The 72,089-nt window shown below is 38.3% G+C and overlaps 2 protein-coding genes across 2 annotated transcripts; both read left to right on the forward strand.

Annotated features, from left to right (window-relative positions):
• Positions 1–16,692: 16,692 nt before the first annotated feature.
• Positions 16,693–27,719, forward strand: LOC135611815 (anthocyanin regulatory Lc protein-like). The gene is made up of 9 exons (XM_065107454.1): positions 16,693–16,820; positions 21,630–21,884; positions 25,343–25,439; positions 25,580–25,594; positions 25,716–25,772; positions 25,874–26,678; positions 26,757–26,842; positions 27,060–27,500; positions 27,586–27,719. The coding sequence occupies exons 1-9, from the start codon at positions 16,693–16,695 to the stop codon at positions 27,655–27,657; spliced, it is 1,956 nt and encodes a 651-aa protein (XP_064963526.1). The 3' UTR covers positions 27,658–27,719.
• Positions 27,720–38,706: 10,987 nt separating this feature from the next.
• On the forward strand, positions 38,707–40,689 carry LOC135611581 (transcription factor GLABRA 3-like). Its single transcript, XM_065107218.1, has 5 exons — positions 38,707–38,742; positions 38,844–39,648; positions 39,727–39,812; positions 40,030–40,470; positions 40,556–40,689. The coding sequence occupies exons 1-5, from the start codon at positions 38,707–38,709 to the stop codon at positions 40,625–40,627; spliced, it is 1,440 nt and encodes a 479-aa protein (XP_064963290.1). The 3' UTR covers positions 40,628–40,689.
• Positions 40,690–72,089: the final 31,400 nt, after the last annotated feature.

Genomic DNA, 72,089 nt, shown 5'->3' on the forward strand with positions numbered 1-72,089 from the left:
ATTTTATTCATCTCCTCATGCCTCGCTGCCACTAGTGTTTCAACAGCCATAAACTGATGAGCCCTCTAGAACATCTTTGAGACGATTTTTAGGGGCCTTTCAACTAATGACAAAAAGAATCTCATGGGTCATAGCCCTATCATGAATGCTTATATAATCAGTAAGGGATGAGCATCTATTACCCTTTGAATTTCCGTGGCAAAGCGAGTGACGAATAGAGAGAGAGAGAGAGAGAGAAAGAGAGACTCCTCCTACCTTAGCCCGAGGAGTGTCACTGTAGTTGGCTTGGGTTCACCCTCCTGTCGTGCTATTCTCGTGATCCTCCTTAGTCTTATATACTTCTTTCTGGATCTCGTTTAGGCATCGATTTATCCTCCATAATTGAGCTTGCAATGAGACCTTCACTAAGTCAAACGATTGTGTACTTGCCTTGAGAGAGGTAGGAATGTTATTTCGGGTGTTGCGCTCTGATGTTGGTCCTAGGTTTCCTAGTCATTCCTTGGTTAGAGGGTCAGCGTCACGAGCCATAGGTGACAAGCCAACTAAAGAAATGTAGTGCCTTAGGAGAGCAAGGGTTGGCTAAGATACGGGTGATGACGGAGGGGGAGTGGCCGCTTCTTGAATGAGCTGTGGTATATGGGGTGCGATGGTCCGTATAATCCCTGTCAACGCTTGCACTTAGTGGGTGAGGCTAAGGGATGTCTATAGGGGACCACCATCTATCCTGTGCTAATTCCAAGAGGTAAGAGCCCGAGGTCGTCGAATGGATGCCAATAGCGCACGAAGGTTTGGGCAGAGGCATTCCCGTATATTTGCGAAGGAGCAAATGATTGGCCTCCAAGGCGGAAGGTAAAATGGGCAGCGAGCGCCTCCTCGGAAGGGCGCTCATTGAGGTTATTTATTGGTGGACATTCTTATTACATTGGGGCCCTCCTTCAGTTCTAAAAATATTATGATTCTTTACGCCATGGCTCAGGAATGGGCACAACTTAGTTCGGTCTCGATTGTGTAAGGAAGGCTTCACGGAGAAGGGATAAAGAATCATGGTCACCGTCTCCTAAGGTGTTCTTTGATAGATTCGCGAGGGGCTTCTAGTCCTAAGTCCTTGCACAATAGGTCTGTTGGGAAATCATGGGGGCGACATCACATGCGCAGCGGAAGAACAAGAAAACAAAATTCCTGATTCCCAAAGAGATGTTCGTCGTTGTGCGAAGATTGATACGCAAAAATCCGCGAAACATGAAACTGCGTATAGATTGTGTTACCTAAGGAGATTGTATATCCCTGTTTCCTTGCAGATCTTTAGGAGAGGGTGAAGGAGGTCAAGCGTCCTCCTCTCTAGCGGTGATCCACACAGCAGGGTTGCGACGACGCTCCTCAAGACTCCAGGCCTGCTCTGAGGTGGAGAGGAAGAGGAGAATAGGAAAGGCAAGCAAAGACTCTAGCCTATGAGGCTCTAAATCACTCCTATTTATAGAGGTCCTCTGTCAAACCCTAATGGGTCCTCCCCTAGTGGGTATTGGATCTGCATCCAATAAGACAAGGGCTCCGTCGGATATCTCATATCCAAACCTCTACTCATCGCAATACCTACCATATGTGTGTGACCCTCTAGGCCCAATATCGAGCTGGCCGTGAGTCATACCCGTTAGAACTCCTTTTAACTCAGTGAATTATTATCTCTATAATAATTCACTTGACTCATCGACTACGGACGTACTAGGCCACTACACCGTAGTCCCCAGACGATATAGGGGAATCCAATCCATTGGACCTATCTGTCCTCAGTTACCGTGTACCTATAATCCCTCATCCATCTAATATCCCAGAGACCGTATATCGAGCATGGTGTTGTCAAACCCATACGGTTTCTACTCGAGTCTCGCTCTAATCGGATTCTCCCGGAGAACTCTTTCTCTCTCAACCCGAATGACCCTGGCCAGGGATTTGTCTGAGCAAGAACACATGGGATATTCCTCTCATGACGCCGATAGTGGATGATCCTCTATCGACACTCAATAGCCCTCGTAAGGTCGACTACCACTCCCAATGACCAGCTGTACTAGATCTGGGACAGCCAAACCTATAAGTCTGGTATCAAAGAGTGGAGCACTCATACAGGACATCCTTGGTGTCTCAAGTCTAAGGACCAGATACACCACTAGGACTACGGAATCGCTGTCTGACAATAAGGCATCATCAACCATCCAGCATTCCGTAAGCGGATCAATCAGTGAACTCATTCTCCAATGAGCACCTGTACTGTATCCCTAGTGTCCCTACACGAGCAGCTATGAGACCAGCTGCATCCATCATATGGACGGGTATACAGCACACCAGTCTATCCGGTTATCACGATGTCCCTCTCGAGTAACCTATGACCGGGATCATTTAGGATATGTGTTTAAAGGTGAATCGATCTCATTATCATGATCTCATCACGATCCGATTCCCATTGCACAAATCCAAGGACATCACAATATATGTATGCATTTATGCAATAGTTATAAAGTGATATACGCCAAAATATAATAAGCAAAAAGATTCTGTATCAAGTCACACGTGCCATCACTCACGTGATTAGCTTGCTGGGCACCTATGACTAGCAAGGTCAACACCGGAGAGGGGAGTCCCGGCTTGACCCCTCTGAAGCTTAAGTTAGTTTTTATGAATAGTGAATCCTATCTCCAAGCACCTACCTAAGGATGGTTTTTATACCTTTCATAGGGAGTCAACTCACCTTGTGCTTGCTAACATCTGTCGACATTTCTAGTGAGCGATTTGTCTGTTCTAAGGCCATCCTTTTAACCCCATGCCTTGCAAGGTTGTATCCTTGCTGGCAAGAGTCACTTGATTCTGAACGATGTGGATTTGTTGTGTGCCGCTTTAGAGCCAAGCGACGTTGCTTTTGAGCTAGGCTACATCGCTTCAAGACATAGTCGTTTCTAAATTGATCTGTCATTTCACACTACTTTGAAATATATGCGCTACTTTAATTAGAGTGGCATCACGTGTAATCTAAGGTGGCTGCTAGTGGGGCAGTACCAAAATATCCTATATCAACCAAATATTTCTTCTACTAGTGAGGTTCAAATCGTGCCTCAAGCTATACTTGATCGATGTGTCGTGATGCATCATAGATATCCTATCATAGGGATGCTTGTTTAGTAGGTTAACTTACAAATTGAAGATACCACTTGAGAGTCTTACAAAGCATTAGAGGAGAAGTTTCCAGAATTTGTTGTTGCTTAGTCTTGAGGATAAGACTATTTTGAAGAGACAAGAAATGTTAGGATTCCTTAATTTTAGTAGTCCTTAATTTTAAGGATTTGATATTAATCTTTATTTTTCCTATATAGTTTTTCTGATTTATGTTAGGAGTTTATTATGATTCATGTAACAAATTAGGAATTGCTATTTTTAATTTTTAAGGACTCCTAGTCCTAGTTGACTAGGGATTAAATAACTCTATAAATATATAATATCTTTATCTATTCTTCTTAAGTAATCAAATACAACTCAAAGTTTTTGGCTAACTTAGAGGCTGATCCCCTCGAAAAGATCAAATCTTTATCTTTTTTTGTTAGATAAAACCATAGGATTTTATTGGTTATTTTATTTCTAAAATAATAAAAATATCTTATTATTTTTCTGTATGTGTTAATTTTTATTAGACTTTGAATATTGACTTATAATAATAAGAATTTCTAAAATAAACACATGAAATCTTATTATTTCTGTGTATGAGTTAATTTTTATTAGACTTTGAATCTTCATTTATAATATTTTTAAATACAACTTATAATCTACTTACTCTATTTATCTCATTGGACGTATTTTAGAAATTTTAACAAATAAAAAGTATTATTTGGAAAATATTAAAAGATGATATATGCAAGAAAACACAAAAAAATAGTATTTTCAGATAATTTCTTTTTTATCATTAGATTTTTCCTATTTTAAGATATATAATACTGAGTGGAATGTTTGACAGGCAGATGGAATCTGCATTGTGACCGTCGCATTTCCTCACTTGACGAAGTGTCATATCGTACTGATGGAACTATGACAACATTACGAGCGTCATCAGAGTGCATTGACGGTAAGGTGGTAGTAGCTACATAGTGCATGAAGTGCAGAAATTTGGAGTCGTAAGGTACTAAAAGGCCACGTAAACATATATAATTGGAAATCGCATTATACAAGTCAAACAAAGAGAAAGTGGGAAAGAAAAGCAAATGCAATTATAACATCATCCATCCACATCGGATTTGTCACCTGATTAGGATTTGAACCTACAAGTGCAATATGATTCCATATGCGCACCAACATCAATACTTGTTCTAAAATAGCAAGATCCGAAAATAAGGATTAAGATACAATTAAAAAATAATAATTAGAGTCATAGACTCTCTTTTTTCTTCTTCTTCTTCTTCTGAATCGCAAGTGAGAATCCATAGTGCAAATTTGGAGTCAAATTGGATCGTATTCAGGATTATTGTGTGACAAAAAAAAAAAAAAAAATCTGATGCAAAATGAGCATGAATAATTGAGACAAACTTGAATAATGGTGCTACTTCGGGTGGAATCAATGAACAGTTTATTTAGCTATATGTCAATGTCACATTCTCAATGTTATTTTCCTCATGTTATTATCACAATACATATCAAATTATTGCATTACAGATGGTTGGTTTGCTTTTTGGATGGGTACATTCATTGCAATCAGTACGAAGTTGGCCTAATTTTAACCTAAAATTAGGTAGGGACATCCATAACCTATTAATGGGATACAGGGACAGCTCATTAAAATCCTTTATTATACACAATATGTTTCTCAACTTATATATATATATATATATATATATATATATATATATATATGGAAGTCTGGGTTTCATAACTCACGATATAAATCCATCATTTAGATAGGACACCATAAAGCTAATGAATCACTAATACCAAAGGCTTATTTATGTACTTTGATTGTTATCTTCCAACTAAACATATTGTGCAAACGACTTTATTCACATTAGATTTTTTTTTAAAAGACCAATTTTTAAAATATCTATTTTGATGAATACTTTTACCCATTTTATGTCATCCCTTTAAAACAATCAATAAATAATTGATTTCAAAAATACATTATAGCTACATACGAATCAATGGATCGACTAACGTCTCATCATAATATTTAAACTTTTTCCTACTATACTATCATAAGATACCAAGATTCTACCACTTGTTTTAGAGTTATTATATCTTAATAATTGTGCAAGTAATAGTATTGTATATTCTTCATTAATTTTCTTTAGGTAATTCAATATTTCTTAGAGCATGTTTAAATACTCTATTGAGTTTATTATTTCTTGCTCCGTTATTGATATGTAAAGCTTCATCTTTAGTTATGTTAGAATCAGATTTTAAGATTATGTTTGATCTCTTTAGGGGATCAACCTCCTTGGAATTCTATAGGGGTTTCTTCCTCCAAGTTGTTGTTTTTCTCTTCAGCATGAGAAGAATACATCCATAGAATGCTGAAGTATGCAGCGAGTTCAACATGTTGCTAGGCCTTGAGGGGTGCAGCGGGGGCTGTATTAACGTGGAGTCACAATCTAGTAAGTGCATTTGTGGGAGGTAGAACAATGCATGGTTTATTCAGCAAGGCGGAGTAGTTAAAGGGGATGGTGGTCTCCGAAACTTTCAAAGAGAATGAAGCGAAAAAAGAAGTTGCTTTAATGAAATAGATATCCATGAGAGATAAGTCATAGCTCTCCAAAGAGAGAACCATGTGCAATAGACCGCACATGTTGAGGAGGAGTACCTCAAAAACAACTTCACAAAGCTCAACAGACCGAGCAAGCGACAAGGAGTCATTGCATGATCTCGCTTGAGAGAATATATTGGTGGATGCATTGCGAGATCAAGTGGGGGAGCGATCCAAGGCAACGCAAATGAAGACACACTTGGAGTTGATATGGAGATCGAACTCAACGGAGGGCTGACCCATGGAATGGTGGGCCCGAGGGCCACCATTAACTCAATGCAAAACAAGGAGCGGAACAACTTGAGAATAACTTGGTGAAGTACCCAAGCTACATGAAGTGAGCCGACATAGAATATGAAATATGGAGTGAAGGCACAAAGCATTCCTTGAACGGAGGTCAAGGACATGAACCCTTGCAGAGGCAAGAGTGAGATTATATCGTTCTATAGGTCCCTTATTCTGATGGAGTGGGCTCATCTTATATGATGCCAAAGACGAAGGGAGCTTCGAGGCATATGCACCTTACCTCAAAAATACATTTGACGGAGAAACTAAGGTAACTTAAATTACGGAGGTGAAGTTGTTCAAAAGGCCTTGGCATGGGGCAAGAGGACACGAAGGCAGGTACTCTTGAAGAATATGCCACAGTGCTGCTATTCAAGTTGCTATAAAGGAAGCAGTGCACAGGAAAATTGTGCTAGTAAGGGTAAAGGCCCAGGATCCAAACAATGGTGCACTAATTTCAGCAAAGTTGATAGACTTCAAGAGCTACTAGGTGATGGACTATCCTAGAGCGGTGCTTCATCTAGGTGTGACTCGAGAGCGGGTGGATGAAGATCGATTGCCAAAGGAGTGAATACAATCGAAGGTGGAAGAGGCCCTACGATGTGGTGGCAAAAGCCACACATAGAGGGATCACAATCTGAGTTCATCCCATAAGAATCAGAATGCAATGGAGATGCCACCAGGAGGCGAAATGGTGCAGCGGATCATGGTGGAATAGTTCGTGGCAATGCAATACACACGAATCAGTCCCATAAGGGACTATATCATATAGAGGTATGATCGGGAGCTATTAGGAGCTCCACTTTGGTAAACAATATGACAGCAAGAAGGGCTATGGATTCAAGGAGTGAAAGTCATGGTAACGAAGAGGTGGGTCTTCCTTACATGCATCGAATTTTGCATCGGATAAAAGCCTTGGTCATCAGCATATGGGGGTTGTGTACTACCGAGGAAAAAAGTTTGAATGCAAGTACTAATGAGTCACATGGGATGAACTTAATCATGTAGAGATATGATTAAAGCAGTTGGAGAGTTGGACTACTCCAGAGCCTATATTCACTTAAGAGAGCCCGACAAGTCAAAGAACAAGGCCGAGTAAGCGAACGTTGCTACCAAGGAAGCTAAGGAGAATATAATCGGTGCAAACCCTATAACATGATGGCAGAGGCCATGCATGAGAGTTGCAGTATGTCTTTCCATCGACCAAGGGGAACTGCTTGGAGAACACAAAGTGTTGAAGTAAGGGGTCGAAAGGGGTGAAGAAGCGACGACGAGTCCAAAGAGACTTAGCTACCCAAAATAAAGCATCGATTAGAATGGAGGTAGACTCAAAGGAGTGTCATAAAGGCAGATCTACCGATCATGAAGAAAAGGGATGCAGATGCGAGGTGACGAATAGTAGGGTCATGGTGTTAGAGCTAGCCCTAGAAAATTTACCACAAGGTAATTTTGGCAACCCAACAAGACAATAAAATGGAAAGAATAAAAGCGAGACAAGAACACCAGAACACCAGATATACGTGGTTCGGTCAATTAACTTTGACCTACATCCACGGACGAAAGAGGAGCAAATTACTACTGCAAAAGAGGGACAATTACAAATGCCTTAGGAAGATGTTCCTAGGCCATAAAACACCCGAAAATACTAAACAAGAAAAACTAAACTATAAGTCCAAACTATTTAACTGAGTATGGACTTAAACCAAAGCAAACACTTAGGATTTTCTTGTGGTGCCACTTATGGTACCTCTTGTGGTGCATCTGACTTCAAAGCTTAGACCCTTATTTATAGTTCCAATACGAGATAACAAGTATGATTTTCCCGATGTGGGACTATGGGACTTGCCAAACTAACAAATCTCCACCTTGGCATGTTCCAACAAAATTTGCTCCACCTTCTTCATAAAAGCCCCAACGGGCAATCATCAACAATGAACACCAACCAAGTCCAAGCACTGCTTGAACTTGTAAACCGAAAGATGCTTCGTAAGCATATCAATTGGATTGTCCTTCGTATGAATTTTCTGAACAAGGACTTTCCCCTCAGTAATGGTATCCCATTTGCATCCAACAATTTTCTTACCTGAAGGCGGCTTCACAAGATCCCAAGTTCTATTCCGATGGAGAGACTCAATTTCTTCATTCATCGCAATCAACCACTTAGCGGAATTATCACAAGAAACTGCATCTGAGTAGGAAGTAGGCTCACCAACTTCACTCGTCTCTTCTGCAACAGACAAAGCATATGCAACCAAATTTGCATATCTTTGTGGTGGTCGAATTTCTCTCCATGGTCTATCCTTGGCTATGGAATATTGCTCTTCCTCTGGATCATCTGCGTCAGTAGACTCGGGACCATCTACTGGCATTCTTTGAGTAGAAGAGTTCGACTTAAAAGAATCCGAACTACCAATCTCAAGCTCCACCTGCTTCTGCGCACTATCATTTGTACAACTAGTAGAATCTTCTTTGGAAGATAACATAAACAATTTATCAAAAGTAACATCTCTACTGATTATAAATTTTGGGGATTTGGGATCAGAACACCATAATCTGTATCCTTTCACCCCAGAAGCATACCCAAGGAAAATGTATTTTTTAGCTCGAGGCTCTAATTTTCCTTCATTTACATGCATGTATGCTGGACACCCAAAAAATTTTAAATCAGAATAATCAGTAGGAGTACCTAACCAAACTTCCTCCGGAGTTTTAAAGTTAAGTGCTGCAGAAGGAGCGCGGTTGACAACGTAACAGGCCATATTAATCGCCTCTGCCCAAAAGTCCTTTGTCAACCCTACATTTGAGATCATACACCTTGCTCTCTCCAAGAGTGTTCTGTTCATACGTTCGGCCACACCATTTTGCTGAGGCGTCATCCTAACAGTCCGATGCCGAATAATTCCTTCATTTTTGCAGAATTCTTCAAAATCACCTTCACAAAATTCCATGCCATTATCTGTTCGAAGCTGCTTAATCTGTTTACCTGTTTGTTTCTCAATCAAAGCCTTCCATTGTTTACATGTTAGAAAAACATCATTTTTATGCTTGAGAAAATAAACCCAAAGTTTCCTAGAATAATCGTCAATGAAAGTCAATATATACCTGGCACCACCCTTAGATTGAACATGAGCTAGACCCCAAAGGTCTGAATGAATATAGTCAAGAGTACCTTTCGTTTTGTGAACTGCCGGAGAAGTGAAGCTGACTCTTTTCTGCTTTCCAAAAATGCAGTGTTCACAAAAATCAAGTGGCCCAATACTCTGTCCGCAAAGTAGACCTCTTTTGCTCAATATGCTCAAACCTTTTTCGCTCATATGACCCAAACGCATATGCCATAATTTGGTGATGTCAGAATCAGACAATGATGATGACGAGACTGCAACTGAACCTGTGACAGTAGTTCCCTGCAGAATATACAAGCTACCAGACCTACAAGCTTTCATAACAATAAGGGCACTTCTAGAAACTTTCATAACTCCACCTTCAACTGTGTATTTACACCCAAGGGCCTCTAGGGTGCCTAAAGAGATGAGATTCTTTTTTAAATCAGGAACATGTCTAACATTAGTGAGCGTCCTCACAATACCATCATGCATTTTAATTCGGATTGTACCTCTACCAACAACATCACATGCGGCATTATTGCCCATCAAAACAATTCCACCATTACAAGATTCATATGTGGAAAACAAATCCCTATTGGGACACATGTGATAAGAACAACCTGAATCTAAAATCCATTTATTTTTAGACCTCGTCCTATCATCAATAGTAGAAAAAATATTTTCAACAATCTCATCAGTTGCTACACTAACTTCAGCGGATTCAGTAGTTTTTTCAACAAATTTTTCCTTTTGCTTTAATTTATTTTTCAATTTAAAGCAATCAGTTTTAATGTGCCCCATTTTATGACAATATCTGCATTCCAAATTTCTATGTCTGGATTTAGATCTAGATTTAGATCTACTACTATCAAATTCTCTTTTATCTATTCTCCCCCTAACAACCAGACCCTCAGCCTGATTCTCTCTACTTTCCCCAGTGATATTCCTGTCTATCTGCTCCTTAGATTTCCGTGCAGATTTAATTTCTTGATAAGAAACTGTTTCTTTTCCATAAATCAAAGTATCACGAAAATGCTTAAAAGATTGGGGAAGAGAACACAAGAGTAACAAAGCCTTATCCTCATCATCAATTTTTGCATCTATATTCTCCAAATCCATAACCAAAGAATCAAACTTATCAAGATGCGAGAGTATAGATGTACCTTCAATCATCCGAAGCATATATAGACTCTGCTTCAAGTAGAGACGATTCTCCACTGTCCTCTTCATGTACAAGGCTTTAAGCTTGTCCCACATGCTCTTAGCCGTAGTCTCCGTAGCTACCTCCTGTAAAACCTCGTCAGAGAGATTTAGAATGATGCTTGATCGGGCCTTCTTATCCATACCCGCAAGCTCTTCTTTTGACATATCATCTGGAATGCTCTCGGCTCCCTGTAGTACCAAATCAACTCCGTCTTGAATCAGAATGGCCTCCATCTTGAGTTGCCACAAGCCGAAGTTGACATTTCTATCAAATTTCTCGACAACAATCTTTGTTATTGTCATCGTTGCCAAAAGATCCCAGAACCAGGCTCTGATACCAATTTGTTAGAGCTAGCCCCAGGAAATTTACCACAAGGTATTTTTGGCAACCCAACAAGACAATAAAACGGAAAGAATAAAAGCGAGACAAGAACACCAGATATACGTGGTTCGGTCAATTGACTTTGACCTATATCCACGGACGAAAGAGGAGCAAATTACTACTGCAAAAGAGGGACAATTACAAATACCTTAGGAAGATGTTCCTAGGCCATAAAACACCCGAAAATACTAAACAAGAAAAACCAAACTATAAGTCCAAACTATTTAACTGAGTATGGACTTAAACCAAAGCAAACACTTAAGTTTTTCTTGTGGTGCCACTTATGGTACCTCTGGTGGTGCATCTGACTTCAAAGCTCAGACCCTTATTTATAGTTCCAATACGAGACAACAAGTCTGATTTTCCCGATGTGGGACTATGGGACTTGCCAAACTAACACATGGGCATGACAGCGCCATGGTACTGCAAAGGTGAGACTTCCGTGAAGTCATCGATCCCTTACTCTCATGGAGGGAGAGCACTTAGTTGTGAAAGGGGCCGAGGAGGTGAAGCATGCAAAGGCAAACTCCAAGTATCAGGACAAGGTTGAAGGGTAGAAGCCAAGGAACTTCGTAAGATCGGTGTCAATGAGCTTCTCATCAAGATAGCCGAAAGTGAAGGATTTCGGGTCATGCAAGAGTGCATGATCAAGGAAGGAAGCAGGCAATATGCGGTGTTGTATCTTTGTTACTCGGTGGAGTAGGCTATAGAGTTGATGGAGAAGACGATACAATCCCAGAGACGACCAAAATGATTAGAGACTTACTCTAAGTTGGGGTGAAAACTTCCTACATTCCATAAGTTTGATGGCATTGAGAAGGTGAATCACAGTAGCTAACTCAGCGCAAGGAGTGCAAACACTTCAAGTGCTTCTGAAGTATGATCAAAGAGTAGGCAAAGGCTAGTAACTAGCTCGATGCATGGAGTACAACCCTTGAGGAAGCGAGCAAAGTCAAGTAACCTTTGTCTTCTCAACTCTTAAGAGAATTGGCGAAACTGAGTACCCTATTTGTCTTATTTATCTAATAGAGGAGCTTTACACAGGTTTAAAGACCCTTCAAAGATAATAGAAGATAATAGTTGTCAAATCTTCACCAATAGTGATCAGTGCTATTGAGAGTAGATTATTTGCTTCATTTCCCAATAGAATACCAATCGAAACCAGAAGTGATGTGAATCTACTTGGAAGTGACAACTAAGTGAAAGAAAAGTCAATGGGCAAATTATATGGAGGAAGGACCCAAAACTTTAAAAAGCATCCACCTAGTTCAAGCAGCATGAGGCATTTAAGAGACTAGTGCAAATTAAGGATGATCTTTCTTTCATCTGAAAGATCCGCAGGAACCAACAGGGATCAACACAACTCAACCAACTAGTATGACATGCTCGGTCTATAGTGGACCATTTTGATCCTTTATTATGCAATTGTTCAGAATTTATAAAGCTTGTTTGTAATTTACATTGGCTATGAAGTGTTTTATGAAATAATTGCTTGTGGATACCGAGTAAGGTACTTTCTCTAACTCATTTTCTCTTTTGTAGGTCCTAAGGGACCATAGGAGGTTTCGGGGAGGCTGACCTTTACGGATAGACACGCAAGGGTGTCCATGACTTAGGCAAAACCAAATAAGTTTGTGATAGTTTGGTAGTAGCGAAAGTAACGTTCGATGTGTGAAATCCACCCCGTCGGGTCTCTTTCTTCCCATCGCAGGAAATCCACCCTCATGTGTGGCTAAAGCATGTCCGAGGGTTGCCCCTACTTCTATGGAGGTCTCTCTGAACTCTCTTCTCGTTGAGATTTGATTGGACTCGGCAGTTGTCCAATTCTAAATTCTGCAAACAAAGCGCGCAATTTGTCCTCCAAGCACGATTCAAGCCACGATTCAATCCGAGATTCTCAAGCTTTAAACTTGGCATCAATTGGATTTTAAAAAGCCATAGCATATGCCTATAAATCAGAGATATCCATGTCTTTTTTCCATTGATGGGTTAATAGCATGGGGTGGTAGAAGGTTCAAAAAAATTGAGCATCACATAAAGGTATTGCAGCAGATTTTTACATCTAAAGTGTAGCAGCTTGATGTAAAAGGTCAATGGTTTATATTGAGAATTTTTTTACGAAACTAAAAGGAAATTCACTGTTTGGAAGTGTCTAAGCTGTCATAAAAATTTCGTAGAGATTTGGATAGAAAAAATGTAGTAGCAAGATCAAACAATCTATGCTATGCGGTTGGAATTCTACGGTGCAGATTTTCAAGTATAGCAGTTTGGACGTAAAAGATTAGTGATTTATATTCAGAATTTTTTAATGAAACTAAAGGGAAATCCACTATTATGAAGTGTCAAAGTTATCATAAAAGTTTCATAGAGATTTGGATAGAAAAAATATAGTAGCAAGATCAAACAGACTGTGTTATGTGGATGGAATTCTATAGTGCATCTTTCGTCGTAGAGATGAAAACTTTACAATGAAAAGTTTATGCAGCAATATAAGAATAATTTTTTTTAATTTTTGAATAAGGATAACTAAATTACAGCAGCAGTAAGGTAGAAAATCAGAACTTATTGTAATTCACAGGAAGATCAAAGGATGATCCGGGGTTATGGAGATGACGGCAGAATTCGATGATGATCTTTTAAACAATTGTGGGAATTGCTTTGGGCCGTTGTGGAGGGCTAATGGATGGCTGGATTTTTGAATAAGGATAACTAAATTACTGCAGTAGTAAGGTAGAAAACTAGAACCTATTACAATTTATTCGGAGATCAAAGGATGATCCGCGATGGTGGAGATGATGGCAGAATTCGGCGATGATCTTTTAAGTAATTTTGGGAATTGCTTTGGGCGGCTGTAGAGGGTTGATGGATAGTTGTGAAAGGGCAGTGACACACCAAGAACGTTACTCTAATACCAAGTATTAGAACCCTTACGAATTCTAAGCTTAGGATTGATCTCTTTAGGGAATCGACCTCCTTGGTACTCTATAGGGGTTTCTTCCTCCAAGTTGTTGCTCAAAGACTGCAAAAAAGATTCATTTATTGCTTAAGAAAAGAGGATGAATACATGACTATTTATAGGGCTTCTAAACCCCAACTCCTAATAGGACTCCAATTCAAGACTCCTACTTCTAACTAACTCTTAATATGACCCATATTCAAGACTTTTATTCCTTTACAACTTCTAATGCTTCTCTAAAAAACAATCTCCTAACCCTAACCGACCTCTTTATCTCTTTAATAGGGGTCGACTAGGTAGGTTTTATATGAATACAATTAGGACTCTTCTAGCTAGAGTACTAAAATATTATAATTTATTACTCAAACCTTTAACTAAATAATTATTTTCTAATTTATCCCAAATAATCATGATAAAGTGATCATCAATAACATCATTAATCATATTGTCATGACATAAAAGATAGAATACTTATACAATTTATCCCAAATAGTCACGATGACATAAAGATGAAGTTGCTTATCCCTTCTGCATTTTTCGGAAGCTTTGATCTTTTATTCTCTTTTATTATAAAGCAAATTTATTTATTCCATCGAACTCCTTCACGATAAAGCTTACAGAGATAACCAATAGTGTTCGTGTTGAAGGAAGATGTTGAAGTTCAATCATGACTCAACTTGTGAGGAAAGAGCAGTTAGTTACACTAACCGTACGTTCTAATGACTACATAATTTATAGGAAAGAAAAGAATTAATGGATATCAATTGGTGTCTCTGGTGCCTTCATTATTCTTGAGACTCTCTCTTTGGTCTTCTTTTAGCCTCATGATACTTCGATGGTTACTGCACTCTACTATCTTAATTATGTTCCGAATAAATAAAAACGTATTGCATCAAAGATATTCTCTATAAAAAAAAAAAGCTCAGCGCCAGAAAACAAAGAGGTTTCTGCTTTAGTTTTATCAGCTCATGGTGAAATCAGAACCGATGAAGAAACATGTTCTCTATACACCCATGCTATCATGATAGTAGCAAAATCAGTGAGCCTAATTTTGTAATTTGAAATGTGCAAATACCAAAAGAAATATTATGCATGATCCGCTACCTGTAATATATCATGAAGTGGAAACACATTGCAAGATGATTAATGTATGATCTTGATTCATAACAAAAGAACACCATGTTGCCACGTTGAAGTCAAAAAGCATACCAAGTAGAAGGCATGATGATAAATAATCATATACGATTTTGTCATTCGATTGCTATTGAAATGGGAGTAGGAAAATGGTAAAACAAAAAATGAAAAAAAAAAAAAAAACGGAGACTTTTCCCATCTTGTATCTCACAAGCATGCATAAATGGTCTCATGAACGACAGAAACCCGTCTCCTTCGTGGCCTGTGAGATAGACGTCAAAAGATGGGGAGACAATAATAGTGCGTGTCAAATTGCGGATCAAAGATTTGGACCACCCGCCGTTCGGAGAGGTAATAAATAGAAGACGACAGCTGCAACATAAAGGACTGTTCAACGAAGGAGACATCGACTTGACTACGGCTCCTGCAACGTCAAGAGACGTATCGCGCAGCGTACAATTAGACATGCATCGAAGTTAGATGTACTGCACAATCACAGTGATCACAGTATTTGTGAGACATACATCGTAAACATCCCAAGGCATGTGAAGCACATTTGGACACGAAAAATGAAAGCAATGGAGGTCGAAGATCACTCAGAAAGTAGCCTGCACTCGGTTTTCTGACTCAGATGATGGAATGATAACCTAATTAGATGAAAAAAAAAATAAAGCCGAAATCACCATCTGGAGAATGAATACAGATGACAATGTTGAAGTTTAATCATGTTTTAGGTCGCAATGAAACAATACTTGGCTTAGGATTCAGATGTTGTACTTGCAAGGAGAAAATCTATTTTTGTTCATCGGACGATAAACCTTCCTCCACTATCAAGAAAGAAAACTTGTGGCAATTGCTGGTTGTTGCAGATTGATCTAAGAGCTTAGATGAACAACAATGAGGTTTCTGATGAGCTTAGATGTTAGAAAGATAGCACATTTTCAGGCAATTCAAAAGCGCAGAAGATCTGAAGGGAGGGTCCATATTGGATTCGGAGTCATTATTATTGTTGTGTTGCTGCACCCTCAGCTTTACTCATTTTCTCTGTGTCTTTTTTTTTTTTTTGTTGAAAAACCAAAGCCAATGCCAGTCAACAATTATTATTGTTGTGTTTTTTTTTTTCAGTCTCTTCTTGTGTCGATACAATCCGAAATTTTACTCTCCTCCCCGTAGTCACTGCTGTCGGTCCAGCAAAGGTGATCTGACACTGCACCGGGCTGTAGTGTTCTATAATCGCAGATATCTAAGAGCAATGATTTTGAAACTTTGCGAAAATGAATTTCCAACGACTTGAAATCTTGTCATTTTCTGTGGACCATTGCGAACCCTAAACCAACAATAGATTTATAACAACTTGAAAACATGTTATTTTCTACGGATTATTGCGAACCATAGACCAATAACAGATTTCTAACCACTAGAAGTCTTGTCATTTTCTGCACATTATTGCGAATTAATTTATGGTGTACTATCTTTTCCTTTTGTGGTCTAAGGGTCTAAATTGTGCCAGATAAAGAAGGTAACAAAATTCTTGAGATAACATATTAAGCTCCAAGAATCCCCCACTTATTCATTTCAAGACCTCCCAACATTTACTACTTTTTGATGGATTTGTCTCTTCATTACTGCAACCACCGGAGATAGTGTCGTCACTATCCCCATAATGAAAATACCATGGAATATGATCCTCTGATGATAATAAAGTTTCTTTCGTAGGAGAGGCTCCATATCGAAAATGACGATTATAATTAATTATGATCTTCTGCAATTTATTGGGTTAGAAGACATGGTACAGAAAGATAATTACTTCTTCTGAGATATAATCGGTGGCTTCGGTGGAGATCTGGTCTTGTGTCAAGAAATGGCCGCAGATCCGGCGATTCACGAAGAATTGCTAGCGAGGCACATCAGGAAGCAGCTTGCTGCCATCGTTACGAAGATGCAGTGGAGTTATGCATTCTTTTGGTCTGCTTCCACGACGCAACCCGGGTAAGGAAGCTGCTCCAACTTCTTTGTCCCTCTTAAATTTATTCTTACTTGCTACTATCTTGTTCCGTTTACTTAATCGTTCAAATTCTTATATTTTTTTCATGTGTTTATATACTTAAATTTTTTATTCTTGTGTTAACGTTCTTAAAATTTGGAATTCATGGAGACCACAGCTTCTTTACTTATTTTAGTCCATTGATCTTTATTTTGCGGCACGATTCACTCACATTAGACTATTAATCTTTACTGCACTTTGTAGTATGCCACTCCCATGAAGAATTTTGTTGAGCTCTAATTTTGAATATTTGTTTTTGCTAATGATATTGTTCACAGAAATGCTTCCTTGTAGATCAAATTGTATCATGACAACATAAACACAACGACACATAATTTTAGTCGGTTGGTAACTAAAAACCATTCTACCAGCATTTGATTCTTTTCCCATGAGAGAAAGAATCATCAAGCGACTGTAGTTTTTCTTTTTTTCAACAAACAAAATTATATTAGCTAAACTGTAAAATTACATGAAGAGCTTTGAAACTGACAAACTAAAAGGACCACTCTCCTCGGAAAAAAATAAAAAAAAGCATGGGTTAATCTAGTATGTAAGCTAGCCATCTCATTCCCTTGTCATAAGAAAGGAATCAAAGCATTCAAGATGTCAAATATCTTCAATAATATTTTTTATCACCCAAGAGGTGGGAACAACCATGCATATGATTCGCACCAATGTCTCTGAGTCTGACTCTACGTGAATCATCTTGACTTCACCCTGAGCAATGATCTACAAACCATCTTTTGGAAACAGTCACCTCATAATAAAGGACACTTTCCTTTTTAATATACTTGCACCTAGTCAATAGAGATTCACTAGTATCCCACCTGAGGCCTATTCTAAAACACTTGGTTATAAACTTACCCTTACACAATACCATCCGAGTGTTTGGCCATGTCATGAGTCGGGAACAATGCAATTTTCTTATAGAAATGTCATGCATAGAGTAGTGGTGATGATAGCTTCAAAGATGTAGACTTATGCTTAAAAATAATCTTATTCCTAACCTTCCACGACCACCATAGAGTAGTGGTGATGATAGCTTCAAAGAGTAACCTAGGATCTCCCCTCGTTTGCACACCCTCATTAATCCAATCACCCTCATGCCATACCGGAAAAGAACTAAAATGTATACTAAGTTTTTGCTCTATAAGATTCCAAAGGTCACATGCAAACGACTAAGGTTCCAATAGATAAAAAGGACATAACTCAGTATTGCACATATCCAATCGGGCTAATCTATTAGTTGTGCGAAGGCCATGAAGAAGTTTTCAGCAAAATACCTGAAACCTAGGTAGCATTGGCAACTTTCACAACCTACCCGTTGGTCATCATTCATCACAGAATTATCCTTTTAGCAATGCAAAAACCAATAAGTAGACTTACATGAAATAAAACCTTTATTATCAAGCTTCCAAAGCTAAAAATCATCATATGACATAAGGGCAAAATCCATTTAACAAATGACCTTCAATAAAACACTCCCAGTGAGAAATTTTAACTTGTTCAAATTTTAAGAACCATTTTGAAATAAATCTGAAATCATGCACAGAGTATTCTAGCTCAAGAACATTACAAAAAGTCAGCTTAAAAGAAATCAGTAAATCTAAAATCCAAAGATAAAAAAAAAAACTCTGATCGTAGAACAATTACCCACAAACAATGAAAAAAAATTATATAATTTTTTAAAATAATTAAAAATAATCTCCAACACCAACTATCTTTAGAAGAGAATTACAAGTTCCAAGGGTTAACACAACCAAACTTAGCCCTAATCACATCAACTCACAAGCTCTTAGCCCTACTCCCTTACAAAGCAATTTTCATAATGTGAAGATCCTTAATGTCTAATCTCTCATTCTTAGGGAGATGTAAATCATAAGTTCTCGCTGCTTCCCCAATAAAACTTTCTAATATCTCTCATAATTTTATTAAGAATAACATTTAATATCCAAGAGACACTCAAGGAATGAATAGGAATGAAATTCAACACAAAATTAATCAAAATAGTATGACCCGCAAGCGACAAATAAGTTCTCTACTAACTCTCAATTTTATCAACAATAGGCTGCACCAAAGGTGAGACTTACTAATTCTTCTTAGAGCAATAAGGATCCCTAAGTACTTAGAAGAAAAACACCCTTCCTTAAACATAAAAGCATTATAAATGTTCCTCCTAACGCTTTTAGGGATATTCTTCAAGAAGAAAATTTTAGACTTAGATAGATTAATTATTTAATCTTCGTAGGATTATTAATCTTTGGAATGAAAAGAAGAAAGGTTTTGGTCCAATCATAAGGAAGCATAATGTGATCAAAGAAGTCCTGAAAAACTTAGATCAAGGAATCTGAGATAAGATCCCAATAAAATCTATAAAACTTCATAGTGAAACCGTAGGTCTAGACCTTTTACCCGAACTAACATTCTATCAAATTTCATTATGACTAAACGGTTGAATCAAAGAATCCAAGATGCCCTAGTGAAGAAAGTTCGACCAAGTTGCGTAAGGCACAACACACCCGTCATCTTTCCAAGGCTGGGAGTAAAACTCAATAAACTCATTCTTAATAAGAATAGGGTCCATAAGTATCCGCCCCCTAGTCTTGACATGGTGAATGAAAATTTTCCTCCTATAACAAGTGACCACAGCATGATAATACTTTACGTTTTGATCTCTATCACCAATCCACTTGATTTTAGCTTGAGACCACAACTTCAAATTAATTTGCATTATATATCTATTGTAAAGACAAGAGAGTTGAAGCCCATCCGACTTATAAAGACCACCCTTAGACTTTCTAAACTTAAGATAGGAGATATCTTGCTTAGTTGACTCTAAGGCCTCATCAATCTTTCTCAGACTATGCTTATTCTTATTAAGACAAATATCCCCTAAGCCTATGCAACTTGCAAGAAATGCCATTTAGATAGAATGGCATGCTGAAAATTTCATACATGTTGAAAATATTACATACATCATCATATTTAATCTAAAATTGATGAAATTTAAATAGAGGAGAAGAAGGGCTTCTTTGCCCATTAACATGAAACAAACGGGGATAATTATTATTGCAAACACAAGGCAAAGTAGAAACTACTATGCACCAAACATATCAAGCCAAACATTATTAGCATAAACCCTATCAAGTCATATAAGAATACGGGTACTGTCTTGACAGCTATTACACCAAACTTTAGATCGATAAATCCCAAATCCGTTAACCCCAAATTAGCAATAAAGTTATTTAAGTTTCGATGAATTCATGGTGAAACCCTACCACAAAATTTGTTAAAAGCTGAAACAATACAATTAAAATCACCCATAAGAGCCCAAAGAAACAATACAATTAAGTCATTCCATAATAAACTCCTACTGTACAAAGAAATACCCGCATAAATCCTAATAAAAATTCATGAGTCATTTCTCCCATCTTACATAATGGCAGTACGAGAAGAGAGCACCTGGATATGAATAAGTTCCAAAGCAAAGCAATCCCTCCCGACGCACCCTCCACAGATATCGCCCAGGAGCACCATCCACCGCCTAGCCTACATGCCATCCTACGTGCAGTATTTGCATCGGAGTGCATGTCTTGCAAAAAAACCAAATTACATCTATGAGATTGGATAACAAAACGTATCTTATCCTTCACTGACCTATGATGTAAGCCCCTACAATTCCAACTTAAAACACTCGCAGTAAAAGAAAATGAAAGTCAACAAAGTCCCTCAAGATGTCCAGTGGAGGAGAAACTTTTCCACCACAAGGTTGAAGTCCCAGGGCTGCCTCCACTGCCTCATAATCTTCTCATCATAGCTAACATTGGAGGAGATCTTGATGCAATCAAAAGCAAACGTCGAAAGAAATGAGTAAGAAACGGTATCCTTAGAATGGCCAGCAAGCAGGTCCGTCCAAGATACCCTTTTACCTTCACCTTCACCACCGTGCCAGCAGCAATCGGGTGAGGAGGTTCTCCCGTGCCCCCGGCGGACAGAGGACCGAAAGGCAGTGCCGATTCCCTCGCGCCAGCAGCAATCGGTTGAGCAGTTTCACCGCCGTTAGGCGCCACCGCTCTAGCAGCATTCAACTGCGCCGATTACCCCGCGCTCCCAACGGACGGATGACTGTGAGACATGCGCTCCCCAGCATCTTCTCTAGCGAGCGAAAGGGCGGAAGATCGGGGAACCTTAGAAATAGCGGGCGAAGCTAAGTGGGGAGCCGCGAGCGTAGACGGAGTAGCCGACGGAGGGACCGACGACTGGGGAGCCTCTGTGACAGCCAGCGACGCTTCAGGAGAGCGAGATGCTGACGGCGATGGGGTTTCTCCATCACCCCCCACGAATTCTCAGAGCTTCTCTCTCTAGACAAAATCATCAAGCGACTACATTAAACGTGTGCAATTATGGAACGATAGCAGGTTGTCATAAAAAGGAAGGTAGTGAGCAGTATATTAGATAAGATTCCTCACCTTGGTTTCTTCCTAGACTACCGTATAGAAGAATGCCAGTTAACAGACCTATGTCATGATAACACTGCACAGAAAAATGGTCCCGTCTTATCAAATATCAATAAAATAGGATGTGCAGACTTTCTACCGTATGGTAGAGCAAAGAGGGCTGTTCTTTGTCCCCCTCCTCTAGATAATATGGTGAAATTTACATTTCGTCTTTGCTTCGTGAATCTTTTTTATCAATTGATTGTTTCATGTGATTTGAGCTTTTTGCCATAATTTCGTGTTAATTTGTTTTGTCAGTGTCTTGGAATGGTATGGTGGATTTTATAATGGTCAAATAAAAACAAGGAAGATGATTCAACCAATAGAACTTGAAGCTGACCAAATGAGCCTTCAGAGGAGCGAGCAACTGAGGGAATTGTATGAATCACTTTCATCGGGTGATAGCAATCAGCAGACGAGAAGGGCTTGTGATGCATTGTCTCCGGAGGATTTGACTGATGCAGAATGGTACTACTTGATTTGCATGTCCTTCGCATTCAATATAGGACAAGGGTACTCTCTTTTCTTAAAAATCTAAAGTTGTCTTTCTCCCTGTCATTATATCTTTGTTTTATGGTCACTTCAAGATTCTTTTAATTATCAAATGCAATTTATCTCGTATACATGTCATCAGAGTAAAGAAGTTTTGATTCAAGAAACAAGTCTCTAATTCTGCATGATTCTGCTAATATAAGATAATGATTACTGGACAACTAAGATATCATGATTAATTTCCTCCATCATCATTTTGATGATTAAAGTTGAGACTGGTTCTATCGCATGCCATCTGCATTATCTATTGCTACGATGTTTTAATTGTAAAACTTTTATGGACGAGGTCGTACATAATTATCTCAGTGAAAAATAGTGATGAAGGATTGGATGAGTTTGAATTAGAGTTCTGCCCTTCAACTCTACAGGTGATGACATTATTCTGCAAGAGATTTTAATTTTGACTAGAAGCTAAGCTTTGTATCTCTTTTCTAAGCAACAAACAAAGTTATAATGTTGAGGAAAGTATACTTTCCAAAGCATGCTAAGGGAAACTAACACGGAACACCTACGTGACTGCCCTATTTTGTGTCGGTGGCTTTCATCCCTTTATGCTATTTGGTGAATCATTGCTTTCCGATGATTGTGTCTTTTTGTCAGCTCTCGACAAAGTATTTCCTACATAAAGTTCATGTCTTAACGTAAGCAAGACCGAGCATTCGTGTGTGCCGTAACAGCAGTATCGGATTATGTCATTTGAGTTTCTTGTATGTTAGATGCACTCTTACTAAAAGTTCACATTATTTTGTTTTATTATTTATTACCTCGTTGGATTTGTTCAGCAATTTGTATCATACTACCTGACCATGTGAAAGCTTTTTTTATGTTAGGAGAAAAAATTAGAGCTACAAAGAATATGATAAGATAAAATATTTTATGTTTTATTAAATTTTTTTATATTTCATAGCCTAGCATATATGGAGTTTATAGTTGACATATTATATTCATTATATTAATATGAATCTTTTTTTCTTAAAAATCAATAGTCAATTTGATTTATTATTTTATAGATTTTTAATGTGTTTCACCTCTTGATGTAATAAACTTTTTCATGATATCTTGATAAGTTTAATTCTAATATTCTTTCTCCTTAAATTTATTCTATCTAACATACTTTTTTATTATTATTAAAATATTTTAAATTTGAGAGATCTTGTGAGTATATCTTAGTAGTTTCACTTTTTTGTTTTTGATATGGTCTCTTATAAAATGAAATTATGTATCGATATACTTTAATCTTTCATAGTAGATAGGATTCTTAGCTAAGGTAATAACTGATTTGTTATCAACATTAATCTTGGTTGACTTCTCTTATTATATATGAAGTTCTTGGAGTAGTCTTCTTAACCATATTACATGACAAACATAAAAAAATACTACTATATATTTTACTTCACAACTTAATAGAGCAACGATATATTATGTTTTTAAAAACCATATGAATGTGGCTTCACTAAAATAAATTACAAATTTGATTATACTCTTCCATTGTAACTTCCAGCCCAATCACTATCACTATATCAAATGAGCTCCAACCTTTTCAATAATAAATAGAATATGCTATGGTTAATTGTCCCTTTAATATTATCACAAAATTCTTTTAGTGACCTTTAATTGAGATATCTTAGGAATAAAATATCTATTTATTAAACAAACTCCAAATAATATATCAGATCGAGTGCATGTTAAATATCTTAAACATCCAACTAGACTTTTAGAGTTGGATTAATTGGTTTACCTTCACTTTTCTTAGTCAATTTGGTGTCATATTTCACAAGTGTAATAGTAGAGTGACAATCTTCCATGGAAAACTTCTTTAGGATCTCATTTACATAATTTTCTTTTGAGATAATAATTTCTTTATTATCTTGTATAATTTCGATACCAAGGAAATAAATCATTAATCATTAAGCCTAAGTTGGCCATCTCTGTTAGGATCATAAAGACACTAAGAGAGGGAGGGGGGCGGGGGATTAGTGCTTTCAAAATAAAATTTTGATTTGAAAAATTGATAAAAAAAAATACATATCAGAAATAAGTTTAACTTAGAATGTGAGCAACTAAATCGGTTAGTAATAGTAAGAAAAAGCATAAAGAAAAATACAAACCAGTTCAGTTTAGGAAAAACATCTTTCTTTTCTTTTAAGATGTTCCCAACCATAACCTCAGCCTCTTTAGCTAGAATTTTCTCTATCACTTTTATTGTTTTAAATTTTTTTATTAGTTTGATTTTTGTTATATCTTCCTCTTTGTCCATGACCTCTTTCTTTTTAAAGATTTTGATTCACTTTTATTTTTAAGAGTAAGCTTAATTTGTAATGCTTACTCTATAGATTTTTCTTCTTCTCTTTTTGTAAGCCTTTGTTCAAGAACTTCAAGAGAAGCTATTAATTATTCTAAAGATATTTATTCTAAATCTTTAGACTCTTTATTTGCTACAATAATAAAATTAAATTTTGGATATAGAGATCTTAGTATTTTTTTTATTACTCTTTGATTACTTATTTGTTCATCATTTCATCGTATTTGATGAATGATAGAATAATTTTTGAGATGTAATCAAACAGAGATTCAAAAGTGTTTTACTATAATTGTTCAAACTTGTAGATAGAGCTTTTTTCCTTTGTCCATACCACCAAATGCTTTTTGAAGTATTTCCCAAGTCTCTTTTAAAGTATTTACTAGAGTAATGATCTCGAACATTATATCATCAAGCTCTTGATAAATCATGAATAATATTTTTTTCTACTTTTTTTTATCTTTGAGTTAGTTTTACACTTTTGCATTCATTACTCCTTCCTTTACAAACTCTAATATATCTTGAGAGCTTAGAAGGATCTTCATCTAGATGCACCATATATCGTAATTTTTTTTTATCAATCTAGGGATTTGAAATTGGATGATGCTTGAGGAAAAGGCTATAGCTTAACTTAGCTTTAATACCAAATGTTAAACTATGTAGGGAGAAGAGATAAACCTATCATACAAAGAAAAGTATGACAATATAAAATATTCTATGTTTCACTCAAAAACTCTTTATATTTCATAACTCAATAGATGGGGCTTATATAGCCCCCATATGGTACATTATGTTTATTGCATTTAATATAACTCTCTATTTTTCAAGAGACTCTTTCAATAATCATTAGTTAATTTAGTTTATTCTTGTATGGGCCCTTAATATATTTCACCTTGATAATCTTAATTCCAATATATCTTAGTTAAATGTTTTACGTTGTTCTTTAGATTATATTCATTATATTTAATATCTTTTTTCTTTTCAAAAGACTCTTTCCAGAATCAATCGTTAATTTGATTTATTCTTCTAGGCCTTTAATAAGTTTCACCTCTTGATTGAATGAACTTACACCTTTGATAAGTTTAATTCTAACACATGTTAGTTTTCTATTGTTCTTCAGATTGCCAGGTAAAGCATTTGCAGACAATCAACACATCTGGTTGAACGGTTCTCAATTTGCAAATTGCAAGATGTTTTCACGCTCTCTTTTAGCAAAGGTAGTATACCTAACCAGTTAAATTTTCCAATGTTGTAATTAAATATGTAATTAGAACACGAAGCTAAAATTGGCTACTGCCTTAATTTTTGATATGTTACTCGCGGAATGATTAATTTGGACACGTCACACATCATCTAGAGTGCATCTATTCAGGTACGATTACAGTCTTAGTTTCAAATGACCAATTACACCGTGATAGTCTCTCTCGATAACCTTTAAGTGAATATATGTCTAGGCGAGTTATGCTTTGATTTGTCATGGTGTCTATTTGCAGACAGTGGTGTGCATCCCTATCATGGATGGTGTACTAGAGCTTGGAACAACTGATCTAGTAAGTTCTATTTGATTGTTCTTATGAAGATTTCAAGTAGGTACTCTGAACTATTATACTTCTCATACAACTATCTCTCCTTTAATTTTATGTGACTTTAGATTTTGGAGGATCCTGCCATCATAGAGAAGATCACAAGGTCTCTCTGGGAGCTACCAAATCCGATTTGCTCTGAGCAATCTATATCCGGTCGTCGAATGGCTGAGAACGACGAAGATCATTTATGCCCTAATCTTGATAATAACATAGATGACTGTATCGACTTGGAGGACCAGAATCTGATCGTCGATCCTCAAACCCAATTGGGCAATGGTCCAACACACATTCCATTTCATTTGTATGCCCCTATCGAACAAACAGAACCAGTCCGATGCATGATCGAGGAGCTACATACAAGCATACGTGAAGAACTAATTGTAGGTTCTTCAGATGGCAGTTTAAATTATGGCTGCCCCACGCAAAAGGTAGAAGATGCATTTGGAGTTGATGGGCTAAATGACATGTCTCAGACTCAGAGTAGGCAGTTTATAGATGATGAGTTCAGCAATGTCCTACATGGCTATTTGGATTCTGATGGGCATGAACCGATGTCTTTTGTTAATGTTCAGAGAGTTGTCTCTGGCACTGTGGGAGAAAGAAAAAACAACCAGATTGTTGACGGTGTTCAACAGAGAAGCCTTAGCAGGTTTGTTCCACTGGATCTTGATGGTGATGATTCACAGTCTGCAAAGGCAGTTGCTGTCATTTTACAGAATTCAAAACATGTAAAACCGGTTTCAAGCTACCCGAAGATTTCTCATAAATCCAGTTTTGCAATCTGGAAAATTGATATGAACCCACCAAAACCATTCACTAGCATGTCTCAGAAGCTGTTAAAGAAACTTCTAGTGGATATAACATGGTTGCATGACGGACGCCTGCAGAGTCATCAAGAAAATGGGATGCAGGAAAAAACTTGCAAGCCAGAGGGAGAGTCCGATGTACGTCATGTCTTATCAGAGAGGAGGAGAAGAGAGAAGTTGAAGGAGAAATTTCTTGTTTTGAGATCACTTATTCCGTCTATCAGCAAGGTAGTAGAATTAGTTCCTGACGGAAGATATACTTCTAGAGTGGTATCAAATGGTTTTCTCGGTATATTTCTGTTCATGTGAAGTTTCTGACAATTTTTACCGAATCCAAAATTTTGGTGATAAGCTAGAAATGTTTTGCCTCTTATTTGGGAAAATATATCTTTGACCTTTCACCTTTGTTATAGAATTTAATTTGCTGTAATTATCTTTTTATCAGGTCGACAAGGCATCCGTCCTTGGTAACACCATAGATTATCTGAAAGATCTTAAGAGAAGACTGCTGGAGTTGGAATCCTGCCAGGATTCAGCGGAGCTTGAGATTGCGGAGAGCAGGAAGCATCCTGATGTAGCAAAGCGATCATCTGACAATTACAGGAACAAAGAGATCGTGAATGGCGAGAATTCTTTAGCAAAGAAGCGGAAAGTATCTGACGTCGATAGATCAAATGCCGAGCACCTCTGGATCTCGACCAAGGATAGACCAATCGAGGTAAACGTCACCTTGAAGGACAAAGAGGTTTTGGTAGAGATGCACTGTCCATGGAGGGAAAGCTTGGTGTTCGAGATAGTGGAATCTATAAGCAACCTCCATTTGGATCTGCTCTCGGTGCAATCTTCCACTGTCGATGGCATGCTTTCCCTGGCAATAAAATCCAAGGTTTGGATGCATCCAACAGCCTCACTGGTGGATTGCTTCCTGCTGTGTTTTCTAGTTACTGATTTGCTTTTGGTCTCCACTACAGTTTAGAAGCACCAGTGTTGCCTCACCAGGAATGATAAAGCAATCACTTCAAAGAGTGATGGGATTATTATAGCTGGTGGCATCCTCTTCCCTAATGACAGCAGGTCGTTGAGCCCTTACGGATCTTTCTTCAAGTCAACTGAGCACCAGTGTGTGTCACGTAAGTACGTGCAGGTTCTCCTCGATCTTCAGGGAAAATGAAAGCTAATGGAGTACACTCAGGAAGTAGCTTGCAAGGGATGAGCAGTTAGTTATACTTATTACTCAGAAGATGGATGAAAACTTAATTCAGTGGACGAAAAAGATAGTAGAAAACCTAAAGATGCTGACGTCCATTCATGAATCAGCTTGCGAGGGAAGAGCACTTGTCTTCATGGCAATCTATACTGTGGAAAGAACAATGAATAGGTAGGAGTGTCTATGTTATCGTCGTTGTTCTTAGCACTATGGTTCCGGGTTTAGCATCATGATACTCTCGTGGTTGCTGCACAACATATTATTCATTATTTTATGTTCGCCATCAAACATTTTTTTTGGAGTCATTTTGCTTACTTTGTTACTTCTGAGGGAAAAAACAGTATATTGTGGCACAAATAATATGAAAACAGTATCTAGTGGTCACACATTGAGTGGTTTGGAACACGACAAGGGAAAGACGACAGAAATGTAGAGTTAATAGTGGTCCGTGCCATGGTGCCTGCTAGGAAGACGTAATAAATGGAGGATGGCAGCTCCAACCTGAAGAGATGCTCAAGGGGATTGAAGGAGAAAACAAGACCACGTCAACTTGACTACGGATCCTGAAGCATGCACATAAATATGCATTAAATCAAATTCTGCATGTGAAGCACCGTACGTGGTGACCACAGTTAGCTGCGTCGCATAACTACGATATATTTAAAGGATCGCGAAACACATTTTGTACGAAGAAAAGGGAAAGCAAATGACACAGTCGACGTCGAAGATATTAGTGGAAGCCATTTCCAAGCAAGAGCAGTTTAAGAATCCAGACAGGTGGCAGCATGGTGAGCATTGAATGTTTCCACATTTCAACATGATAAATTTTTAAGTTCATATCTATTAAAGTTCAAGAAATGATTGGTACATTGTGTTTAGTAGAAGTTTCAAATCAAGTACAAAGCATAATAAATTAATTATGTATTATAATTTATACTTAACATTTGATAAATTAGAACTTAGTAATTAGATGGTTGAGAATTTAATGTATAAGAGATAGGGAAAAAGAAAATATTTATGTGGCATTCTAATTTTGAAACCAACTCTTAATTATCTTTATAAAAAAATGAGTTCTCTTTTATTCTCCAATATCTTTTTTTTCTTTCTTTCTTTTGTTTCCCTCACTATGCTCTTAAAGCTTCCTTCTTAAAATAACTAAAAGCGGCAGGAGCTGATATAGCAAAATTAAAGCACTATGAAGATAAGTTGAAGAGTTTATCATGTGGCTCGAGCATAAGGAACCCATGCTCGAGGCTCAAGTTATGGTTATGCAAATAATAGAATCAAAGACAGAATCCCTTCGCATTCAAAGAGATCTATCCATTGAGAGGTTTTTTCGTGTACAAATGATAACATCAAAGTTGACTTATCGGAATTTTATGATTAACTTCAACTTAAAGAGTTTTTTTATTGTCTTATTGTGATTGAGAAATTCTTTGAGTACCCGAAGATATCCAAAGATAGAAAGTAAAATTAATTATTGTAATACTTTGAGGTTATACTTTAATTTGATGGGACTTGGTATAAAAGATGTATATTCGGGAAGGGAAGATGAACATTTCGCTTTGAGAGAAATGAAATCTCTACTTAGTGAGAATGTTCTTTCATTTGATTATGTTTAAAATTTATTATTATTATTTAATAATATTCAATATGGTAGCAAAACTATAATCGATTATATTAAAAAATTCTACAAGTTGATGGTCTGAAACAATACTCAAGATTCAAAATAACAACTTGTAAGATATATTATTGGTGAACTATGAGTTTATGATTTGCGATGAAAGTGAAGATAAAACAACTATAAATATGATCTAATACTTATCAAATAGCACTAGAAGTTTAATCAAAGCTAGCTAGAAGTGGAGGAAGGAAGTATTCTAATGTTCCTTTGCATTCCTCTTTTAAGATTGATTCTACTCGTTAGAATGCTAGTGGATCAAAACACCACAGGAAAAATAGCCATTAGGTACTGACGAAAGTTGTCACCAAAAGTTTAAAAAAATTATTGAACTAGTGACGGTGTGAGTTGTCACAAGCTTCCATCAGCCTAGGTCTCATGGTTAAAAGTTTTAGCGATAATAAAAGGTACATTTGTCACTAAATTATAGATTTTAGTGATGACTTATTTTTATGACTAATATATTTAAAATTTATAATTAAAAATAAATAAATTGATGAAATAATATCTGTGACAACATTTGTTGATGGACAATTTTGTCACTAAATGTCTTGGTGAAAAATTTTAATGATATCTTATATCATTTACTAATTTTTAATTAAATAAATACATAATGATAATTCAATGATGAATTGATCTGTTATTAAAATGTTATATAAAAATTTTAATGATAATTACTTGAATTTGTCACTAATAATTATCTAGATGAAAACAATATTAGTGATGAACTATCATGTCAATAGTATTTTTTTGACAACCTATCAATTTTTAATAATCAATATAAAAAAATTAACATTTGAAGCTTCACATTTCAATGTTTATTTTGTTCAACAATTAATATTAGAGATGATGCAATCACAAATTCCACATCATTTTATCTAAAATCAATATTAGAGTTGATACAATCACAAACCATAAAAAAACTACATCGTCTTCTACATCTACTTCATGCATGAAGGATAAAAAATACATCTCCATGTCTTCATTCTTCTATATTCTTCGCTTTCTCTATCATGTATAAAATCACAATTGCAAAATTACATAATAACAAATCCCTAGGTTGATAATAAAAAAATATAAAATAAGATGTAAAATAGGTTGACAATGCAAAATACTAAGATATAAGTGTCAAATTTGTTAGGACCATAAAGGTACTAAGAGGAGGGGCAAATTAGTACTTTCGATAAGATAAAATGATTCTAAAATTCATTCGATCTAACTTGTATTGAAAATATATTTAACTTAGAATATGAGTAAAAGTAGTAAGCAACTAAGCTAGTAAGTAATAAGAATGAAAAATACAAAGGAAATGCACATCGGATTTATAGTGGTTCGATCGTCATGACTTATGTCTATTCTCGATTCATCCTTCATCGAGGTCATCGGTTTTCACTAACAATCTTCACTAACAATCTTCTTTTTTATAAGTAGTCCTCACAACTCTCTTACAATGACTTAGAAGATTGAGGAGGAAGGAACTCAAGACTTTCAATAAAGTTTGCATATTTAGAATCATAAGTTTTTCACGCTCTTTTCTTATTGCATCAAGCAAAAATGAGTGAGGTATTTATAAGCTTCAAATGACTTCAAAAATAAAGCCAAAAAGTCTCATCCCTAGGTTTTTGAGGCACTAACGGTACTATCGCCAATGCTAGGTAGTACCACCGCCTACAACACTGAGTGTTAGTGGTACCACTGCTTGACACAACCTAGAAAATTATGTTCTGGAGGTACTATCGCCAATCTGGGTGATACCCCCACTAGTTTGGGTGATACTATCGTCAGGTTTTTCGAAAACGTATACTTTATATTTTCTAGCTTATAGGCGATTCTACCACCTAATCTAACGATGCCACCGCTTATCCCAATTGTAGATCACTGAATGAGTCTTCTAATAGGCTTTATTTAGCCTTGATTCAAGCTCAATGGGTCCTTAATTGAGTTGGCATGAATACACCCAAAACTAACTCAATTAAAACCTAAACTACAATGATTACAGAGCCTGAATCCTATATTATTCGACATGTTATTGGTTCATCTGAACTTCTGATGTGTCATACTTTCCTTCAGTGTATTGTCTGATCTATCGACATGTTGATTCCCGCAACATACAATCTTGGCACAATGTTCGATTTTTTCGACCTGATGCTCAATCTCTGACTCCAACCCAATATATGATTCTCCTACTTCAATCGATTTATTTTTTCATGATCGAAGTTAGTTCTGCATGACTTTTCTCAAACACTAATTATATTATAAACTCATCAATTGATTTCATTATCAAAATCTGGATTTAACAATCTTTTCCTTTTTTACTATGTTCTACTTGAAAAAAAAAAAAAATAACTATGCTCTATTTGTTTTCATACTTCTACGCATCAGCATTAGTTATCAATCAATATATATCTACATTTTCAAAGAACACTTCCCTTGCCAGTTAAAGCATGGTTAAATTTCTTCGTCTCCATCTGTATCAAATCTCCTGAGAGAATATTTCAGCTATTTTTTCCATTGAGTTAGGTTGCCATCCCATCATGTGAATCATAAAAGCAAGCGGTTGTCTATTGCTGGCTACTTCCAGTGTAATATTTAACATATAGCACTTTCATTTTGCTACGCAAATTGTTGCTTTATGTGCCTCGAATTTTTATGCTACCTTTGTCTCACAGTTACTGGTGATCATTACGTTGCTACACAAGCACCATTTATGCACATCTAAATGCATGTTTCTTTTACGTCTCCTTTCTATTACAGGAACCGCAGTCGAGTTGAGGTCTCTTCTCATATTATTCTACACGCATCCCCTTCAGTGAAGAGCTTCGAGTTGTCTTCCATTTATTACGTATCCTAAATCCAGTGGCCCAAAACATAAACACGTAATGTGAAACCGACCACCATTAACTCTCGTAATGTGAAACCGACCACCATTAACTCTCTATCCTGTGAGTCTCTCTCTTCCTCGATACGTATTCAAATATATAATGCCTCGCCCTTCAAACTACGAATGAGACCTACTGATTGCTCTTAAGATTATGCCTTTGAGACGGGTGGGGAGAACAAAATGTTCTTAAAATAACTTAGAGAATTAATAATAAAATATTATATTATTAATAATAAAATATAATATTATTATTAGATTTTATGATTTTTTTAATTGGATAAGATATATATAATATAACTAGAAACTCACTTATCCTAAATTCCGAGATTATAGTCGAGGGATTACAAATGATCCTGTGAAAGGATAGGAAGAGAAAAGAATGATCTAGTTTCCTTTTGCATATTGACAACAATCTTGGATCTAAAGACGGTATCATCAAAAGGTTTTGCAAGTTGAAATGGCATTAAAAGGTAAGCATCATTAAATCAGATCTAATTATTTGATTTCAATCCTAGCATAAAAAATTGTTTCCGTATTTAATACAGCATATTACATATTTTATATTTACAATTGGTACGAGAGTCTAGGTTCTTGAGATCAAATACATTAGATCTATTGTTTTTGTTTATGATGCATGAATGATCTCTATTCTCCAATGATCGTGTCCATGCGGTGGCTGCACGAGAGCAAACAGCTACATCAGGTGGCGGTCGTGCGCGGGTAGGCCGCACACAGGTTGGTGACCACGTGCTTGCGGTAGCCGTGGCCAACCATGCGTAGGCGTCAACAGCTGCACAGGCAGTAGCCACGCGTGGGCAGCCGTAGTCTTTCTTATCTTGATAAGTTTAATTCTAATATTCTTTCTCCTTAAATATATTCTATCTAACATTTTTTTTTTTATTATTAAAATATTTTAAATTTGAGAGGTCTTGTGAGTATATCAGTTACTTGTTCACTTGTCTTCTTAATATGAAGTAGTTTCACATTTTTGTTTTTGATAATGATCTCTTATAAAATGAAATCATGTATCGATATACTTTAATCTTTCATAGTAGATAGGATTCTTGGGTAAGGCAATAGTTGATTTGTTATCAACATTAATCTTGGTTAACTTCTCTTGTTGTATATGAAGTTCTTGGAGTAGTCTTCTTAACCATATTACATAACAAACATAAGAAAATACTACTATATATTTTACTTCATAACTTAATAGAGCAACGATATATTATGTTTTTAAAAACCATATGAATGTAGCCTCATGAAAATAAATTACAAATTTGATTATACTCTTCCAATCATCGTAGCTTCTAATCCAATCACTATCACTATATCTAATAAGCTCCAACCTTTTCAATAATAAATAAAATATGCTATGGTTAGTTGTCCCTTTAATATTATCATAAAATTCTTTTAGTGACCTTTAATTGAGATGTCTTAGGAGCTTTCATGTATCTATTTATTAAACAAACTCCAAATAATACATCTTAAATATTATTATTTAAATATCTTAAATAATGAGTTGGATTAATTGGTTTAATATCTTAAACATCCAACTGATCGAGTGCATGTTAAATATCTTAAATATCCAACTAGACTTTTATAATGAGTTGGATTAATTGGTTTACCTTCACTTTTCTTAGTCAACTTAGTGTCATATTCCACGGGTGTAATAGTAGGGTGACAATCTTCCATGGAAAATTTATTTAGGATCTCATTTACATAATTTTCTTTTGAGATAATAACTCCTTTATTATCTTGTATAACTTCGATATCGAGAAAATAAATCATTAATCATTGAGCCTAAGTTGATCATCTCTGTTAGGATCGTAAAGACATTAAGAAAGGGAGGGGGGCAGGGGATTAGTACTTTTAAAATAAAATTTCGATTTGAAAGTTTGATAAAAAAATACATATCAGAAATAAGTTTAACTTAGAATGTGAGCAACTAAATCGGTTAGTAATAATAAGAATAAGCATAAAGAGAAATACAAATCAGATTTATAGTAGTTTGGTCATCCCGACCTATGTCCACTCTTAATTCCTCTTCCCTCGAGGCCACTGCTTTCACTACCGATCTTTTTTTTAATGGGTGAAAATTAACTACCCTTGTTACAATTTTTTTTTTCTTTTCATAGATTTAGGAGAGAACTTTCACACCTTTCTTTTACAACAAGACCTCATACCTCTCTCAGAATGACTTCTAAACTTAAGGAGGAAGAGACTCAATACTTTAAGAGAGTTTACACACTTAAAATCATAAGTTTTTATTGCTATCTCAAGCAAGCATGAGTGGGATATTTGTAGGCCCCAAATGGCTTCAAAAATAAAGTCAAAAATTTAAATATATGGTTTTTGGGGTATTGATAGTACTACCGCTTACGTTGGATAATACTACCGCTTGATAGAGCTTGAGAACCAAGACTCTGATGGTACCACCACCTACTTGGGTGATACTATTGCCTGACAATCAAGTAGTACCATCACCTGATAGTCAGGCGGTACCACCGCTTGAGAACTTGGGAACTTGGGCTCTAGTGGTACCACCACCTACTTGGGCGATGCTACCATCGAACCCAACTCCAGGTTACTGAATTGGCCTTTCAATAGGTCTAGGTAGCCCTGGTTCAAGCCCAATGGTCTCCTAATCAAGTTGACATGGTTACACTCCAAAACTAACTCAATTAGACACTTAAATGACTTCGATCAAGATATAACAATTACAATCGTGAAATCTACATTGGCTAGCACATCAACTGTTCATCCAGCACATCGTCCTTTCCTTTGATGTATTACCCGATCCATCGGTATGTTGACCTCCTACAACATATGATCTTCTTAGTGTAATGCCCGATCCTTCTGGCGTGATGCCCGAACTTTGATTTGATACTCTTCGGCCCAACGTTTGATTCTCCTACTTCAACGATTTGTCTTTCAGTGATCGAAGTTTCTCCTATGTCACTTATCTTAAATGGTTATTAATCCATAAACTTATTAATTGGTTTCATTATCAAAATTCGGGATTCAACAATCTCTCCTTTTTTTATGATGGCAAACAATTGATGATTGAGCATTAACTAGCCTCCCCCTGTCTATTTATTATTTTGAAATATATCAAACTCAAATTCATAAAAAGAATGATAACCTTTTAATGTTAGAGTTTGAATTCAAGTCCAAACAATCATAATTCATAGTGGCTTGCTATCATTTTTGTTAACATGTCAAAATAGTCATTTTATAAAATAAAAACATCATCATCATAAGCTAACATCATAAATTTTTTTCATGTCATCAAATAACACAATCGACTTCTCCCTCTTTGTCATTAACAAAAAAAAGAAATGTGTAAGTTTTTACTTCTCTTTGAAATGTGCAAGCTACTACTTCTCTCTTCCCTTTTGTCATCACAAAAAAGAAGAGAAGGATATCATGGATTCATGGTGCTCTTTCTCTTCATTTACATCAATGTTCCAATCATAACATGAAAGATATATAAGTTATGATGAGGTATATAAGTCATGAATACAAAGGAGTCATATGAAATAAATCTCAAGTCGTGAATACATAAACAGCGAGAAATCAAGATAATGATCAATATGAGAAGAATTCATGCATTTGAAGGATTCAACGAGCCTAATTATCTTCTAATAAAATCAAATTATTCCTCATTCAATGGTTTAGCAAAAATATCTGTTAATTGATATTTTGTGTCAATGAAATATAAAGATATATCATGATCATTAACATAATCCATAATACATGATATCTAAATCATGTCATATGTTCATTTAGCACTTTGTTTGAACTTTCGTCACATCGTCCTTTCCTTTAGTGTATTGCTCGATCCATCGATATGTTGACCTCTTATAACATTTAATCTTCTTGGTGCAATACTTGAACTCTAACATGATACTTTTGGATTCAACATCTGGTTCTCTTGCTTCAACGACTTGTCTTTCTATGATTAAAGTTTCTCCTGTCATTTATCTTAAACACTTATTAGTCCATAAACTCATCAATTGATTTAATCATCAAAATTCAAGATTCAATAATCTCAAACACCTTCTTCATAGAGTATTTAAAATCATTAATCATGGAGATACTATTGCTTGTAAAAATTAAATCATCCACAAACAAGTATACAAATAAGATATCTCCATTAGAGTTAAATTTCATATAGCGAGCATGTTTATATGGACATTTAGAAAAATTATTTTAAATAAAATAAATATATATTCAAGAATTTTATATTTGTAGGGCTTATTTAAACCCATAAAGAACTCTCTTTAACTTGTATGCATTATCTTCTTGTTCATTAATAATTAAACCTATGTTATTAAACATATACCCCTTCTTTAAAACCTCGGCAAATGTAACACTTCCAAATATTCTCAAATGATCAACTCTTGGATTCTATATGCTCATATAACATTACTAATTCGCATTGTCACAAACCTATTAAGCAAATAAACCACACAAGTAATATCATTTTCCTAATATTCTTTAGAAATTCTTCAAACGATATTAAGTATAGTCTTATTTTTTCTTTTTGAGACATCATTTTGTTCAGGGGTGACATAGTGAATTAATATAAAATTCTATTATTTTGATAAAAACTTTTACATTCATTTGACATTTGACATGTATTTATCATCACTATCTATTCTTAAACATTTAATTTTACAATTACTTTATCTTTTAACCATTTCTTAAATTCTTTGAATTTACTTAAAATATCTTTATTTTCTTTTAAGATATTCTCAACCATAACCTCGGCCTCTTTAGCTAAAATTTCTCTATCAATTTTATTGTTTTAAAATTTTTGATTAGTTTGATTTTTGTTATATCTTCCTCTTTGTCCATGACCTCTTTCTTTTTAAAGATTTTGATTCACTTTTGTTTTTAAGAGTAAGCTTGATTTGTAATGCTTGCTCTATAGATTTTTCTTCTTCTCTTTTTATAAGCCTTTGTTCATGAACTTCAAGAGAAGCCATTAATTGTTCTAAAGATATTTATTCTAAATCTTTAGACTCTTTAATTGCTATAACAATAAAATCAAATTTTGGAGATCTTAGTATTTTTTTTATTACTCTTTGATTACTTATTTGTTCATCATTTCATCTTATTTGATGAATGATAGAATAATTTTGAGATGTAATCAGACAGAATCAAAAGTATTTTACTGTAATTTTTCAAACTCAGCTCGTAAAACTTGTAGATGGAGCTTTTTTCCCTTGTCCAAACCACCAAATGCTCTTTGAAGCATTTCCCAAACCTCTTTTAAAGTATTTGCTGGAGTAATGATCTCGAACATTATATCATCAAGCCCTTGGTAAATCATGAATAAAATTTTTTTATATTTTTTTTTATCTTTTAAGTTATTTTCATATTTCTACATTCATTGCTCTTTCTTTTATTAGACTTGGTTTAATAAATCTATCTTTTATAAACTCTCATATATCTTGAGAGCCTAGAAGGTTCGATCACATAGCCCCTTGTTATGCCAGCCACATTATGTCATGCACGAAAGAAAGGAATTCAGAAACTCTATTATGCCCATGAAAACCTAATCCATCTTAATAAGCAGATAAAGTCTATCCAGATATCTTAGGATGCCTTCGATAAATTTGAATTTATTTTTAAAGACAAAGAAAACCACAGCTCGAGGCAGTGTTTCATTTGAATTACTAACTAGTATGAACAGAAAACCGAACTGAGGAAAGTTTTATTTTAGAACATCATAAAGAACAAACATCCTGGAAATAGAATTCATGAAATATATATAACTTCAGTCAGAGTCATTTGGGGATTCAATAGTTAATTTGATTTATTCTTCTATAGACCTTTAATACGTTTCACCTCTTGATTTAATGAACTTACACCTTTGATAAGTTTAATTCTAACACATGTTAGTTTTCTATTGTTCTTCAGATTGCCAGGTAAAGCATTTGCAGACAATCAACACATCTGGTTGAACGGTTCTCAATTTGCAAATTGCAAGATGTTTTCACGCTCTCTTTTAGCAAAGGTAGTATACCTAACCAGTTAAATTTTCCAATGTTGTAATTAAATATGTAATTAGAACACGAAGCTAAAATTGGCTACTGCCTTAATTTTTGATATGTTACTCGCGGAATGATTTATTTGGACCACGTCACACATCATCTAGAGTGCATCTATTCAGGTACGATTACAGTCTTAGTTTCAAATGACCAATTACACCGTGATAGTCTCTCTCGATAATCTTCAAGTGAAAATATGTCTAGGCGAGTTATGCTTTGGTTTGTCATGGTGTCTATTTGTAGACAGTGGTGTGCATCCCTATCATGGATGGTGTACTAGAGCTTGGAACAACTGATCTAGTAAGTTCTATTTGATTGTTCTTATGAAGATTTCAAGTAGGTATTCTGAACTATTATACTTCTCATACAACTATCTCTACTTTAATTTTATGTGACTTTAGATTTTGGAGGATCCTGCCATCAGAGAGAAGATCACAAGTTCTCTCTGGGAGCTACCAAATCCGATTTGCTCTGAGCAATCTATATCCGGTCGTCGAATGGCTGAGAACGACGAAGATCATTTATGCCCTAATCTTGATAATAACATAGATGACTGTCTCGACTTGGAGGACCAGAATCTGATCGTTGATCCTCAAACCCAATTGGGCAATGGTCCAACACACATTCCATTTCATTTGTATGCCCCTATCGAACAAACAGAACCAGTCCGATGCAGGGTCGAGGAGCTACATACAAGCATACGTGAAGAACTAATTGTAGGTTCTTCAGATGGCAGTTTAAATGATGGCTGCTCCACGCAAAAGGTAGAAGATGCATTTGGAGTTGATGGGCTAAATGACATATCTCAGACTCAGAGTAGGCAGTTTATAGATGATGAGTTCAGCAATGTCCTACATGGCTATTTGGATTCTGATGGGCATGAACCGATGTCTTTTGTTCATGTTCAGAGAGTTGTCTCTGGCACTGTGGGAGAAAGAAAAAACAACCAGATTGTTGACGGTGTTCAACAGAGAAGCCTTAGCAGGATAGTTCCACTGGATCTTGATGGTGATGATTCACAGTCTGCAGAGGCAGTTGCTGTCATTTTACAGAATTCAAAACATGTAAAACCAGTTTCAAGCTACCCGAAGATTTCTCATAAATCCAGTTTTGCAATCTGGAGAAATGATATGAACCCACCAAAACCATTCACTAGCATGTCTCAGAAGCTGTTAAAGAAACTTCTAGTGGATATAACATGGTTGCATGACGGACGCCTGCAGAGTCATCAAGAAAATGGGATGCAGGAAAAAACTTGCAAGCCAGAGGGAGAGTCCGATGTACGTCATGTCTTATCAGAGAGGAGGAGAAGAGAGAAGTTGAAGGAGAAATTTCTTGTTTTGAGATCACTTATTCCGTCTATCAGCAAGGTAGTAGAATTAGTTCCTGACGGAAGATATACTTCTAGAGTGGTATCAAATGGTTTTCTCGGTATATTTCTGTTCATGTGAAGTTTCTGACAATTTTTGCCGAATCCAAAATTTTGGTGATAAGCTAGAAATGTTTTGCCTCTTATTTGGGAAAATATATCTTTGACATTTCACCTTTGTTATAGAATTTAATTTGCTGTAATTATCTTTTTATCAGGTCGACAAGGCATCCGTCCTTGGTAACACCATAGATTATCTGAAAGATCTTAAGAGAAGACTGCTGGAGTTGGAATCCTGCCAGGATTCAGCGGAGCTTGAGATTGCGGAGAGCAGGAAGCATCCTGATGTAGCAAAGCGATCATCTGACAATTACAGGAACAAAGAGATCGTGAATGGCGAGAATTCTTTAGCAAAGAAGCGGAAAGTATCTGACGTCGATAGATCAAATGCCGAGCACCTCTGGATCTCGACCAAGGATAGACCAATCGAGGTAAACGTCACCTTGAAGGACAAAGAGGTTTTGGTAGAGATGCACTGTCCATGGAGGGAAAGCTTGGTGTTCGAGATAGTGGAATCTATAAGCAACCTCCATTTGGATCTGCTCTCGGTGCAATCTTCCACTGTCGATGGCATGCTTTCCCTGGCAATAAAATCCAAGGTTTGGATGCATCCAACAGCCTCACTGGTGGATTGCTTCCTGCTGTGTTTTCTAGTTACTGATTTGCTTTTGGTCTCCACTACAGTTTAGAAGCACCAGTGTTGCCTCACCAGGAATGATAAAGCAATCACTTCAAAGAGTGATGGGATTATTATAGCTGGTGGCATCCTCTTCCCTAATGACAGCAGGTCGTTGAGCCCTTACGGATCTTTCTTCAAGTCAACTGAGCACCAGTGTGTGTCACGTAAGTACGTGCAGGTTCTCCTCGATCTTCAGGGAAAATGAAAGCTAATGGAGTACACTCAGGAAGTAGCTTGCAAGGGATGAGCAGTTAGTTATACTTATTACTCAGAAGATGGATGAAAACTTAATTCAGTGGACGAAAAAGATAGTAGAAAACCTAAAGATGCTGACGTCCATTCATGAATCAGCTTGCGAGGGAAGAGCACTTGTCTTCATGGCAATCTATACTGTGGAAAGAACAATGAATAGGTAGGAGTGTCTATGTTATCGTCGTTGTTCTTAGCACTATGGTTCCGGGTTTAGCATCATGATACTCTCGTGGTTGCTGCACAACATATTATTCATTATTTTATGTTCGCCATCAAACATTTTTTTTGGAGTATTTTGCTTACTTTGTTACTTCTGAGGGAAAAAACAGTATATAGTGGCACAAATAATATGAAAACCAAATTACTATACGAGGATACTACCTGGTCACACATTGAGTGGTTTGGAACACGACAAGGGAAAGACCATTTTACACGAGGATACTAGATAAAATATATATTTTATTATATAGAATTACTATATAAATAATAATAGTTAATTAAACCTTTTAATTAACAAATATTTTTAAAATTCAGGATATGCTGGAAAATTTTGAATTGTGAAGGGTATTTAGGTAATTTAGATAGAAAGGATAAAATGTAAAATTTTTAAAATTTATAGGGGCAAAATTATCCTTTTGCTACCCATCGCTTTTGTGGGCAAGCACCTTTTGCAAACGAGCACCCACCCTTGCGGGCAGGTCACTCGCCCATGCGGGCACCACTGCAAGCAGGCCACCGACAGCCAATCGCCTACACACGGACGACAAAGGCTGCAAGCAGCCTTTAGCCACTTCTGCGAGGGATGTTGCTGTCCTTTTTCACCATTGCGTCAATCATTTTGACATCAAAAGCTTTTCTAAAACACAATACTTGCAGTTCAAAACCAATCTTTGCATGAACAACTTGGCTATGATGCCACTGTACGGAAATTTAGGGGCGACATCATATATGCAGCGGAAGAACAAAAAATAAAATATTATATTTTTTAAAAAGGTGTTCGTCGTCGTGAGAAGATCGGTGCACAAAAATCCACAAAATTGAACACCACGTGTGAGATAGTTGTGTTATCTAGGGAGATTTTAAAAAACTAGTGCTATAAAAAACTTTCGACGATTTTAAAAAATTACGTTCAATAAAAGTTGATATCTAAAATGTGCTTGACTTAGAGTAAATGTAAAATAGAGTGAGCAATAAAATCAGTAAGCAATAAATAGGAAAGGAAAATAGCACACCGGATTTATAGTGGTTTGGTCATCGTGACCTACTGTCATGGACAAACTTCTAAACAAGATGTTTGATGTAATGTTTATGTATGTCTGTGTCTTTTGGTATGTTTATGCTTTGCATAGTATGTAGATGCATGACCGAAGGCTTAATAGTCCCATTTTAGTTGAGTTTGGTGGCCGGTTTAGGTTTGCAAATAAAGGTTATGTCATGTGGACACTTGTGAGATATATTCAGTCTATAGTGGACCATTTTGATCCTTTGTTGTGTAATCGTACGTAGCTTGTAAAGTCTGTTTATAATTTGCATTGGCTATGAAGTGTTTTCGGAGATGTTTGCTTGTAGATCCCGAGTGAGGCATTTTCTCTAATCCGTTTTCTCTTTTGTAGGTTCTAAGAGACGATGGGAGGTTTTGGGGAGGCTGACCTTTGCGGACGGACAAGCAAGGGTACTACAGAACTTAGGCAAAACCAGTTAAGTCCATGATAGATGGTATCAAAGCGGGATAAGCACTCATAGAAACACTTGGCATGCAAACGTGGGGGACCTAGTGGGGCTGAGTTGAGGGTAGCTAGCACGCGCGATCGTTTTAGGGAAAACGGGCATGGAGATGTAGGGAAAAGGAGTTGCTCAAAGAAGCGGGCATCTACGAGTGGCATTCAGAGGAATGGCCAACCCTTCATGCAAGAGGCACTACGAGGACAAGCAAGCTGGGAGGAATGCAGAGCGCATAAAGGTTGGGATGGCTGAGTTTGAGCTATGGCTCAATGTTGGTAACTACACTTGATGGTGCTCAAGACAAGCGAGGTGCTTGGTAAAGAATGAGACCATGCAAAGTGAAATGAGTTGCTCAGCGACCGAAAGAGTTGTGCAAAGCTCACAGAGGTGAGGGGAATTGCTAACTCGAAGAATTCGGTACTCATGCAAGGGCTTGTATGCGGACGATGGAATATTTGCGGCCATCCCAAGGCGATCGAAACTCGGCGCCATGGAGCATTAAAACTTTCTCTTCGACATGTGAAGGATATATCCGTAGGCGGCTGAAGTGTGCAACGAGTTCAGCATATTGCTAGGCTTTGAGTGGTGCAGTGGGGGCTGTATTGACGTGGAGTCGCAATCTAGCAAGTGTATTTGCAAGAGGCAGAACAATGCATAGTTTGTTCAGCAAATCAGAGTAGTCCAAGGGGATGGTGGTCTCCGAAACTTTTAGAGAGAAAGAAGCAAAGAGAGATATTGCTCGAATGGGACATATATCTAGGAGGGATAGATCCTGGTTCTCTAAAGGGAGAATCATGTACAACAGACCGCACATGTTGAGGAGGAGTACCTCAAAAATAACTCCACGAAGCTCAATGGACTGAGTGAGTGGTGAGGAGTCGTCGCATGATTTCGCTTGAGAGAATACATTAGTGGATGCATTGCGAGATCAAGTGGGGGAGCAACCCAAAGCAATACAAATAAAGACACACTTAGAGTCGATATAGAGATCAGACTCAAGGAAGGGCTGACCCGTGGAATGGTGGGCGCAAGGGCCACCATCAACTCAATGCAAAAACGAGGAGTGGAGCAACTTGGGTGTAACTTGGTGAAGTACCCAAGCCGTATGAAGGGAGCTAACATAGAAGATCGAACATGGAGTGGAGGCCCAGAGCTTTCCTTGGACAGAGGTCAAGGACATAAACTCTTGCAGAGCTAAGAGCAAGATCATGTTATTCCATGGGTCCTTCATTCTAATGGAGCAGACTCATCTTGCATGGTGCCAAAGACGAAGGGAGCTTTTGGGCACATGCACCTTATCTTGGAAAAGCATTTAATGGAAGAACTAAGGTGACTCAACTTGCGGAGGCGAAGTTGGGTTCAAAAGGCCTTGGCACGGGACAAGAGGATGCGGAGGCGGGTACTCTTGATGAATATACCATAGTGTTACCATTTCAAGTTGTCATGAAGGAAGCGGTGCGCAACGAAGATTACTCTGGTAGGGGCAGAGGCCTAGGATCCAGATAATGGTACACCATTTTCAGCAAAGTCGGTGGACTTCGGGAGCTATTAGGTGATGGACTGTCCTAGAGCGGTACTTCATCTAGGTGTGACCCAAGAGCAGATGGATGAAGGTCGATTGCCAAAAGAGCGAACAAAATCGAAGGTGGAAGATGCTAGGATCAAGAGCACTAAGAGGGGGGGGGGGTGAATTAGTGCAGCGGAAATCTTTCGACGATTAAAACGAAAGCTGCGTTCGTTCGATAAAAACGATTTCGATGTGAAAGCCGATTCTAAGATTACTTTAACTTAAGATTAAGCGAGATGATGTTAAAGTAGATCTATGAAGGCAGTTTGCAGTTTATGATGGAAAGCAGAATACAAGCGCAAACTGAAATGCGACGTTCATACGATAAAAGCCGATTTACGTCTAAACGCAGATTTAGAAAGTTCTGAACTTAGGAACTTATTCATAAGATCGCAGAAGGCAGTAAACAGTTATGATTGAAATCAAAATGTAAACGTAAACTAAAATATGATGATCGTACGAAAAAAGTCGATTTACGTCTAAACGCAGATTCGGAAAGTTCTGAACTTAGAAACTCGTTCGTAAAATCGCAGAAGGCAGTAAGCTATTAAGAAGTTTGCAGTGAAGGTAAAATACTCAAAGGAAATGCAAACCAAGATTTAGAGTGGTTCGGTCAATCTTGACCTACTCCACTTTTGGCTTCCTCCACCGACGAGGTCACCGACGTCAACTAGAGGCCTTCCTTCAATAGGCGAAGGCCAACCACCCTTTTACAGTTTCACTCCTTTTGATGGGCTTAGGAGACAACCCTTACAGAAATTTTCTCTCCTCTCTTTACAACTCAGAACTTGGAAGAATAGAGGGAGAAGAACTTTTGGCCTTTACAACAATTTTGAGCTCTAAGAATCACAGAAAGGATCAAGATTTCGGTGTAAGTTCTTGCTCTCTCAGTGCTGAATGGGTGGGGTATTTATAGGCCCCAACCCAATTCAAATTTGGAGCTCAAAACTGTCAATTCCCGGAATTCCGGGATCAGGCGGTTGCACCTCCTAACTGGAGCGGTTGCACCACCTGGCAGAGCTCGAAGACTAAGCCTCTGGGCGGTGCCACCTCTGTCAGGGGCGGTTGCACCTCTCTGCCAGAGCTCGAAGACCGAGCTCAGGCGGTTGCACCTCCTGACTGGGGCGGTTGCACCGCCTGGCAAAGCTCGAAACTTGAGCTCAGGCGGTGCCACCTCTTGTCAGGAGAGGTTGCACGGCCCAGTCTCACTCGGAGACTGAGCCCAAGCGGTTGCACCTCCTGGCAGGGGCGGTTGCACCGCCCAGCCTCGCTGGGAGACTTAGCCCAGGCGGTGCTACCTCCTGGCCTAGGCGGTTGCACCTCTTGGCACTATTTCAGATCATTGGTTGGGCTCCAAACTTGGCCCAAACCAATCCGAATTCGGGCCCAATTGCCCCTAACCAGGTTATAAGATTAACACCTAATCCTAACCCTAATTAACGTGCTAACTACAAATTTAAAGACATTTCTTAAGCTATTACAAAGTCCGCAAGTCAAGACTTCTTCCGGCGAGCTTCCGGTGAACTTCCGGCGGTCTTCCGATAAACTCTCGGAAACCATTCTGCGGACTCCCGGCAAGCTCCTAGACTTCACGATTTGATCTTGGCGAGTTCCGACGAGCTTCTTTGGCAAGCTTCTGGACTTCTCGCATTTGTTCCCGCAAAACCTCCGACGACCGTCCGAACTTCCGTCGAACTCTTGAACTCCCAACATGATCATAGTCTTGACTCCAGCGCAACTCCAACTACATGTCTTACTTTCATCGTAGTTAATCCTGCACATGTAAAACAAAAACTTCGATCGAGACAATTAATCCTAAGCAATTAACCAAGTTTTCCGGCATGTCATTGGTCCCTCGACGCTTCGTCCGATTCTTCGGCGCATCGTCCTTTCCTGCAGCGTATTGCCCAATCGGCCAGTTGACTCTGTAACTCCGATATCCTTGGCACAATACCCGCTCTTCTTGGCCCGATGCCCGAGTCCACGGCCCGAAGTCTTCTGTCGATACGTCGACCGATCCACCGGCCCGACGTCCAATCTTCTGACATGTTCCTCCGGCACAACATGATTTTCCTGCTTTAATTGTCTCATCCTGATCGAGGCATCCTGCATCACTCAAAACACAGATTAGATCATAAACATATATCAAGTAGTTTCATCATCAAAATACGAGATTCAACAATCTCCCCCTTTTTGATGATGACAACCACTTGATGACGGAGTTAAACTTAACTCCCGGAGTTTAAACAAACTCCCCCTATCAATATGCCATATTGATAGAACCTTGAATTCAAACTGAATTCAAGTCATTGCAATATTCATCATGAATACTTACAACACGTCATCATGAACTTATGCATAAACTTATGCATAACATCATACTTCTCCCCCTTTGTCATCAACAAAAAGGAGAAGTACCACAATCAAGTGTTTGTGATATAAGTTTAACTCATTGCATGAAAAACATAATATCTATTGTTATCATCATGCAAGTTTGCTATCATCAAATGGTAAGATATCAATATGTAAAATTGCGATTCAAGTTCTTGATATCTTAACATGATATGACATTCATAGCACCTATTCATATGAATGCTGCTTTTGATATCTCATTATATTATGGCATTCATAACATCTATTCATATTCTTCAAATATGGCACTCATAGTATCAATTTATATATTTCTCCCCCTTTGTCATCAACAACAAGGAGAACGATATAGGCAAATTTTAAATATAAGTGCGATGCCATAAGTTGGTTCATGTCATTTTCCAACAGTGAGTGATAGGATACCAATTATGCAAACATCTCGAGGAAAACATAACATGGAGATAGCTTTTATTGCTTCTTCCTTTTTATTTGTTATCTTTTTACATGAAGGAGGAAAGCCATATGTGAAGTTCAAATCGATAAGATATTAAAGCACACTTCATTTTTGCAAGGATTAAGATATGTAAGTGAGTCAAATCCTTGTATGTAAAAGTATCTTCCTTTTATAAGAGGGAATCATCAAATATGTTTCTCGAAAAATATTTTTCACATGATAAGTGCATTTGCTAGATGATTCCATATGTCAAAAATCAATGATGTGAATTAAACTTGATATGACATATGCTTGTTAAGTTCGGAAGAGGATAATGTATCGAGAAAATCCAATTGTTAGGATCAAGAAAATCCGAAAATGAAATTTGACACTTTCATACATTCGGACAGGGTTTTACTAGAGATATTCAATTACAATCATGAAGGTAAAACATGCTTATTATCATGGAATTTTTTGTATTCAAGCACATAATTTCCAACATGTAATCATGGCAAGTAATTGTGTAAAATCATTATGGCAATCAAGTGATTTGATCATTCAATCAAAAAAGTCCGAAAAATAATTTTAACACGTTTAATCATTCGGACATATTTTTGTCATAGTTTTTCAAATATAATCATGAAGATAAGGCATGCTCATCATCATGGTAGTATGATAGCAAGTTTACCATATACAAGCTAGCAAAAAATTTCTACATTTTAAGGCCCGCAAGCTAACAATTTTGAGATGTTCAAGAAAGCAACTCTTGCTTTTTGAAATATAAGTTTTGCTAGATGTGCAAGTTAACTTTTTGCTTCTTGAGATAGGCAAGATAGCATTCCTTGGTGATGTTCAATATAGCTAAGTTCTACATCATGCAAGCTAGTGAATTTTATAACATTTTAGAACATGCATAATCACCAAAGCATCATAAATTTTAATGATGTGCAAAATTATAAATTTTGCATGATTGCATTTGTGTGTCTTAGATTTGCAAGATAGCACTTCTTGGTGATGTTCAAGATAGCAATTTCTTCTCTTTTGAGAAGTGTAATTTTTGCTTTCTTCTTGAATTGTGTAAGCTAGCTATCTCCCCTTTTATCATTGTCAAAAAGAAGGGAAAAACCCTTTACATCAATTTTTAAATCATGACAAAGGTTAGTATCAATCTCATTTGTGCATCATTATATTTTCAAATTAAAACATGCACATTTTCAAAACATATAAACTCATTATTATATGCATAATTCCAAATCATCATTCATATTATTTCAATCATTGTTTCACTCATCACTATAGCTTATCATGCATAATATGTAAAACCATCTAACATGATATAAATATTTATTTATTTAATTTTTGAAGCATTCATGATACACATCATACATTATCATAATAAAAAGCATATGCATCATTCCAAATCATAAATATTTCAAATCATCATGGTATTAATTTGTCACATTGCATCCTACCATGCATGATCGAAACTTCTCATTTGCATACATCAAAATAAATTCATGAATATATCATGCATTCATATCATCACTTGAGGAATATTGAAAAGAAATAATTGGGTGATGAGATAAATATTTCATGAATACAAAGAATTGCATAAAAATCATATCATGAATACAAGGAATACAAGTCACAATCATTCAAGAGAAAAATCATCATTCATTTTCAATTCATTCAATTTGATAAATCAAGATCATGATTTTGATAAAACTCATTTCAAATTTAAATCATCAAAATCATTTTTATGGCTCACAAAATTTATAACATAAATAGATTCATGATTTCATTGATAATATATTTCCCCCCTTTTTAAGTGTTTCATTTTAAGTGGTCGATTTCATGTTAGCATGTCTTTTCATTTATGAAAACATGCATCAATTTTTTTTTTAAAGCCACTGTTATTATCATGAAAATCGATAATCCATAAATATCAAGAATCATCATACATAATTTCAAAAATATATACTCATTAATCATAACTTCAAATTAAACATGATTTCATATACTCAAAATCGAGAAATAACAATGGAAATCAACATGATACACATTATTACTTCTCAACCACATATAGCATGATTTCATAAGGTATTTTTAATCAAAATCATTATAAAATTATTAAACATGCAATTTTCAAGAAAATTAAATAAAAAAGAAAAATGCTTTATGAAAAGCATCATGTAATCTCAAAGTAAATTAAAGGCATTTTGATTACCTCAGCGTCGAAAGGCGTAAAGGCGTAGTTTGCCACCTCGCCTTTGTTGATTTTCTCCTCGTCTTCGGAGGAGCTCGATTCATCCCAATTTTTGTTCTTCTTCTTGCGTTCAATGCAAGTAGTTCCGTTCTTTTTACTTTTTAATTTTTGTTTCATTGGAAGGTGGAGAACAATATATTCTATGTCCCAAATCCTTCCTATTCTTTGGAAGGTGGTTCTTAAGTTCTTCACGTGCATTGCACGTCATTTCATATGTGATCAATGAACCAATTAGTTCTTCAAATGGAAAAATATTTAAATCTTTTGTTTCTTGTAAAGCCGTTACTTTTGAATCCCACTTTTTAGAAAGAGAACGCAAAATCTTGTTCACAAGTTCAGAATTCAAAAAACATTTGCCAAGAGCTCTTAAACCATTGACGACATCCGTAAAACGGGTGTACATGTCACCAATGGTTTCGCTTGGCTTCATTTGAAAAAGCTCGAAATCATGCAGTAAAATATTAACTTTCGAGTCTTTGACTCTACTAGTTCCCTCGTGCATGATTTCAAGAGTGCGCCAATATCGAAAGCCGTTTCGCACAAAGAAACCCGATTGAACTCATTTTTGTCCAAAGCGCAAAATAAGGCATTCATAGGCTTTGCGTTTAAAGAAAAATGCTTCTTCTCTAAATCCGACCATTCTATCATTAGAAGAGAAGACTTCGAAAAACCGTTTTCGACAAGATTCCAAAGTTCAACATCCATAGAAATAAGAAAGATCCTCATTCGGGTCTTCCAATAGGTGTAGTCCAATCCGTTAAACAACGGTGGACGAAAAATCGAAAAGCCCTCTTGTAAGCCATGAAAAGCCATTTCTCTTCGGTGTAAGTCCGAAATGAGAAATACCGGGCTCTGATACCAATTGTTAGAATCAAGAGCACTAAGAGGGGGGGGGGGGGGTGAATTAGTGCAGCGGAAATCTTTCGACGATTAAAACGAAAGCTTCGTTCGTTCGATAAAAACGATTTCGATGTGAAAGCCGATTCTAAGATTACTTTAACTTGAGATTAAGCGAGATGACGTTAAAGTAGATCTATGAAGGCAGTTTGAAGTTTATGATGGAAAGCAGAATACAAGCGCAAACTGAAATGCGACGTTCGTACGATAAAAGCCGATTTACATCTAAACGAAGATTTAGAAAGTTCTGAACTTAGAAACTTATTCGTAAGATCGTAGAAGGCAGTAAACAGTTATGATTGAAATCAAAACGTAAACGTAAACTGAAATATGATGATCGTACGAAAAAAGTCGATTTACGTCTAAACGCAGATTCGGAAAGTTATGAACTTAGAAACTCGTTCGTAAAATCGCAAAAGGCAGTAAGCTATTAAGAAGTTTGCAGTGAAGGTAAAATGCTCAAAGGAAATGCAAACCGAGATTTAGAGTGGTTCGGTCAATCTTGACCTACTCCACTTTTGGCTTCCTCCACCGACGAGGTCACCGACATCAACTAGAGGCCTTCCTTCAATAGGCGAAGGCCAACCACCCTTTTACAGTTTCACTCCTTTTGACGGGCTTAGGAGACAACCCTTACAGAAATTTTCTCTCCTCTCTTTACAACTCAGAACTTGGAAGAACAGAGGGAGAAGAACTTTTGGCCTTTACAACAATTTTGAGCTTTAAGAATCACAGAAAGGATCAAGATTTCAGTGTAAGTTCTTGCTCTCTCAGTGCTGAATGGGTGGGGTATATATAGGGCCCAACCCAGTTCAAATTTGGAGCTCAAAACTGTCAATTCCCGGAATTCCGGGATCAGGCGGTTGCACCTCCTAACTGGAGCGGTTGCACCGCTTGGTAGAGCTCGAAAACTGAGCTTCTGGGCGGTGCCACCTCTGTCAGGGGCGGTTGCACCTCTCTGCCAGAGCTCGAAGACCGAGCTCAGGCGGTTGCACCTCCTGACTGGGGTGGTTGCACCGCCTGGCAAAGCTCGAAACTTGAGCTCAGGCGGTGCCACCTCTTGTCAGGAGAGGTTGCACCGCCCAATCTCGCTCGGAGACTGAGCCCATGCGGTTGCACCTCCTGGCTGGGGCGGTTGCACCGCCCAGCCTCGCTGGGAGACTTAGCCCAGGCGGTGCTACCTCCTGGCCTGGGCGGTTGCACCTCTTGGCACTATTTCAGATCATTGGTTGGGCTCCAAACTTGGCCCAAACCAGTCCGAATTCGGGCCCAATTGGCCCCTAACCGGGTTATAAGATTAACACCTAATCCTAACCCTAATTAACGTACTAACTACGAATTTAAAGACATTTCTTAAGCTATTACAAAGTCTGCAAGTCAAGACTTCTTCCGGCGAGCTTCCCGTAAACTTCCGGCGGTCTTCCGATAAACTCTCGGAAACCATTCTGCGGACTCCCGGCAAGCTCCTAGACTTCACGACTTGATCTTGGCGAGTTCCAATGAGCTTCTTTGGCAAGCTTCTGGACTTCTCGGATATGTTCCCGCAAAACCTCTGATGACCGTCCGAACTTCCGTCGAACTCTCGAACTCCCAACGTGATCATAGTGTTGACTCCAGCGCAACTCCAATTACATGTCTTACTTTCATCGTAGTTAATCCTGCACATGTAAAATAAAAACTTCGATCGAGACAATTAATCCTAAGCAATTAACCAAGTTGTCCGACATGTCATTGGTCCCTCGACGCTTCGTCCGATTCTTCGGCGCATCGTCCTTTCCTGCAGCCTATTGCCCAATCGGCCAGTTGACTCCGCAACTCCGATATCCTTGGCACAATACCCGCTCTTCTTGGCATGATGCCCGAGTCCACGGCCCGAAGCCTTCTGTCGATACGTCGACCGATCCACCGGCCCGACGTCCAATCTTCTGACATGTTCCTCCAGCACAACATGATTTTCCTGCTTTAATTGTCTCATCCTGATCGAGGCATCCTGCATCACTCAAAACGCAGATTAGATCATAAACATATATCAAGTAGTTTCATCATCAAAATACGAGATTCAACAGAAGAGACCCTACAATGTATTGGCAAAGGCCACACATGGAGGGATCACAATTCAAGTTCATCCCATAAGGATCAGAATGCAATGGAGATGTCACCAGGAGGCGACATGATGTAGTAGATCATGGTGGAACAGTTCGTGGTAATGTGATACACATGACAACGGTCCCGTGAGGGACTACTTCATACAGAGGTATGATTAGGAGCTACCGGGAGCTCCACTTCGATGAACAACACGACGGTAGGAAGGGCCATGGACTCAAGGAGTGAAAGTCATGGTGCCATAGAGGCAGGTCTTCCATGCGTGCATCAAATTTTGCATCGGATGAAAGCATTGGTCATCAGCATATGGGGGCTATGTACCACCGAGGGAAAAGTTCGAATGCAAGTACCAATGAGTCCTATGGGAGGGACTTGGTTATGCAAAGGTATGATCAGAGCGGTTGGAGAGTTGGACTGCTCCAGAGCTCATATTCGCTTAAGGGAGCCCGATAAGTCAGTGGACAAGGTCAAGTAAGTGAACGTTGCTGCCAAGGAAGCTAAGGAGAACAGAATCAGTGCAAACCCTACAACATGATGGCAGAGGCCATGCATTAGAGTTGTAGTCTGTCTTTCCTTCGACCAAGGGGAACTGCTTAAGAACACAAAGGTGTTGAAGCAGGGGGTCGAAAGGAGCGAGGAAGTGACGATGAGTCCAGAGGGACTTAGCTACCCAAAAACAAAGCATCAGTTAGAATGGATGTGGACTCGAAGGAGTGCCACAAAGGCAAATCTACCGATCGTGATGAAAAGGGATGCAGATACGAGGAAACAGATAGTAGAGTCATTGGCATGGCAGCGCTATGGTACTACAGAGGCGGCACTTCCGTGAAGTCATCGATCCATTGCTCTCATGGAGGGAGAGCGCTTGGTCATAAAAGGGACCGAGGAGGTGGAGCATGCAAAGGCAAACTCCAAGTACCAGGACATGGCTGAAGGGCTTGTTGAATCTCAGATTTCGATGATGAAGTCAATTGTCATTTGTTATCTAATCTATATGTTGAGATAAGTGTGCAGGATTAACTACGATGAAAATAAGATATGCAACAGGAGTTGCGCCGGAGTCAAGACAATGATCACGTTGGGAGTTCGAGAGTTCGACGGAAGTTCGGACAGTCGTCGGAGGTTCTACGGGAATAAATCCGAGAAGTCCATGAGCTTGCCAAAGAAGCTCGTCGGAACTCGCCAAGTGGATCGTCGCAAGTCCAGGAGTTTGCCGGAAGTCCGCAGGAGCATCACCGAGGGTTCATCGGATGATCTACGGAAGTTCGTCGGAAGCTCGCCGGAAGAAGCGATTGACACACCGGAACAAGTTGCAGTAAATATCTTAGGAAAAATCGTAGTTAGCACAATGATTAAGTTGGAAATGGGAGGTGATCCCATTAACTTAATCTTGGGGCAATTGGGCCCTTGAAAAAACCCAAATTGGGCCGAATGGATCAACCCATTCAGACCCTGATTTCTGCCAGGCGGTTCAACCGCCTCAGTCAGGCGGTGGCACCGCTTGAGCTCAGTCTTCGAGCTCTGGCAGTAGGTGCAACCACCCCTGACAGAGGTGGCACCGCCTGGGCTCGGTCTCTGAGCTCTGGCTGAGCGGTGCAACCACCTCAGTCAGGAGGTGGCACCGCTTGAGCTCGGTCTTCGAGCTATGGCAAGAGGTGCAACCGCCCCTGACAGGAGGTGGCACCGCCCAGAGGCTCAGTCTTCGAGCTCTACCAGGCGGTGCAACTGCTCCAGTCAGGAGGTGCAACCGCCAGATCCCGGAATTCCGGGAATTGACAGTTTTGAGCTCCAATTTCAAACTGGGTTTGGGCCTATAAATACCCCACCCATTCAGCACTGAAAGGAGATATACACACACCGAAATCTTGATCTTATTATGTGATTCTTAGAGCTCAAAATTGTTGTAAAGGCCAAAAGTTCTTCTCCCTCTTTTCTTCCAAGTTCTGATCTTTAAAGAGAGGAGAGAAAATTCTGTAAGGGTTGTCTCCTAAGCCCGTCAAAAGGAGTGAAACTGTAAAAGGGTGGTTGGCCTTTGCCTATTGAAGGAAGGCCTCTAGTTGACGTCAGCGACCTCGTCGGTGGAGGAAGCCAAAAGTGGAGTAGGTCAAGATTGACCGAACCACTCTAAATCTTAGTTTGCATTTACTTTAAGTATCTTATCCTTACTGCAAATCTCCTCAAAAGCTTACTGCTTTCTGCGCATATACGATCAGGTTTCAAGCTTTGCACTTTCCGAATCGGCGTTTAGACATAAATCAGTTTTATTGTACGATCATCATATTTTAGTTTGCGTTTACGTTTTGATTTCTATCATAACTGCAAACTGCCTTTATATCCTTGCTTTAACTACATCTCGCTTAGTCAAGTGATTTACGAATCAGCATTTAGACATAAATCAGTTTCTTCGTACGAATATCATATTTCAGTTTGCGCCTACTATCTGATTTGAACCATAACTGCAAACTGCACTTATATCTTTGCTGCATCTCGCTTAATCAAAAGTTAAAGTGATTTACGAATCGGCTTTCCTACCGAAATCACTTTTATCGAACGAACGCGATTTTTATCGTAGAAGGTTTTCCGCTGCACTAATTCACCCCCCCCCGTCTTAGTGCTCTTGATCCTAACAATTGGTATCAGAGCGGGGTTAACTCTCAAACGGACTAAAACCCAAGAGAGATGGCATACACCGGAAACCAAGAGGGTCATTCCATTACACGTCCATCCATGTTCAATGGGACGGACTACACCTATTGGAAGACCCGAATGAGGATCTTTCTTATTTCTATGGATTTTGAACTTTGGAATCTTGTCGAAAATGGATTTTCGAAGTCTTCTCTTCCAATGATCGATTGGAATGAATTGGAGAAGAAGGCTTTCGCTCTTAATGCAAAGGCTATGAATGCCTTATTTTGTGCGCTTGATAAAAATAAGTTCAACCGTGTTTCGGTTTGTGAAACCGCATTTGATATTTGGCACACACTCGAAGTGACTCACGAAGGCACAAGTAGAGTGAAAGAGTCAAAAATCAATCTTTTGTTACATTTTTTTGAATTTTTCCGGATGAAACCGAGTGAGACTATTGGCGACATGTTTACCCATTTCATGGATGTCGTCAATGGTCTAAAAGGACTCGGAAAAAGTTCTTCGGATTTTGAGCTTGTAAATAAGATTCTAAGATCCCTTCCTAAGAGTTGGGATCCTAAAGTCACTACTATTCAAGAGGCGAAAGATCTAAACAACTTCCCTCTTGAAGAACTAATCGGGTCATTAATGACCTACGAGATGACTTGCAAAGCTCATGAAGAGCAAGAAGACATCCTTCCAAAGAACAGGAAGGATATGGCACTTAGAACTTCAGAAGACCACTTGAGAGAAAACTCAAGTGATGAGGACTATGACGATAACTTGGCACTTCTAACAAGGAAATTTAAAAAATTAATTAAAAGAAACAAGTTTAAGAATGACACAAAAAATAAACTTGAACCCAAGAAGGACCAAGTTATTTGCTATGAGTGCAAGAAGCCGGGACACTACAAGAATGATTGTCCCCAAGTCAAAAAGAGAACATCAAAGAAGAAGGCGCTCAAAGCAACATGGGATGACTCGAGCGAGTCCGAAGAAGAGGAGTCTAACACCGAGCAAGTTGCTCATTACGCCTTAATGGCCATCGGAGAGGAGGTAACGAATTTAATAGATGCAGATTTATCATTTGATGAATTATTAAATGCCTTCCATGACTTATTTGATAAATGCAAGATTATTAGTAGAAAATACAAATTGCTAAAAAAGGAGCATGATAGTCTTACTTGTAATTTCGATAAGTTAAAAACTGAATATCATGATAGTTTAGGTTCATGCATAAAATGCCATGATCTAGAAACCCTCCAAAAGGAAAACTTGCTACTTAAGGACACCTTGAAGAAATTCGAGGTTGGTAGCAAGTCCTTGAACATGATCCTTGCAAACAAGGGTCACGTTCCCAAAAGAAGTGGAATCGGATTTGTGAGAAGTCCTCACCAAAATCCAACCACCTTCATAAAAGGCCCCATCTTACATGTTCGACACCAAAGCAAATGCAACTTTTGTTGCAAACTTGGACACAAAACGCATTATTGTCCATTCAAGAAAATTAGTCCTAACAGATTAATTTGGGTTCCTAGAGGAACCATGATAAATTCTATGCAACATGATAAACAATGTAGATCTATTTTTGAGGCACTCAAAAGCAAATGGGTACCTAAAGATCATCCTTTCTTGTAAAGACATAAAACATCTTAAGCTGGGAGCAAGAAATAATATCCTGCTCTTTGGATTCTCGATATTCATGACCCGAGATCTAAAAAGAACTCGCGATGCTCTCTAGCCTAAATAATAGAAGAGGATTAGAAGGTTAAAATTACAAATGTGATATAGATACAATCCTATTTGATCTCTCAGAATTGGAAACCCATGATTCTCACTTCACATATCCTCTAGATTTTCAAACTCATTGATTTCATTCGTTCGTTACTTTCAAATCCAACTATATCATGAACTTACTAAGTTTGTCATGAACTTGCAAGGCTTACCAACCTGAACAATCTGTCACAAACATGTACACGACATTTAGAGCATGCACGTCACAAGATCTATCTTGATCATGCAAAATTTTTTATCTTACAATGAAAATTCTTACGTAATTACGTAAGTAAAGTTGATTGCTCTGAATGAAATTTCTTCTCAAGTCAAAAACATTCAAATCAGATCACATTGCGGTCAGAACAAGTGCTCACCGCCTGTAGGCGGTGGCACCGCCCCAGCTGGAGGTAGCACCTCCGGCTGTCACGTGTTGCAAGCGGTTGCACCGCCCCAGCCAGCGGTGCAACCGCCCATAATTCTGCCTCTTTTAACCCGAGATAGGGTCGGCGGTGGAACCGACCCCAACTCACTCCCTTCCCCTCTTTACTCTTCCAAAGTTTCGCCACCTCCGTTTCACCCCTCATAGCATCCCAAATACTCCTCATTTTGAAGCAAAAGATCAACAATCTCTCCTTCTATTGAAGATCTCACTAAGGTATTCTCTAAGAACCCCTCAAATTCTATTTTTGATTCATTTACTCTTGCTCATTACTATCCTCTTAAATAGCAGTAGTTATGGGGTCTAGAAGATCCTCAAGGGACAAAGGGAAGAGGAGATTAGTGGAAGATTTTGATCTTACCCTTTTCGATTCAAAATATCATGCTGAAATGTTTTCCTCTTTCGAACTTAGGAATGTCAATAAGGGAAAAAATGTAGATTTAAATGAACTAAGAGACTTAGAGACAATCCAATGGTTTGCAAACTTAGATCTTCTCCCTATTTTACAAATTAGTGAACCCATCTATCCAAGACTTGTTAGATTGTTTTACAACAATATACAAGTAGATGAAGAAAAAGAATGTCTACCTATCTCTTAGGACAACACATCTCCATTACAGATAAATTCATTTGCGACATGATAGACATTCCCATAAAAAATAGAGGACTTTACTTTAGAGGATCATGGGATGATGAAACTGTTGGGACAACATATGTTGAAGCCTTATGAACAATTTTCGCCAATCCCAACTTAGCATTTGTTCCTAAAAGTTGTGAACATCTACTGCCACTAAACACTAAGGTATTTCATCATATCCTAACTAGCATCAGTCTCCCCCTTGGTATCATATCCTAACTAGCATCATTCTCCCCCTTGGTTTCTAAAGCTTTTCGTATCTTTAATAAAAGAACTTTAATTATTGAAGAATCCATTCATATTGTCTTTAATGAGATTTCCGAAATAAGGAAAAACAATTTTGATGATGATGTTAATTTTGATTCCTTGAATTTAAATGAAACCCCGTCTCCAACTAGCAACTTGAATGCATCCACTTCCAAAATATCCTTACCCAAGGATTGAAAGTATGTATATGCTCATCCTAAGGAGCTAATCTTAGGAGACACATCAAAGGGGGTTCAAACACGTTCTTCTCTTAAAAATTTTTGTTCCAATGCCGCTTTTCTCTCCCAAATTGAACCCAAATGTGTTGACGAAGCCATGAAAGATGATTCATGGATTATCGCAATGCAAGATGAATTAAATCAATTTGAGAGAAATGAGGTGTGGAAGCTTGTTCCTAGGCCAAATGACCATTTAGTTATTGGTACTAAATGGGTTTTTAGAAACAAGCAAGATGAATATGGTATCGTGGTTAGAAACAAGGCTAGATTAGTGGCCAAAGGTTTCAACCAAGAAGAAGGTATCGATTACGAAGAAACCTTCGCTCCTGTGGCTCGATTAGAAGCCATAAGGATGCTCCTTGCCTACGCTAGTAGTAATAATTTTAAGTTGTTTCAAATGGATGTTAAAAGTGCTTTTCTTAATGGCTTTATTTCCGAAGAAGTCTATGTTGAACAACCTCCTGGATTTGAAAATAATAGCCTCCCTAATCATGTGTTTAGATTAACTAAAGCTCTCTATGGTTTAAAACAAGCTCCGAGGGCTTGGTATGAGAGACTTAGTTCTTTTCTTATCGAAAATAATTTCACAAAAGGCAAGGCTGATACTACATTGTTCATCAAGAATTTTGAAAATGATTTTCTCATTGTTCAGATTTATGTTGATGATATTATCTTTGGTTCTATGAATGAATCTCTTTGTGAATCTTTTGCTAAAACTATGAGTCTTGAATTCAAAATGAGTTTAATGGGAAAATTAACATTCTTCTTAGGCTTACAAATCAAACAACTAAGCAATGACATCTTTATTAGTCAAACTAAATATACTATGAATTTGCTAAAAAAGTTTAATATGAATAACTCAAAAGCTATTAACACTCCTATGAGCACCTCCACTAAGTTAGAAATCGATGAAAGTGGAGAAAGCTTCGATTAAAAAACTTATAGGGGCATGATAGGAAGTTTACTTTACCTCATTGCAACTAGACTAGATATCATGTTCAGTGTAGGACTTTGTGCTAGATTTCAATCAAACCCTAAGATATCTCATCTCAAAGCAGTTAAAAGAATACTTAGATATCTTAATGGTACCACAAATCTAGGATTATGGTACCCAAAATCAAAGAATCTTGAGTTAATTGCTTATGCTGATGCAGACTTTGCTGGCTGTAAACTAGATAGAAAAAGCACATCAAGAACATGTCAATTTTTAGGACATGCCCTTGTTTCCTGGTCATCTAAGAAACAAAACTCAGTTGCACTATCAATAACCGAAGCTGAATATATTGCAGCAAGTGCATGCTGTGCACAAGTTGTATGGATGAAAAGCACCTTAGAAGATTATAAAATTCATCTTAAAAATATTCATATTAAATGTGATAACACAAGTGCAATATGCTTAACGAAGAATCCTATACAACACTCAAGAACAAAACATATTGATATTAGACATCACTTTATATGAGATCATGTTACTAATCATAATGTAATCATAGAGTTCATTGATACTAAACATCAACTAGCTGATATTTTTACAAAACATCTAAGTGAAGAACAATTTGATTTCATAAGAAGAGAATTAGGAATGTTGATGTGTCCGAATACAATAAACTAGTTAAAATTATCTTTCGGACTTTATTGAATGATCAAATCACTTGATTGCCATTACATGCCTAAATAATATGTTGGAAATTATGTGTTGAATACAAAAATTTTCATAACAATAAGCATGTTTTGTCTTCATGATTGTATTTGAAAATCAATAGCATAGTCTTGTCCGAATGCATGAAAGTGTTAATTTCATTTTCGGATTCGCTTAACAATTGGTATCCTAACAATCAGATTTTCTCATACACTTATGAAAAATATTTTTCTGAAATTGATTTGATGAAATGATTCCTGCTTATAAATTCCATCTTGAAATATGGATGATAGTGTTTTTACTTGCAAAGATTTGTTTCACATACATATCTTGATCATTGTAAAAATGAAGCATGATTTAATCTCTCATCGATTTTAACTTCACAAATAGCCTTCCTCCTTCATGCAAAAAGATTATAACAAATAAAAAGGAAGAAGTATTCAAAGCAATCTATGTATCATGCTTTCCTTTATATGCTTGGAAAATAACATGTAAAGGCATGAACAACTATCACACTTATGCTCAAAATTCGCTTATTGTTCTCTTGCTATCACAATTACTATGCTTTTTGTTGATGACAAAGGGGGAGAAATATATGAGTATTAATGCCACACCTGCATCACCAAGAGATATATGAATTGATGCTATGATTGCTATAATTTGCATTATGCCTTGTTTGTATCATGTAATGATATCAAAATCTTACTTCGCAGTTTTACATGTTGATATCTTACAATATGATGAATTGCTACTATTACCATCATTCAAACCTGTTATGTAAAATTTGAAAATGAATGTCAAGCCTTGACATCATCTTCAGAGAGAAACATCATGATGGGAATCATGATGGGAGTATTGATAAGTTTAAATGATTTTAACTTATCAATATGTCTCTTGAATTCAAAGGTTTTGAATTCAAGAATGACTTATCTCAAGTATGGCATATAGATAGGGGGAGTTAAGGTTAACTCCATTATCAATTGATTATCATCATCAAAAAGGGGGAGATTGTTGAATCTTGGATTTTGATGATGAAGTCAATTGTCATTTGTTATCTAATCTATATGTTGAGATAAGTGTGCAGGAATTACTACGATGAAAATAAGATATGTAACAGGAGTTGCGCCGGAGTCAAGACAATGATCACGTTGGGAGTTCGAGAGTTCGACGGAAGTTCGGACAGTCGTCGGAGGTTCTGCGGGAACAAATCCGAGAAGTCCATGAGCTTGCCAAAGAAGCTCGTTGGAACTCGCCAAGTGGATCGTCGCAAGTCTAGGAGTTTGCCGGAAGTCCGCAGGAGCATCACCGAGGGTTCATCGGATGATCGACGGAAGTTCACCGTAAGCTCGCCGGAAGAAGCGATTGACGCACCGGAGCAAGTTACAGTAAATATCTTAGGAAAAATCGTAGTTAGCACAATGATTAAGTTGGAAATGGGAGGTGATCCCATTAACTTAATCTTGGGGCAATTGGGCCCTTGAAAAAACCCAAATTGGGCCGAATGGATCAACCCATTTGGACCCTGATTTCTGCCAGGCGGTTCAATCTCCTCAGTCAGGCAGTAGCACCGCCTGAGCTCAGTCTTCGAGCTCTGGCAGGAGGTGCAACTGCCCCTGACAGAGGTGGCACCGCCTAGGCTCGGTCTCCGAGCTCTGGTTGAGCGGTGCAACCGCCTCAGTCAGGAGGTGGTACCGCCTGAGCTCGGTCTTCGAGCTCTGGCAGGAGGTGCAACCACCCCTGACAGGAGGTGGCACTGCCTAGAGGCTCAGTCTTCGAGCTCTACCAAGCGGTGCAACCGCTCCAGTCAGGAGGTGCAACCGCTAGATCCTGGAATTCCGGGAATTGACAATTTTGAGCTCCAATTTCAAACTGGGTTGGGGCCTATAAATACCCCACCCATTCAGCACTGAAAGGAGATATACACACACCGAAATCTTGATCTTATTCTGTGATTCTTAGAGCTCAAAATTGTTGTAAAGGCCAAAAGTTCTTCTCCCTCTTTTCTTCCAAGTTCTGATCTTTAAAGAGAGGAGAGAAAATTCTGTAAGGGTTGTCTCCTAAGCCCGTCAAAAGGAGTGAAATTGTAAAAGGGTGGTTGGCCTTCGCCTATTAAAGGAAGGCCTCTAGTTGACGTCGGTGACCTCGTCGGTGGAGGAAGCCAAAAGTGGAGTATGTCAAGATTGACCGAACCACTCTAAATCTCGGTTTGCATTTACTTTGAGCATCTTATCCTTACTGTAAATCTCCTCAAAAGCTTACTGCTTTCTGCGCATATACGATCGGGTTTCAAGCTTTGCACTTTCCGAATCGACGTTTAGACGTAAATCAGTTTTATCGTACGATCATCATATTTCAGTTTACGTTTTGATTTCTATCATAACTGCAAACTACCCTTATATCCTTGCTTTAATTGCATCTCGCTTAGTCAAGTGATTTACGAATCAGCATTTAGACGTAAATCAGTTTCTTCGTACAAATATCATATTTCAGTTTGCGCCTACTATCTGATTTGAACCATAACTGCAAACTGCACTTATATCTTTGCTGCATCTCGCTTAATCAAAAGTTAAAGTGATTTACGAATCGGCTTTCCTACCAAAATCACTTTTATTGAACGAACGTGATTTTTATCGTAGAAGGTTTTCCGCTGCACTAATTCACCCCCCCCCTCTTAGTGCTCTTGATCCTAACAGGGCTAAGGCTAGGGAACTTCGTAAGACCGGTGTCAATGAGCTTCTCATCAAGATAGCCGAGAGTGAAGGACTTCGGGTCATGCAAGAGTGCACGACCAAGGAACGAAGCATGTAGTACGCGGTGCTGTACCTTTGCCACTATGTGGAGTAGGCGGCAAGGTTGATGGAGAAGATGGTACAATCCTAGAGGTGACCAAAACTACTCGAGACTTACTCCAAGTTGGGGTGAAAACTTCATATATTCCAGAAGTTCGATGACTTTGAGAAGGTGAATCACAGTAACTAACTCAACGCAAGGAGTGCAAACACTTCAAGTGCTTCAGAAGTGTGGGCAAAGAGCAGGCGAAGGCTAGTAACTAGCTCGATATATGGAGTACAACCCTCGAGGAGGCGGGTGAAGTCAAGTAACTTTTGCCTTCTCAACTCTTAAGAGAATAGGCAAAATTGAGTACCCCAATTCTCTTATCTATCCAGTAAAGGAGCTCTGCACAGGTTTAAAGGCTCTTCAAAGATAATTTAAGATAATAGTTGTCAAATCCTCACCAATGGTGATCAGTGCTACTGAGAGCAGATTACCCGCTTCATTTCCCAACAAAATGCCAATCGAAAGCAGAAGTGATGCAAATCTATTTGGAAGTGACAACTAAGTGAAAGAAGAGTCACTAGGCAAATTTTATGGAGGAAGGACCCAAAACTTCAAAAGTTAGAGAGGCAATGCTCGTTAAAACTCCAACAAGCATAAACCCAGTTCAAGCAGCATGAGTCATTTGAGAGACTAGCGCAAAGTAAGGATGGTCTTTCCCTTCATCTGAAGGATCCGCAGGAACCAACAAGGATCAACACAACTTAGCCAACCCCACACTAGAGTCAGAGTCATTGACGAGTTGAAGCAGCATGGTGGATCAAAAGTTCGACTACTCAACAATAGCAGCGGAGAGCAACTAGGAGCCAAAAGGTGCATTGCAGCTGGAGCCGAAGATTGAAGACTCAACAAAGGCGAGGAGTTGTAGTGTCGGCAAAGGCTTCGACAAGAACGTCGAAGGAATGAGTGGGGGAGAATGACCTAAGAATGATAATTCAGACCTAATTACAATAATTAATATAAACAATTTTAAGACAAAAATCTAAGTTGTCTAGCATGTCATTGGTTCATCCGAACTCCCGGCAAACTTCTAGCGAACTAGTGTGTCATCTGAACCTTCGGCGTATCACCTGATCCATCGGCATGTTGACTCCCGTAATGTTTAATATTGGCGCAACGTTCGATTTTTCTGACTTGATGCTCGATCTTTGACTCCAACCCAACCTTTTATTCTTCTACTTTAATTATTTTGCCTTTTCATGATCGAAGTTAGTCCTGCATCACTTTTCTCAAAACATAGATTAAATGGTAAACTCATCAATTGATTTCATCATCAAAATTCGAGATTCAACAATCTAAAGTGAGAAAATGTCATAATAATAATAAGCAAAAAGACTACGTGTTATGTAATGCATGTCATCACTTACGTTATTGGCTTGTAGGGCACCTATAACTAGCACTGCACTGTAGCCCTAGTGTCCCCATATGAGCAGCTATGAGACTATTCTCCTCCATCATATGGATGGGTATACAGTACACCAGTCTGTCTAGTTATCTCGATGTCCCTCTCGAGTAACCTATGATAGGAATTATTTAAGGTATGTGTTTAAAGGTGAATCGATCTCATTATCGTGATCTCATCATGATCATATTCCCATTGCACAGATCCATGGACATCATAATATATTTATGCATCAAGCAATATAAAATGAGAAAATACCATAATAATAATAAGCAAAAAGATTGTGTCATATCACATGCGTCATTAGTCACGTGATTAGCTTGCATGACACCTATGACTAGTATGAACATCACAATATATTTATGCAACAAGCAATATAAAGTGAGAAATTATCATAATAATAAAAAAATAAAAAAGTGTATGTCATATCACATGTGTCATCACTCACGTGATTGGCTTGTAGGGCATTTTTTACTAACACTAGTTTCAATGGTAGTACCGCCCAGGTCGACGGTAGTACTGTTTATGTAAGCGATGGTACCACTAGAGCCCAGGTTCCCAGGCTTTGTTAGGTGGTAGTACCACTTGGCGTAGGAGGTAGTACGGCCAGTATCCAAAAAACTATGGCCAGTATCCAAAAAACATAGAGATTTAAATTTTTTGTTTCAATTTTGAAGCAATTTGGGGGTCTATAAATACCTTACTCATGCTTGCTTAATGAAGCAAAAAAGGAGCAAGAATTATTTAGGATAAAAGTGTCATAAATGTTAGGACCGTTTTGGCATTTGAATTAGTGCTTTCATAAAATCACGTATATTTGTAAAATCTCATTCGATAAAATCATATCGGAAATACGTTTGAACTTAGAGAAAGTGTGAAGTGGAGTGAGCAACCAAATCAGTAAGCAATATAAAGAAAAAGGTAAAGAAGAGTGGTAAGACCCCAAAGTCTTATCGTCGCTCTGATACCAAATGATAAGACCCTAAAGTCTTATCATCGCTTTGATATCAATTGATAAGACCCTAAAGTCTTATCGTCACTCTGATACCAATTGATAAGACCCTAAAGTCTTATCGTTGCTCTGATACCAAATGATAAAACTCTAAAGTCTTATCGTCGCTCTGATACTAAATGATATGACCCTAAGGTCTTATCGTGGAAGAAAGGGGAGAAAAGGGAATGATAATGATCGCTTCGAGGGGATCGGCCTCCTTGATCACTTCGAGGGGATCTGCCTCCTAGGGTTTGTCCATAGAGTGGAATAACATTTCATTGATTGATTTTTTTTATGTAGATACGCGAATGAGATCGTAGCTATCATAGTGCGGGGTTGACGAACCTTAACTTCACACCGGATCTCTGGAATAAGCCCTTCAATAAATGTATCCAGAAGTTGTCGTTCCGACCAATCTCTAGCTTGATTTGAAAATCTTTCAAACCTACTCCGATATTCCAACACTGTAGAAGTTTGACGAATTTTGGCGAGCTGGCCATCAACATTTTCATATTCGGATGGGCCAAATCGAACAAGAAGCCCTCTTTTGAACTTCTCCCACGAAGGAACTCCGTAAACAGTTTCATATCAATCGTACCACCGGAGTGCATCTCCATCGAGCTGGATTGAGGCTATCTCCAACTTGGATTCTTCTGGAGTTATGTGAAAATGGAAAAAATTTTCTGCCCTAGAGATCCAACTGATCAGATCTCCATCTTTCCATCTCAGAAATTCCATCTTCATGTGTAAGTAGTTTGTGTCACAATCTTGGGACATTTTTCCTGTATTTTCAGATCTGTGCAACATAGAACTTGAGCCCCCATTTTGTTGAAATTTGCTGAGGCTCTCCAGTAGGCTCTTTTTGAAATCATTAAGTGTTTCTTGCAATCGGTTCTCAATTCTGATTTCCAATGCTTCCATTTGTGCTTTCACGGAGTTATCAGTGGCCATTGCGTAAGACTGCAAATCTGTAATCTCAACTCGTGTTTTTGGTGTCGGTCAAGGGCATCAACTTTGTCGATGCGAAGTTGCCGAGGAGATGGACACCGAGGGTAGTGCTGCGGTCGCTATGTTGGAGGAAGAGTTGCTGCCCTGTTTCTATCGCTGCGTGGGGTGAGAGCGCCGAGGTTGGAAGGCGATTGCGTTGGTATGGCTGCAGCTGCTGCGATGGTTGCGACCCAAGGGAAGACAGTGATGGTGGTGCAGCTGGGGGCAGCGCCACCAGGGCTCACCGCCGCGGTGGCTGCGACGGTGCGGATGGGATGGAACAATGCTTGTCTCTGTCGCATTGCGGAAGGAGGCACTGGTGACGCCGAGGAATCGCATGCGATTGAGGAGACGACGGTGGCTATGACGGTCGTGGTTGCCTTATTTTGATCGCCGCGAAGAGGGATGATCAAGCGACTACAGCTGCGACCCAAGGGCAGGCAGCGATGGTGGCGTGGTTAGGGGCAGCAGAGGCAGCGATGGTGGCACGGTTGCGGGCAGCGTCGCCAACGGTAGAAGGAGGGGGTTGGTCCGCTGGCCGGGAAGCAGCGGCTGCGGTCCTTCTCGCTCGAGCAAGGTGGAGCAGCAAGGAGGGAAGACTACTGGCCGGGGAGCAGCAGCGATGGTGGTCACCGATCGGAAAGCAGAGGCGACGGTGGGGCTCACCGAAAGCAGGGGAAGCAGGGGCCCCTTTCGACCAGATGGGCTTCGGATGGGAGAACATGTGGTTGTGGCGGTTACCGCGCAACGAGGAGGGGAGGTTGCTGGTTGAGGGCTGGGAGGCTGCGTGCAGGTTGAAGGCTAGGTGGCTGCGGCGGCGTTTGACAAGGTCGAGAGGCAGCGGAGGGTCCGTCGGTTGCGGCAGCAGAGGATGCTCTGTTGTTGATGCCGGTGGAGGAGAGGAATCCGCGTCTGCGGCTGCGACCCAAGGGGAGGCAGCTAGGGTTGCGGCTGGGGGGCGGGCGGCGGTGATCGAGCGGTGGCAAGGCGGCTGGGAAAAGTGGTGGTGACGCAGCTGGGAACAAGGGCAATCCGTGAGTTGCCCTGTTTCGGTCGCCGCAAGGAGGGCGACAACCGGCGACTGCGGCTGCGACCCAAGGGGAGGCGGGCGGCTGTGGAGAGGCAGCGGTGGTGGCGCGGCTGGGAGCAGCGTCACCAACGATCGCCGAGGAGGAGAGGTCTAGCGGCTGCGCTGCGACGCAAGGGGAGGCGGGCGGCGGTGGAGAAGGAGGCAGCGGTGGTGGCTTGTTTGGGAGGCGGCGGGCGGCGTTGGCCTCTGGCCAGGAAGCGGGGCGATGGTGGTCGCTGGCCGGATAGCAGCAGCGGCGGGTGGGCTGGCCGAAAGCAGGGGAAGGCTGCGGCTTGGGAAGCAGGGGAGTGGCTGCGGGCGGCTTTTTTTGTTTTGTTTTGTTTTTTTTTTTTTTTTTGAAGATGGCTACAACAATACCGCTAGGAGAATGCCAAGGATCGTCACTCTGATACCAAATGGTAAGACCCTAAAGTCTTAAAAATCTTATCGTCATTTTGATACCAATTGATAAGACCCTAAAGTCTTATCGTGGAAGAAATGAAAGAAATATGGATGATAATGATCGCTTCAAGAGGATCGGCCTCCTTGATCGCTTCGAGGGGATCGACCTCCTTGATCGCTTCGAGGGGATCAGCCCTCCTTGATCACTTCGAGAGGATCGACCTCATAGGATTTGTCCACATAGTGGATAACATTTCATTCATTGATTGATTGATTAACGAAAGGGTTACATCACTATTTATAGAGTTCCACCCATAGTCCAACAGGACTTGAACTCTAATAATAAATAAATATTAAATAAACTTCTACTTGACTCTAACTAAACCAAACCGACTCAATAAACAACTGAACTAAACAAACTCGATAAACATTATTCAAAAGCTTAGAAAAAGGGTCCTAACAAAGAGAAGACACACCAATTTTATAGTGGTTCGGTCATCGTGACCTATGTACACTCCTGATTCCTCTTCACTCGAGGCCATCAGCTTTCACTACTGATCTTCTTTCAATGGGCAAAGATCAATTACCCTTACAACTCTTTCTCCTTTCGACAAGCTCAGGAGAGAACATTTACACCCCTTTTCTATAAGGTATCCTTCACACACCTCTCTTAGAACAACCTCTAAACTCAAGGAGGAGGGACTCAACTTTCTCATAGAGTTTTCATATTCTAGACCCCAAGTTTGCATTCTCTTTTCTTATTAAGTCAAGCAGGAAAGATTGAGGAATTTATATGCTCCAAATGGATTCAAATTTGAAGCTAAAACGGTCTCATCTCGGGTTTTCGGGATACTGGCGGTACCATCTCTAGTACTAAATAGTATCACTGCCTACCTGACTCACAATTGGCGGTACCACCACATGTCAGTTTGACATTGAGCAGCACCACCACTCAGTCTGTCATTGCCACTAGGAGGTACCATTGCTCAGTCTGGCGGTACCATCGCCTGACACAGTTTGGAAGACTGTGTCTGGGCAGTACCATCGCCCAAACAACTTGGGAGGCCGAGCCTCAGGTGGTGCCACATCCTACCCTAGCGGTGCCACCCCTTGGGCTAGCTAAGGGTCATTGAATGAGCCTTCTACTTGGCCCAAAGCAGCCCCAACTTAGGCCCAATAGGCCCCTAATAAAATTGACATGGTTACACTCCAAACCAACTCAATTAGACTCTAAACTTTAACCAAGAATTAATTACAATCATAAAGCTTATGTTGTCTAGCATGTCATTGGTGTTAGAACTGTGATGACACTAAGATAAGGGGGTGAATTAGTGCTTTCATAAAATCATATCGGTTTGAAAATTCTCGTTCGTTGAAAATCGATATCAGAAAAGAGTTTAACTTGGAACATTGCAAGAATAGTAATGAGCATGTAAAGTAGTTGCAAAATAAGTAAACAAGCAGAGAATGGGAGGCACACCAATTTTACAATGGTTTGGTCATTGTGACCTATATCCACTCTCGATCCCTCTTCACTCGAGGCCACCGACTTCTACTACTGATCTTCTTTCCAATGGGCGAAGATCAATTACCTTTATAACTCTTTCTCCTTTTAACAGGTTTAGGATAGAACATTTACACCTCTCTTTTTTACACTTAGACCTCACTGCGCCCTTTAGAAGAACTTCTAAAAACTAGGATGAGGTGACTCTATACTAAGAGAGATTTATAACTTTTTTCACAAGGATTATTTTCCTCTTTTTTGCTCAAATTCATGCTTCTCTAAGCAGGAATAGCTGGGGTATTTATAGACCCCAAATGACTTCAAAAATGAAGCAAAAAAGGTCTCATCTCGGGTTTCCAAGTCCTAACGGTACACCACTCAATCTGGTGGTACCATCACCGGACATAATTTGGGAGCCTATGTCTGAGCAGTACCACTACCCAATCTGGTGATACTACCTTCTAACATTATCTAGGAGACTATGTTTGGGTGATACCACCGCAGGACCCTACTATAGGACACTGAATGAGCCAAACAGTAGGCCCAATTGGCCCCTAATTGAGTTAGATTATTTCACCTTAATACTAACTTAATTAAATCTAAACTAACTCGATCTAGACACAACTAATTATAAGCATGAATCATATGTTATCTGGCATATCATTGGTTCTTCCGATGCTTCATCCGATCCTTCATTAGAGTTTAAACTAAACTCCCCCTATCAATAAGTCATAATTGAGATAAATCTTAAATTTAAATTGAATTCAAGTCAAAGCAATTTTAATCATGATTCACATCATATGCAATACATCATATATATCATCATAATAAAATCATGAGTGTTGCATACATAATCATAATTTCAAAACTTCAAAGTGCATCATATCATATATGATTCAAATCATCATTATACCTTATCCTCCTTTGTCATCAACAAAAAGGAGAAAAGTGCAAGCTCTCACTTACCTTTCTATACACACAAGGCTTATCTTCGTTCTTAATGAAGTCATAAGATCTGATTGCTTCATCAAATCTTATGTTCCAACTTTGGGAGGCTTACTTTAGTTCATAGATGGACCTAAGAAATATGTACACCTGGCTTTCATTAGATACGAATCTCTTAGGTTGTATCATATACACCTCCTCCTCGAGGTTACCGTTGAGGAACGTAGATTTTACATCCATCTGTCAGATCTCATAATCATAGTGTGTTGTAATAACCAACATAATTCGGATGGATTTTAGCATGGCTACAAGTGAGAAGGTTTTGTCATAGTCAATACCTTGCCTTTGACGATACCCCTTAGCCATTAGCCTCGCTTTATAGGTCTCTACCTTTCCATCTACTTTAATCTTCTTCTTGAAGATCCACTTGCAACCAATGGGTACGATACCCTCGGTTGCATCAACTAGGTTCCAAACCTTATTGAAGTACATGAAATTCATCTTAGAATTCATAGCTTCTTACCACTTCCCGAAGTCTATACTCATAATAGACTTCTCGTAGGTCTGAGGATTAATATTCTCAACATCCTCTCTTCTGATATGTCCCACATATCTTTCAAGAGGATGGGGTACTCTACCAGACCTACGTAAAGTTGGAACTTGTGTGTTAGGTACCTAAATAGACTCAGGCTGTGGAATGGTGCTTGAGCTAGGTTCTCCAACCTCGCTCAACTATATCATGCTCCCACTATCTCTACCAAAAATGTGATCCTTATCAAGGAACACTATTCTCTTGGCTACAAAGACCATTCAGTCCTCGGGGTGATGGAAATAATACCCACAAATTTTCTTAGGATATTCTACGAACTTGCACAGCTCCGTCTTGGATTCTAACTTGTCAGCATTGTATCTCTTAACATGGGTAGGGAGCCCCAAATCTTAACAACCTTAAGATCATGCTTCTTTCCTTTCCATATCTTATATGGTATAGATACTATCGACTTAGTTGGAACTTTGTTCAAAAGGTAAGCTATGGACTCTAGGGCGTATCTCCAGAATGAGAGGGGTAGGTCGGTGAAACTCATCATGGACCGCACCATGTCTAACAGTGTATGATTCATCCTTTCAGATACACCATTGAGCTAAGGTGTATAAGAAGGTGTCCATTATGATAGAATCCCATGATCCTTGAGGAATTGGGTAAACTCTGTACTCAAGTATTCACCTCCTCGATTTAATTGAAGAGTCTTGATACTCTTTTCAATTTGGTTCTCTACTTCATTCTTATAGTCCTTGAATTTTTCAAAGGCTTCGGACTTATACTTCATCAAGTGCACGTGTTTGTAACTAAATAAATCATTAGCAAAAGTAATGAAGTAGGAGTAACCACTTATGACCTGAATTGACATAGGACCATATATATTGCTATGTATGAGTTTGAGTAAGTTAGTGGCTCTCTCTCCAATTCTACTAAATTGAGAGTTGGTTAGTTCTCCACGAAGATAAAGTTTGCAAGTTGCATATGACTAATAATCGAATATCCATTCTTAAATAACTTTTGAATCCTTCTCTCATAGATATAACCTAGCCAACAATGCCATAAGTATCCATTGTTCATTTCATCTCGTTTTCTCTTGGACATACTTACATTCATGATATGTGGAGTAGTGTTCAGTATAAATAAACTATTATACAATGTTCCTATCGTGATGATCTTATCATCCAATATTACTAAACAACCATTGTTCTAAAAAACTAATTTATATCTACTAACTATCAAATATGAAATTAAAATAATATTTTTGATAATAGAATGAACAAAATAACATACATCCAATATAATAGTAGCTCACCAAGAAGATGTAGGGTGCCCTCGCCAACAACCACTATAGTAACTTTTGGTCTATTACCCATCTTGAGATCCATCTCACCTCTCACCAATTTTCTAGGTCTTGATAGAACCTGCAATGAATTATAGATGTGATAAATACTGTCGGTATCTAATACCTATATATTATCATAAGAATCTGACAAATGAAGACTAATCATGAATTTATCTAAAGCTTCTCTAAGCTTTTGTTTCGCCTTCTTTGCAATGTACTTTTTGTCATTCCTCTTCCAGTGCTTATATTTACCATAATGGAAGTACTGGCATTTGTCCTTTACCGGGTCCTTCTTGGCAACCTTTAC

The sequence above is a fragment of the Musa acuminata genome, chromosome BXJ2-5 (assembly GCF_036884655.1).
Source record: "Musa acuminata AAA Group cultivar baxijiao chromosome BXJ2-5, Cavendish_Baxijiao_AAA, whole genome shotgun sequence".
Classification (NCBI taxonomy): Eukaryota; Viridiplantae; Streptophyta; class Magnoliopsida; order Zingiberales; family Musaceae; genus Musa; species Musa acuminata.

Excerpts from the sequence above, each read along its gene's own strand:
- LOC135611815 (XM_065107454.1), top strand. The coding sequence starts at position 16,693 with ATGGCCGCAGATCCGGCGATTCACGAAGAATTGCTAGCGAGGCACATC. Across the intron at positions 21,885-25,342 it reads GCATTCAATATAGGACAAGG|ATTGCCAGGTAAAGCATTTG; the intron begins GTACTCTCTTTT and ends ATTGTTCTTCAG. Across the intron at positions 25,773-25,873 it reads AGCTTGGAACAACTGATCTA|ATTTTGGAGGATCCTGCCAT; the intron begins GTAAGTTCTATT and ends ATGTGACTTTAG.
- LOC135611581 (XM_065107218.1), top strand. The coding sequence starts at position 38,707 with ATGGATGGTGTACTAGAGCTTGGAACAACTGATCTA. Across the intron at positions 38,743-38,843 it reads AGCTTGGAACAACTGATCTA|ATTTTGGAGGATCCTGCCAT; the intron begins GTAAGTTCTATT and ends ATGTGACTTTAG. Across the intron at positions 39,813-40,029 it reads TTATTCCGTCTATCAGCAAG|GTCGACAAGGCATCCGTCCT; the intron begins GTAGTAGAATTA and ends TCTTTTTATCAG.